Source organism: Vipera ursinii (assembly GCF_947247035.1).
Source record: "Vipera ursinii genome assembly, chromosome: 1".
NCBI lineage: Eukaryota > Metazoa > Chordata > Lepidosauria > Squamata > Viperidae > Vipera > Vipera ursinii.
In genome coordinates this window covers 33,245,861-33,317,949 of record NC_139512.1, presented here as the reverse complement: position 1 = coordinate 33,317,949, position 72,089 = coordinate 33,245,861, and the positions used below count along the sequence as shown (strand labels likewise).

At 39.8% G+C, this 72,089-nt stretch overlaps 2 protein-coding genes across 3 annotated transcripts in view; one reads left to right on the top strand and one right to left on the bottom strand.

The window, feature by feature from the left end:
* The window catches only part of CKB (creatine kinase B), a 15,346-nt gene extending 5,839 nt beyond the window's left edge, over window positions 1–9,507 (bottom strand). The window contains exons 1-5 of one of the 2 annotated variants that reach the window (XM_083350250.1): window positions 9,436–9,507; window positions 6,899–7,112; window positions 4,906–5,060; window positions 3,622–3,754; window positions 1,644–1,815 (exon numbers count right to left, since the gene is read on the bottom strand). In XM_083350250.1, coding sequence (XP_083206376.1) covers window positions 1,644–1,815; window positions 3,622–3,754; window positions 4,906–5,060; window positions 6,899–7,091 — 653 coding nt within the window. In that variant the 5' untranslated portion in view covers window positions 7,092–7,112; window positions 9,436–9,507. Of the gene's footprint in view, window positions 1–1,643; window positions 1,816–3,621; window positions 3,755–4,905; window positions 5,061–6,898; window positions 7,113–7,486; window positions 7,544–9,435 lie in introns of those variants that run through there. The other variant, XM_083350251.1, reaches the window with a different exon arrangement.
* Window positions 9,508–31,297: 21,790 nt separating this feature from the next.
* On the top strand, window positions 31,298–71,602 carry TRMT61A (tRNA methyltransferase 61A). Its single transcript, XM_083360284.1, has 3 exons — window positions 31,298–31,678; window positions 51,517–51,783; window positions 70,436–71,602. Exons 1-3 carry the CDS (start codon window positions 31,348–31,350, stop codon window positions 70,762–70,764), a joined length of 927 nt encoding a protein of 308 aa, XP_083216410.1. The 5' UTR covers window positions 31,298–31,347; the 3' UTR covers window positions 70,765–71,602.
* The last annotated feature ends 487 nt before the right edge of the window (window positions 71,603–72,089 follow it).

Genomic DNA, 72,089 nt, shown 5'->3' with positions numbered 1-72,089 from the left:
CTGCAACATTCCAGCTGATCGGCGCTTCTTCTGGGCTCAGCAGAAGCACCAGGATCAGCGCCGAGCTCCAGCTGGAGCCTGGCGCTTCCATTGAGCCCTGACAGCCCCGAAGAAGCGCTAATCCTGGCGCTTCCGCTGAGCCCTGACAGCCTTGCAGCTCCAGCCATCTCTCGCTCAGGCTTGTGCGGTGCTGCCACCAGTTCAGCTCATTCCCCTCCCCTGCTACCACTTCTCTAGGATGGTCGCATACCACCTGCCAGGTGCCAATGTACCACAGGTGATATCCATACCACTGGTTGAAAAGCCCTGTTCTAGGTAACCTGGATGGATGGATGGATAGGAAAATGCTTATAAGAAAATGTTTGTTGCAGAAAATGAGGACGAGAGACATATGTGTAATGGATATGTAGAGCACAGGTATTTGCAAATGTAACCAAACAGAGCAAGATAAGTAAATATGAGATAGGATCAAGAATGAATAGATGCTGAATTATTTGAATTTAATACAAAATGAGTGATTGGCATGAAAGAAATATGGTGAGGATATGAATGAAAACTGCAAAAGAATGAATGAATGAACAGGTTACTGAAACGGGTTACTGAGCCTTGGTGGAGCAGTGGGCTAATGCCTCCTTAAGTAACACCAGCTGCCTGCAATTAGTGCAGGTTCGCATCCCACCAGGCTCAAGGTTGACTCAGCCTTCCATCCTTCCGAGGTAGGAAAAATGAGGACCCAGATTGTTGGGGGCAATAAGTTGACTTTGTAATAATGCCGCTTGGGGGGGGCGAAAGCCCTAATAAGCAGGCATATACATAGAATGAAGGCTATTGCTAAGCACATTGGTTTGTGCTTAAATTGTAAGCCGCCCTGAGTCTTCGGAGATATAAATGGGATTAAAAAAAAACTGAACAAGTGATGGTTGGATAGAATAAATGAAGTCTTGAACAAGCAACAGGTAAGAAGTTTAAAGAACAAAAGGCAATGTGTAAAGTGATGCACCATGAAAGCAAGGATTGTTTTACAAGGGCAGAAAGAAAAGAGAAATAATTAATGATGTTAATATAAACTAGCTTTAATTACGTTTCCTTATATCATGTCTTTAACTTTTTGGTTAACTCCTAGTAAATGTGACAAGTATGTATTATTTTGCACTGCTAGGATTTTTATTTACTTTTTTAAAAAGACACAATTTCATCAGAAAAAAGCATGGGTCAGGAGAGAGAGTCCAAGTTAATTCTGCAGAACTACAGTCTCTATCAGGTAACATAAGCTGCACCTTAAGGCTTCTGTCTTCCAGCAAGTCTCTAATATATTAAATTATACATGTTGCTGATCAAGTTACTGAACAGTTTCACAGGTAGCTGTAATCCATGATATCATGAAGCCACCTTTATTGAATAAGCCACAACTGGATGGCTATAAGCAGGGCTTTTTTTGTCATAGAACGCTCAGAATGGAGTTCCGGCACCTTTTTTGGATGGAACCTTGTAGGGTAGGCAAGGCGGGTTGTATGACGTGTGTGAGTTCCGGCACCTTTTTCTTTTACAAAAAAAGCACTGGCTATAAGAATTTATAAATTGCAATATCAAGGTTAAATGAATGGTTTGATATTCAAGGCGCATCTTCTCCTGGCAATACTCACCAGATCCCCCTTCCATCGGGCCAGTCACGTGCCATTCCAGAAGCCAAGAGCAAAGGGGAAACAGGTTTATCGAAAAGGAAGTGATCATCAATGAGCTGCTGCTGTTCAGCTTCTGTCATATTCTTCAAAGCGTAGTACTTCCCACTGAAGTCCCCTTCCAGGCTGGCCAAAGCTGAAGGCAGAATAGGGAGGCTTGTAGCATTGAGATTGTTTTAAATGAGTTATTTGATAGAATGCAACCCTGTGCCTATTCCGGCCTACCATTCATTAATGCCAAGACAGCAAAAAGGGTAGTTTCAGTCAGGCAACTTCAGGGCATGCTAACTTTTAACAATTATCTACAGCAGAGCAAGGAACTGGCTGTTTTCCACAATCTTGAGGTAGGTACACCCTTCACTCAGTGTACCTGTTTTTTTTTGCTGCTGCATTAAATAACATGCAGTTAATGGGATACTCATAAAGTAGTGCTTGTTTTCAGGAACATCTTCCAACATGGCTATCTGTAAAGCACGGTGGGTGCAACAATGTATTCAAAACTCCATGCATGAGAACACTTAAAAATAGGAGCAGCTTCAATCACATTGTGGACACGTCTTGCCTTTTTAATCATATCTTACCAACACCCTGTCCAAACATATGGAGGATTGGTGCCAAGACAACACTTATTCGAGTAAATGCAAGGGAAACAGAGTAACTACCGTTCATTTTTCTGCTACTGGCAAGACTTTTCAAAGGTGCATTAAGCTACAGGCATGGTACAGCCTTCTAGCTGACACAAAGGTGTTTAATGTGAAACAACCAGAGATAGTTCAATCACACTCACCATGCATCTTATTAAACAAAACTGGTAGTTTTCAATTTATAGCTGAGACCAAAATCTTGGTTGTTGAGCGAAGCAGTCAAGTGAGATATCGTGTGACTGCCCACATGACTGCTTTGCTCAATGACTGCAATCCCAACACTCATGGTTGTGATTGAAGTGATTGCATAGGTCATTGCGTAGGCAGGGTCCCAGGTAAGGAGTCTGGGGGTGCTTGGGGGGGGAGGGAAATAGGAAAGCCCTGGGAGGCTCTGCTCAGGAGCTGATAATCCTCCCTACCCATATCCAAACAGGATTTTCAACCTGAGTAGAGAGATACTTACACATGATATGCACTGGGCCTCCCTCCCTCATCTAAGGCATCTCATATTTCTTACCTTACCATGCACTCTGCTTAGTTTTCAGCTCCATATTGTCTCTGGCTGGAAGATCTGCCTGCCACAGCAGTTCAGCTCCCCTCCATGCACAGAAGAGAATTATTTCAGTGGTGCGCAAAGACGGGGCTGAAATGTGTAGGATTTTAGCTCCATTTCTGCAGCCCAGTAAGGAGCTCAGCTCCCCTCAGGAGGCAACTCTTTCAGCCAGGCCCCAGAGATAGAGGGAGTGCTCTCAGCAGGAGTGGTGGTGCAACACTTTGTGATGAGCAAATGTGCTCGACAGGCCATAAGTCACCCTTTCCAAGGTCATCATAATTCCAGACCATTGTTACTAAACAGTGGTAAGTAAGTTAGGTAAAGGTAAAGGTTCCCCCGCACATGCGTGCTAGTCGTTCCCGACTCTAGGGGCCGGTGCTCATCTCTGTTTGAAAGCCGAAGAGCCAGCGCTTGTCCGAGGATGTTTCCGTTGTCATGTGGCCGGCATGACTAGACGCCAAAGGCGCACAGAACGCTGTTACCTTCCCACAGTAGTGGTCCCTATTTTTCTACTTGCATTTTTACGTGCTTTCGAACTGCTAGGTTGGCAGAAGCTGGGACGAGTAACACTCTGTTAAGCGGCACTCGGGATTAAGTTAAGGACTACCAATAATGCAAAAGGGAAGGAGAATTCTATCCTATTTTACATCTACTTTTTCTTTTTGATTATCAAATGACCATCAGGACTGAGACCAATTCTGCTTGTTTTGGGGTTTTGTACACAGTAAGCAATGCTGAATTTTACCTTCCACAGAAAGTTTTTCAATGGCACGTCTCTCTCCTCTGCTACAGTGGGGGGGCAGACAGAAACCACGAATGCTTCTACCAGTTCGGACACGTGAACTCAGAACATAGTTGGGGTCCAAATCATCACCACCCTATAAAAGAAAAGACCTTCATCATAGTAGTAAGAGATCCAAGAGCAAATTCCACCTAGACTTACTCTGCAAATGAAAGCAAACTCAGTGTTACATTGAACACTTTAAATACAAGCATTATTAAATCTTAGTTCTGTATCTTCACTGTCCCTCGATATCCTTTAATTAAGACTTGGCTATACAAATTGCAGTCAATACCTAGTTCCCAGCTGCTTCTACTTCAACCTTTCAAACAGCACCATACCTTAATTTTCCTAACAGATGTTTTAAGCAAGTCCAGTACTTATTCTGAAAGAAGCATTTTAAACCAACTCTTGTCACTCCTGTAGATAAAGGAAGTGTGAGATATTGTCATGGAGAGAAAAGCCCATTTTTAGGGAGCATCTCCATCCCAGAAATAGGATGCTGGCAATCATGGGCTTACTTTAGAGCCAAAAATATGCTATTCTTCTGCAGCAGGGTTCCTGTGGCTGCCTTGAAAACAGGTGAAGTTTCAATTTGCTTCATTACTATTAGCCCTTTACCTGTCCTTGAATTGTGTCTTAATACATTGGAGGGCATGGGAAGAAAATCAGAGCATCAATTCATTAATCTCTCCAACATAAAGATGACTTTCTTCCATGAACAGGAAGCTCAGATCACTGCCCAGTTGTTATTTTTTATAGTGACAGGCGTAGTGATAGAGGAGACTTCAATCCTTTATTCCATGATGGAAGTGATTTATCAATCTCCACTGCTAAGGAATAAAGGATTGAACAAGTCAATTTATCATGTTTATTGTCCAAAAAATTCTAAATGAATGTTCAGAGTACAGACATTCTGTCCTGATGAATATGATCTTTCTACACATGAGAAAGAAACCTAACAGCACGGCCACAGCCAATCCTGAAACATACCCATGTAATTTTTATTACAAGTATTTAGCAACAGGAATCTATTAAAATTTTGAAACTGGCCATACAGGTTGCAGCCTTCATAAATGTCGTTCAGTAAGCATAGTCCATTACAGCAAAAATAATTCTAGGTTAAGGAAGCTACCAATGGGTAGTTTTCAACATGACTACCAGGTGTGAATAAGAAAGTACAGAATCAAAAGAAAAAGTTAGCAATCTGTTAATAAATATTTGCTTCTTTTTAAGAGACTTCTCTACCTTCAAATTATCAGCATTCAAGTCAGTCTTGTGTTGATCCGTAGGTTTGTAGCCTCCATGTCGATCCTCAATAACTGGGTCAAAGAGTTCACAGAATGTGAAATACGAGTCCTCATCACCAGCTACACATCCTACTGTCTTAATGAAGGGATGGCCTACAGGAATTAACAGACCAGAAGAGCTTTGGTTTGGATAATTTCTTCAATTCCATTCTAGCACTTGGCATTTCCACTCAAACGCATTAGGTTTTGGAAGTTGTTAGCTTTATAAGGTATAAAGACATTTTGATGCAGTGAGTTCTCCGTTCAGTTAGACTTTGTAGTTTGAGCATAGGTGTGAATGCAGCACATTTAAAAACTCTCTCCCTCTCTCTGTGTGTTATGTCTATGTGTCTGTGTGTGTACTACAACCAGTATACATTAGTCAAACTGAAAAAAGTGTGGTTTTTTTCAAAATCCATTCTGTAACACATACTTTTGCAAAATAGAATCACAGGAAAGCAAGTATCAACATGGGGTAAAGGCTATTCCATTTTTCCATTTTCTCACTGGAGAAATCTTATTCAGACTTTTAAATTCTGGTGTTTCAAGCAGGGCTAATTTCTCTAACCTGCCAACCCCTCAGAAGTGCAAAACTACCATTACACTTAATCTGCCAGCCAATGGTTCCAATAGACATTGTAAAATAATCTGTCTAGAGGGTACCAGGTTGAGGAGGACTGTAATCAATGTCTGAAAAAAGCAATCAATTTCATAATAAACCAGATGCTTTTCTGGCAATGCCATCCCTTAATGGACCAATTTCTATCAGGTCTACAGAAAAGTTACCTGGAACTCAAAATGCCTAATGCTCAGAAATCCCTAAAATTGAATGCAATCGTTATCAAATTTAGGTACCGTCCATCTCACTCCCATTATTTCATAGAGACTAAACATCTCTGAAGATGTTCACATTTTCATCAGAGATCACTACCAAACCTCAATTCATCACTGATGCCCACAGACCTTTGTAACATTAGCAAGTTTGGTATCCAGTCCACAACAAATGGCTACCCAGGTACCTCCATTTCATCTGTCTCTGAAATGCAAGTCTGTTGACCACAAGCTCTATTTATCAGTATTGTTTTCATGATTAAAAGGTATTCGGCAGTCTATTTCTAGAAGTAGCCCATAGCAGCCATCATAGCTATTAGCCAAAGAGAGTTCCTCATTATTTAATTCAACCCCCTTAATGGTTAAGAGAAGTTAATGACAACAGTTCTGAAGGATTGTTTCCAAAGCATAAAGATCATAAAAAGCAATTCTTAAAAGCAGCATCGTATACTCAACTAACAACCATTTCATCTAAACCAGGCTTGTTTCGGCCATTTTGCATTTCCATAGCCATAGCCAATCTGAATCACAAGCTCAGGGCTTTGGCAGGATTATCAACCCCTTTTCCAAATGACCTCTTAAAAGGCAAAGCCACTTGGAGTGATTGTCTCACAATTTCTAGCTCAGATGCAGGGTTAGAATGTCATGACACTCCATGGCTCTTGGGTGAACTTGATTATGGGGATGGTGCCAGTTCAATATTGCTAGAGAGTAACAGAAAAATGCAGTAATATCCCCATCACCAAGATCTGCTCTTTTAAATCAGGGATTAAATCATTTTTTTAATGGATTCATTTTAAGAACTACAGTTTTAAATTATATTTAGAGCTAGGTCTTCCTGGGAGGGAAAGGGAGTTTATTTCTCATTCAACAACATTAATATTTAGCAAGGGAGGGGATTGGCAGTGCAGATATTTGGCAATATGTTTCTATTTGTCAGTAGATAAAGCCATTCTGGTTGCAATCAAGATTCTGCACAAACACTCCATAAGATTTTTTTAATATGCAGTACTTTTGAGGTTGCAAGGAGATTTTCACAGATGGCATTTTTAAAGCAACACAGCACTTCCTTGTTAAATGAGGAACAAACAGAAATTAAATGAGCAGCCATTTTCCTTTACCTGGGTTGTCAACCCCTGTCTGAATACAATCATCCACGGTAAATCCACTAGGAGTCCGTTTGTTCCTCAGCTTTGAATATAACTCCAAGGTCAGCACTGAAGCCATGTGATTATTATGGAGACTTAGATCTGGATATTCATCTTCTGCAGAGTAATTCATCTTGGAAAGATTGTGGCTGTTTGAGAAAGGCATAACTGGCTTGTCTGAAAGGAGCTAAGGGAGGAAAAAGGAGAGAGGGAAAACATCATTCTGTTTCCTGCAGGGTATTTAACTTAGCTTCAACTGCACAGAAAAAGGCTGGTCAGGTTCAAGGTCACCTTGCAGTCTCCTCCCTTACCTGCTCAATTCAACACTTTCTCTGCAGAGCACCTGCAATTGTGGAGGGTTGCCAAATATTACTCAACTCCTCCCCGTACCGGTGGCATGCAGGCTAGGCCAGCCCTTGGCCCAAGGTCAAGGGTGCTATATCTGTGGCTGAACAACCAGGAATAAGGAAGCCAACACCTAACTTCCCCCAGGAGCTTGTAAGGGCTTCACTGAGACTCCCTCCCTCCTTCCCTTTCCTTGGTCCCAGAGGTCACCTTCACCTCAAGATAGCGGACATTTTGCTGCAAGATAGAAAGAAACCGAGTTCCCCCTTCTTGTGGTTTCAGCCCCGGTTTCAGCCCGCAGTGGCGTAGCGTGGGTTGTCAGCACCCGGGGCAAGGCAAGTAATTTGCACCCCCTAACCCATGGATTTTAGCACTGGAGTCTCTTCCACTAGATTAGTTAAAGAAACCCTTACCCCCTAAGCACATGTATTGTTTGTTATGAAAATACTGATGTAATTAAAGTAAAATGCATCTAATGCACCCCCCCAGATGTTGCGCCCGGTGCGGCCGGCCCCCCCTGCACCCCCCACGCTACGCCACTGTCAGCCCGGCTGCCAGGAGAGCAGAGACCTGCAAAGCAAGCCGAAGGAGCCGGCCAGCCTTAAATTCTAGCCTTCCACGCAGGGCCGCCTCGTTCCGGGCCCCAGGCGCTCTCCTCTGTCGCAAGAGAAGAGAAGCCGGTTAGGGATGCGCAGCGCTTGGCACAAACAACCGCAGGAAGAGAGGGCCGCGGGCTGTTCTCTACCTACGACTCCCCCGGCTCTCCACGGAGGCCCTTCGGAAGGAGCAGGTGGCGGCGGAGTCAAGCACGGAAGGCGGGAGGGAGGCTTTAAGTCAGCGGATCCAAAAAAAAAAAAAAAAAGGGCGCTGGCTGCGGTGGATCGCAGCCGAGTCCCACCCGCGCTCTTCCGGGCTTGCTCAAGCCTCGATCCGGGAAGGGAGCCGCGAAGGGCTCCCAATCTGGCAAGAGCAGCCTAGCTGTAGCCAGGGTGCTGCAGTGCGCGTCAGCCCCGGCAAGGCTGGGGGCTGGGAGCAATCTGGCAGCAAGTGGCCAGGAGGGGACAGGGGGTTGGGGACGCCTGGCTGGCCGCAACGGGCTTCCCTCGGTAGCCCCCCCCCAGGCGGGGGGGCCCCCACTGCTCTCCCCTACCAGCCCCGCTTTATAAGGGCAAGGACGAGCAGGCTCCCCTCCTCCCACGCGCGCTGTCCAGGCGCTCGTTTTGGGCATCTCAGCCTAAGGCAGCGTTTCCCAACCTTAGGAACTTGAAGATGCGTGGACTTCAACTCCCAGAATTCCCCAGCCAGCATAGCTGGCTGGGGAATTCTGGGAGTTGAAGCCCACGCATCTTCAAGTTCCTAAGGTTGGGAAACGCTGGCCTAAGGCGAAGCAGCAACTCGAAAATGAAAGGGGCCATCATTACGTAAGAAACCGAGACGAACGGGGCTAAATGCTCTGCGAAATCCCAATTGCTCTAGGGGTGGCTCTCGAGCCGTCCGAAGCATCACTCGCCCAGAGAGAAAGGAGTCGACTTTTCAAGAGGGTCAAACCCCCCCCCCCAGGACTCCGGGCAAGGCTGAAGCGTATCTCCAGCCCGCGCTCTCCTTTTTGGACACGTCCACATCCTCTCTCGGTCCAGAAAAAAAAGAGCGACAATCGTTACGGCGTGAGAAACCAGAACCCGAGCCTCCTTTTCCTCTCGCCAGGGCGAGATGCTGGCTTAAAGAAGCGCGAGTTCGCAAAGGAAGGAAGGAAGGAAGGAAGGAAGGAAGGAAGGAAGGAAGGAAGGAAGGAAGGAAGGAAGGAAGGAAGGAAGGAAGGAAGGAAGGAAGGAAGGAAGGAAGGAAGGAAGGAAGGAAGGAAGGAAGGAAGGAAGGAAGGAAGGAAGGAAGGAAGGAAGGAAGGAAGGAAAGAAAGAAAGAAAGAAAGAAAGAAAGAAAGAAAGAAAGAAAGAAAGAAAGAAAGAAAGAAAGAAAGAAAGAAAGAAAGAAAGAAAGAAAGAAAGAAAGAAAGAGGAAGAAAAAAAAACCCCTGGTCTTTCGTGCCGTAAAATGCCTGCTCGGTTTTTTCCTCCGAAAAGCAGAAGATGCTTCAGAGGCGGCCGTCCAGCTCAAGCTCGAATCCGAAGCCAAAGGGCTGCCCGGCACCGCTTGCCCCGCGCACTTACCGAGACTTTCAGAGGAATTGCGAAAGGAAAGCGCCCTTAGCTACTCTTGCAAGCTCCACCAGAAAGACCTGCCTGAAATGAAGCCTTTCCCTCCACCTTCCCATCCTTTTTATATACACCCTAAGCCGGCTGCTTATTGGCTGGTATTTATATTCCATTCATTCCATTGGAGATTTGCTTCCAGGGAGGGGAAGACTTCTCGGCTTGCTTGATATCTAGCCCTGGTCCCCACTTTGCTGTTGGGCCTCTCTCTTAGATGCCCGGCCGTGGACCGGAGTCTCGGACGGCCACAAAGGCTTTCAACAAAGGGGAATCGCTTCAGACATTAACTGGGGAAATGCGAAGGATGCCGTCGCCAGCCCCCCTCCCCGAAAGGGAATGAAAAACACGAAATGCCTGGGAATCAGGAAACCGGCGCCGATGCAATTCTTCTGCAATTCTTTTATTCGTAAGGATGAATTGAGATTCTCAGATCGATGCAATGCATACCAGTTTGAGCCAAGGTGCTTTCCCCCCCACCCCCACCCCTTAATTCGCTGCGTTTTCTTCTGCATCCAGTGAAATGAATGCAAGAGTAACTATGCCATGGTTCCGATAGATGAAACCAGTTAAAGCAGAACTCCGAGGCTTGAGTTTTCCTCTAAGAACGTGTTTATCGGCTACAAAGTATCGGCACGGTCAAACTGTTACAAATGGTCAGAAATGCAACCAAGAATGTTAATTAAAGATGTGGTGCTTTGGTTGATTGTAAATTCTCTGCCGCTGGATTTATGTAACAGCTGTGCTAAGTCATACTTTGTTTAACCATGATTCATTACTTAGCTGGATTTTCATCACATATTAAACTATCGAGAAACTCTTACAATTTCTCAGAGGTTTTTGACGGGATTGTTCTCCAGTGCCCATAGACTTATCTGCTACCTAGCAGATACACCGAGTCTGCAGCTTCCTACATTCCCAGCCCATATAATCCCTCCGGAAGTGTAAGGACTACAACACCCTCAATGTAGGAGACTGCAAACAGTTGTTCTAAATTGAGTTCTGCAGACAAAGCCCATCTCATGTTTGCTTGAATAGTAATACCAAACAAAATAAACATCCTTAGCAGTAAATGAGGTTAATTTCAATAGGATAAACCCTACCATGAGTCTAAGATGTTTTAATTCTACAAAAATGGGTCTTCATCACAGGTAGAAGGGAACCTGTGCCCCTCAGCTGTTGAAGAACAATTCAATTGCAATGTTGCCATTGGCCATACTGCTGCCATAGTTTAGCAACATCAGGAATGCCATGGGTCCTTCATCCCTAAATTTAATTCGGTGAACTCTTGAATTTATTTCTAAGGACTGTTTGGAAGACTTGGCCTTACAAGAACATTATTTTTATTTCCTCTTTTTGCTCACAAAGCCATATTTGTCTTTATGTATTGGAGCAGAAAATGAAATTCTATCAGAAATGGCCAGATGCAAATGAGAAAAACAGCATTTCAACAGGTGCTGCTACAAAGCCCTTCAGCAACATTTTAACAAGCTCCAGATTGCTGGGGGGCACCATGGATGCTGTCATCTCCTCAGCTAAAAACGCAGACAAAACATTTGTTTAACTCTTTATATGCTGTGTGAAAAGCAGCCAAGCCTTGTTATTCCTAACAGAATTTCCTTTGCAGGTTTTTCCTATAGAAAAGAAATCCAGTCCCTTTGCCCTTGTCTGAACTCTGCTCAGAGCATTCAAAGCTTTTTGTTCTTGTTAGTTTTACTACTTCCATGTGTAATAAATTACACCGAGGAAAAAAAAAGTAGGTCAAAAATAGGCTAAACTAGATATTTACTACCATAGTCTAGTTTTAACTGAACTTGAACATAAGGCTGCATACGGTTTGTTTATTTATTCATATCCCACTTTTATTATTTTTACAAGTAACTCAAGCCAGTGAACATATCCAACACACCTTCCTGCTCTTCTTTTCCCCACAGCAACAACTCTGTGAGCTGGGATGGTCTGAGAGAGAGTGACTGGCTCAAGGTCAACCTTAAATATTGTTTGCAGGTAGCAAGTACACTGGCCAGGAAAAGGGTTGTTCTGTTTTTTTAATATTACACCCATCTTATCCTAAAGAGAAACTATCAACTTATAAGCCAGGGGTAGGCAACCTTGGCTCTTTTATGACTTGTGGACTTCAAGTCCCAGAATTCCTGAGCCAGCCATGCTGAGGAGAAAGGGAGAGGTTTCCAAGCTGAGCCATGCTGGCTCAGGAATTCTGGGAGTTGAAGTCCACGAGTCATAAAAGAGCCAAGGTTGCCTACCCCTGTTATAAGCACTTCTGAATTCAACTAGCTCATCATACTGAATGAGACAGTCAGTGAATCACTGAGTATTTTGTTGTTATTGATTCTACTTTGTGTAAAACATATATATAGCCTTTTTGAAAAGTTCAAAACAGTTAACAAATGCAACAGATAGTAACATACAGATGAAACTTTCAAAATAAAAAAACAGATTCACATAGCAGTAAATCACCAAATTTAGGCAACATGCTAAATCAGAGGTAGACTTTTAGTGGCCAAGAACCATGCTTAACATTTTATTTTTGTTGAGAGCCACAAAGTGGCTGGATGGATTTATATTCTGGATGGAATTCAAGGATTTACTTATTTTTCTTAAACTATGATTCAGTATCTGTTTCCCAGCTGAAAATGATGGGAAACTAGGTGTGTGTGTGTGTGTGTGTTTGTCAGAGGTTGGGGAAGAAGGGCTACACAAAATGGGAGCTCATGAGACATTAGTTATGTAATCTGTAAAAAGACAAAATGAAATAAATTGGGTTGCAGTTCAACTCAGTACATGTGAAACAGTTTGCAAGTCTCAACTAAGATATTTGAAGGGAAATGTTATGGCTTTGTACATAATATCTTATCAACACAATTTTCTGTACTATTTTTTTGTACTACAGCTTAACCCTTTGGCTGAGCTTTTGCAATATACTAATTAAAATGTAGATGGATAGTTTTTGATTCAGTATGTCATGGGAATATAATCCATAGGGCACACTTCAGAATAAATATGTGTACAGTTGTGATCTAACTTCTTAGAACATCTTTACTTAAAATGTAGAGATGAAAATCAGAAACCAGAATGGTAATAGCATAAGAAAACAATAGAAACTCCTTAACAGCCACTCAGCAAAATCATGGTGGGATCAAAAGGGAGGTAATTAATAGGAACAGAAGCCAGGAAAAAAATATTATTCCACCTTTCCTTTTAAAGTAAAATTGAAGCTTTAATCCATCTTATTAAAATGTTGTTACAATGTTGCTTTTCTTGCTGCTGGCTTTTCTGTGTTGTGTAAATTGCTGTGGAGACCTTGTCAGGGCTGAAAAGGAGTATCAAATCCTTTAATAAATTATAATGGATCAAGCCGTCTTGCAGTTGAAAATTCCACGTGATGCTTGAAGCCTCTGAAAAGGGAGAGAGAGAGAGAGAGAGAGAAAGCAATCAAGGTGCATTGTGGAACTCTTGGGACCAGGGCAACAACGGGGCCTTCAACAACAGTTACAAGAGGCAGGAATGAGCACACGGCAGTCTCTCTCTTCATGATGCAAGCAACTTCACCTCCTAATTTTCACACATAAACACCACTGTTAAGCAAAACTACAGAGGCTATTTGTGGGGAGAAAAATACAAACCTGTTTTGAAGAGTGGAAGAGCCTTATTATGTCCCTGGGGCTTTTTCTACAAAAAAAGAAGGGAAAAGGGGAAGAAAAAACCCACATCCTACAAAGATTACAGTTCTAGATTGTCGTTTATTGTATGAAATGTCTTGAATAATAAAACAGAAATAACACTCCTTTCAGATATTGCATAGACATTCTTTCCAACACATAAGGATCTGAATCCCATACTGAATTGTATTGAAGGAGGCAGGGGAATCCATGGTATGTCAAGTCAAAATGGTGGATGAAATCGTACAAAGCTCTGTGCCTTTTTTGTGTGTGCATCATTTGTAGTTGTGGCTGCCAGGTTGAATTTTTGCTTTTGACTTATGCAATCAAGTCATGAAAACAAAATGTAGGAGGAAGACTGCAGATAAAGGGCAAATGGAATGTGAGACTCACCCATGTGAAGGAAAAATTAATTAAAAATTCATATTCAGACTCCTTGAGATTCAGACAGATTCCTTGGAACAATAGGGACATAACCTTATGGAGTTTTTTTTAAAATAATTCTGAAATAGTTTGGCTTCTGGATTGTTTAAAAACTTCTCAGTGTACTTATATCCTGGGTCTCCTAATGGTCTCCCATCCAAATACTTACCTGCTCTCCTTTACTTATAATTTTTTGGCAGGGGTGGGGAGAGAAAATGAGCCAACAGTTGCAAAGCACTCTCATTTTTTCTGAACTAAGTATTAACACAATTTTAAAACAATACCTTTTACACCATCAAATACAATTTACCTAGACTAGGTCCTTGGGAAGGACTTGATAGGTGGATAAAAATGCCAAATCCAGCCTATACATCTGACTGTGTGACCAACTATAGTAATAATATTGAAAGTACCCTGACAACTGTGCTTTCAGTTTTCTAAGTAAATGTTAGCTTAGTGACTAATCTCACAATATACAAAGTTACTGGTACTGGAGTATGCAAATGAAGTCCCTTCATTCAGAGGGTGGTAAGCACAGCACAAAACATCGTGGGCTGTCCCCTGACACCACTGGATGACATCACCAGGGCTCGTTGCCTTGGAAGAATGAAGAAAATTCTCAGGGATGACTCACACCCTGGTCGGTACCTCTTTACTCTCCCACCATCGGGTAGGACAGACATGTCAAACACAAGGCCCGGGGGCCGGATCCGGCCCGCGAAGTGGTTTCATGTGGCCCGCAAAGCCATCCTGGAAACAGTGAGGGAACGGCCCCCACTGCCCTGGCCCAGAGACCCTCCTTCTGCCAGATACCCTCCGCCCTGTGCGTTCCCACAGAGAGGGCCTCCTCAGGGTGCCTCCAGTCAGAGAATGTCGGCTGGTGGCCCCCAGGGGGAGGGCCTTCTCTGTGGGCGCTCCGGCTTTATGGAATCAGCTACCGGTTGAGCTCCGGATGGCACCAGATCTCCGCTCCTTCCGGCGCAGGTTAAAGACCCATTTATTTGAACAAGCTGGCCTGGCCTGATGGGGAGTTACTTAGGGTTTTAATATTTATATATATTTTCCACTGTTTTTACTGTGGGCAATAATTTAATTCTTTTTTAACTTTTGTATTTTTATAGTTTTATGATATGCCCTGAGTCCTTCGGGAGAAGGGCGGTATAAAAATTTAATAAAACCTAAAAACCTAAACCTAAACCCTCAGATCTGTCCCACTCCAGCCCAGGCCCCCATAGGCACCCTTGATGCGAACAATGTAGAGCTGGCCATGCCCACCCAGTAGGCCATACGCACTCTAGCCACGCCCCACCCAGTAGGCCACACCCACCCTGGCCCTACCCACCCGGCCCCTTGAGGGCAACTGCAATGCTGATGCGGCCCTCAATGAAATTGAGTTTGACACCCCTGGGGTAGGAGATACATGAGTATAGCCAGCCATACCAACAGGCTGAAGAACAGCTTCTATCCATGGACTGTCATGAACGGGAAATAACTTTATGTATGATTGACTTGTGAAGCCGGTGCGTTGTGCAATTAGCTCACATGGTGTAACAAGATGGTGGGTTTGTTGTCACTGTGAGTTGTGGGGCAAGGGCACGAAGGGAGGCTCAGCCAATCTCAATGTATACATGTTGTACTTTGACAATAAAGGTTCATTCATTCATTCATTCAAATGAGCAAAAGAAAATCGTAGTGAACAAAATGTAGATCACAGCAATTTACAAAATGTTGCTTAGTAGTTACATGTATGCAGTGATACTATAAATTGATTTTAATCAGTGGATAAAGACTAGGACTTAATCCAAAATATTTATGTTGTTCTTGAGTCTTAGAGACTAATATAAAAGAAACAATGCTTCTGAAACTTGAGCAGAACGAATGCTGAAATTCCTCTTCTACTCAATTATTAAAGTCTTCGTTGCTGCTGGCAGAAGATAGTAGTGAAAAGACCATTGATTTCCAGGAAAAGTCAACTAGTGCTGTAGCCAATCATAGGCTATGCTTAGAGTGTGTGCATTTGGCAGGATTTTAAGGATTTTAAAGGTCCATGGCTCTCATTCTGTTACCTCAACTTATAGGTTGCTTCCATTGGATCATGGATCCTCTAGATTTCCCTAGGATTTTTTTTTGTATTACACTCTGTTTGCATAATTGTAAATAAAATATTACAAAGACACCACCAGTCTTTACAGCTCTTTTATCCAAAATAATCTCATAACAATATCCCTGGAACTTATTCAGGGTATTAAGAAGTGAATATGTAAGTTTGCAATTTTTAATGACAGAAGCTCCTTTTCTTTAACCATCAGAAAATTCAATCAATGCATTATTTTCTTGTCATTGCTCCTTAGAGCAGGTAAAAACTGGATCATGGCTAATCTGCACTAACCTTAGTTAAGAGGCCAGAATTTGACTGGAAATAACAAAAGACTACAGAGCAAAAAAGGAAGGAGAAAGTTTGAACCCTCCATTCCTGTAGTTCCCTAAATGGCTTGTTGACACTCACGTGTTGACCTTATGCTGTTTAAGAACATGAAATGTGCAGCTTCACTAATTTAAATAGGGTATTAAACTAATACAAGTTTGTACAACCAGTTCTTTGTCCAAGATGTAGACCAGGATATGGCATTATTCTCGTCAACAACTCCAATGAATCATTTCATGTGAATGGCGCAAATGTTATTCTAAAATGCAAGCTGGTTGATGAGATTACAGGTACATTCATTGCCAAGTCTGCTGCAGTATCGGGGCCAAAAGCTTTAGCTAAAGAACTCACTAAGTGACCTTGGGGTACTTTCTCTAATCATTGCCTAATTAATCTGGATTAGCACAACATGCAAAAGACCTACTGGGGTCACAAACAAACATAGCCACATTATAGTCAACGTGTTATGGAATCCGGAAAATAAGGTTTGCTTGATTAAACTGTGACTCTGTAAGTATGGGTAAACATGGGAACACAGCATATGAGAAACGTGTGTATGATATCAATGCTGCTAACATCGGATGTTCTTGGTTTGACAACAGATGGAAATGCAGCCATTTTTTCTCTATTGCTTTTAGAGTTAGTTGATGTTGGGAGGGGGAATGTGGATGAGAGTCCAGCTAGTCATAACAATAATAACTCAGCGTGGGAATCAAAGTCATTGGGCCCAGAGTTGATAGAGTTTTGGCGGGCTGGAGAGCTGGGGAGAAAGCTCATGGTTCAAGCTAATTGGGGAATGTGATTTATGACTGTTTATTGGAGGAGGGAATTGTGCTTTGTTACTTTGTATCCAGGGGAGGGGAATTTAGTTTTTGGTTTCGACTAAACAATGCCTCGAAGTTCTTTTGAAGAGTTTCATCACACACACACAAACCACATTTGGTCTCTGTTAAGAGTCCAACCTGGTAGGCCTACTAAGATGAAAAATAAAGAGTACCAACTGAATACTCAAGAGTTCTCTATCTGTCATTAATAGAAACCTGCATGAAAAAAGGACAGAATGAGTATTATACACATTTGAATGTAAGATGTATTGAATTAAAGTAGCTCCTTTGTTATTCAAGCAGCAGATAAAAATGCCAGCAGAGGTGAAACATCATCCATTAATGCATCTTCAGGCAGGAAAAAGTTTATACATTGTTTTCCAGTTCATGATAGAGCAGCTAAGCTACTGTACAGACTCTCTTCCATTAAGGGGGAAAAATCCAGTAATTGCCATTCTTTTATTAACTCTTAGCTTCAAGAATGTTGAGCTCTATAAAAAATACAGACCAAGCTGAAGATTTTTCCCACAACTGTTCTTTCATCAAAGGAACATAAATAGACCCTATCTTATTAGTGTAGCTCCAGCCATGATAATTTCCTTTAATTCCAGCCTTGAAGGTCTAGTTTTATCTTAAATTATGTTCATTTTATACTAAAGTAAAGCATTGTGCTCCTGGACCTTTCCTTTTGTGTATTTGTTTTACCATAAATTCTTGATGCCTCTGACCAGTTACCAGTTTGCTCTCTAATGCAACTCAAAACATCTCTTCTCTTATACTAGCAATTTTGAAAATAATGTGTCCTTAACTTGTAACAAATAAATAAATAAATCTTATTACTTACTCCATGCAAATAATTCTTCACCAGCTTAATTTCTGGTTGTGAAATTATTTTTAAAAGTTCAAGGCCTACTATGTGGAGGATACACATTATTAATGGTTCTATGCAGTAGAAATTTTGTATTTGAAATAGTTGAATGTACCTCTTCTGGTGGGCTATTGTGAAGGCTACAGGCCTTAGGTCCACCCAGAAAACACCCTTGGGATTTCAAGCCAAACCTCCTAATAACCATCAGCACCAAAATAGTAAATCACAATGTAAATATAACCTTAGATGATCCTTTCTTCACTGTGCTGCCACAGTAAAAAGGACATTATGCACACAAGGTTTTACTATGTATATCCATCCCTTTAACAGACAAAACTAAGATGGTTTATACTTGGTTTATAAAAAAGCATGCTCACTGAAAAAAATGAAATAATGTCAATCAAAACAAGAATAGAAAGCAAAATATAAAGTGTAAAAGCGAAGTATTAAAAGTGATAAAAAGGTAAAGGTAAAGGTTCCCCTGCACATGCATGCTAGTCGTTTCCGACTCTTAGGGGCTGGTGCTCATCTCCGTTTCAAAGCCGAAGAGCCAGCGCTTGTCTGAGGACATCTCCATGGTCATGTGGCCGGCATGACTAGATGCCAAAGGCGCACGGAACGCTATTACCTTCCCACCGTAGTGGTCCCTATTTTTCTACTTGCATTTTTACGTGCTTTCGTACTGCTAGGTACGAGTAACAGGCGCTCACTCTGTTACACGGCACTCGGGATTCGACCCACCAAACTGCCAACCATCTGATCAACAAGCTCAGCGTCCTAGCCCACTGAGCCAAAGTCAACAAACAAATCTGGGGCAAAATGACATAAAGAAGATTCACACAACCTGCTAGATAAATTCAAGTTTGTTAAACTATGGCTAAGTGTTTTATAATAATCTTGGCAATGTATTAATGGATTGGTGTATATTATGAGCCCAGGTAATGGGATGATTTAGTTACCTTGGATCAATGTATGTTGTCCAAACCAAAGTTGGTGGCAAACAAAATTCCCAGGAAGGAGGTCCTTTGCATGGCTCTTCCTGAGCTTCTGTATTCACTACTCATCCGATTAACACATCTTATTAGACAGTATTGGCTGAACCATGATTTATTAAATCTTCTGCAGCTGATTAGAGTCACAAAAGGCAAGATCAAAGCAAACTAACTCTACTGTAACTTAGTGTGGAATGAGAATTTTAAAAGAAATGAGGAACTGGCTACCTCCCTACCACATCTTTTCCCCCAGAAAAATATTTTTTATTCTTTAAATGTATATTTGAATGCAGCTTCAAAGAAAATAGGTAGTAGCTGGGTTTGCATAGCATTTTAGCCATGGTTAACTTAAAATTGATGGATTTGATGGCTGTGTTAACCACAGAGTCAACTCATTCTCCTAAAACCTTCTCTCTCTTTAATAGCAGTTACCATCTCTTTTTTTAAAATTAAATTGCAAGAGAGGAAAATATATAATCTTCCTGTTCATTTAGGATATAAATGGCTGGGAAAAAAATTAAAAGGATCCTCAGATGTAAACTAATGTGTGAAGAAAGCTACAGCAATTATTTAAATTCAAGCCTTCTACTCTGCTCCATAAAACACAGAGAAAAAAATAAGATGACTGGAGGAAAAAATAAAAAGAGGCAAGCTTCCAACAGTCAGAATTTGGGAAGTCAATTATTAGCAAATAAAAGTGATGTCTCATTTAAAGCCTGCCTTATAGCTACCAAATGTAGTACCCCTTGGATCTAAGCTTTTGGCATTGCATGCACATACCAGCATTTTGAATATGCTAAGCTTTAGCTACCATCCAGTGTGCTGTTAAGTAATTTTAGAGTCTGTCTAGAATAATTTGATACTAGCACTTTTTAGATACAGTAGGTAAGTTGATTGGTGAGGCTGTGTTGCTCATACAGTATTGCCAAAAGGGAACTCAACTCAGAGTTCCCAGAGTAATGTTCTAATGGCACCCTTGTGAATGCAAACTGGCAGCTTTGTAATGTCCTTGAGATCATGAACAGATATAAGGATCTGCCGACTTTCTCTTACATCAGCCCATCCCAATTTCCCCTGTGGATTAATTATCACTGTTGTTCTTTGCTTCAAGCACAGTGTGATGCTGACCACTGTATTTGGAGAGTTTGCTGAGAAATGATACTTCCATCTCACCATCTCTGAAATTTGTAAGCAACAGCTCTGGAGGAGGAGATAAGCATTACATACTACCATGGCTAGGTTTTTAAACAGCTTGTGGAGTTACTAAGCAGAGAGGTCCAAACATAAAGCAAATAGCAAATACCGAGGCTTCATTAGTAATTACTGCAAAGGTTTCCAGGATGTAGATCAGGGAAGCAGAAGAGAATTCACTCCAGGGCCATACTAGGAGCCTCCCCAGTGGCTTAATTATAAATGCTTCAAAGCGTTATGGGAAAAGAAGCTTACATTTCTGAAACGTTGCAAGAGAATCTAACAGTCTATCCAATATTGCTCTGAATGTTAATGGATTTAGGACAAGTCTCTGCACAGAAAGAATGTCACAGCTTTGGGGATATGAACCTAACACATTTAATTGTGTCACATGAATGCACAATTTGTCCTCAGATGTTGACGAACTTCCCTGCATCCCTCATGATTAGCCATACTGGGTGGAATTGTTAGGAACTATGAATCAGTTACACCAGGAGAGTTGCCTATGTTATGCAATCATGCTAAAGTTATATTTCTAAGACCAAGAAATACAAAATTTCTTGTACAAAAATAGCTATTTTGTAAACAAAAATAGGAAAATGATTTAAATTTGACCATTTTCCTGATAGTTGATAATATAGCTTATCTTAAAAAGAATTATTAGGAAAGCTTTAGAGGTCAACTTTTTATCAATTTTCTTCATGCATTTGTTCTTTAGAAGGTGCATTAAGTAAGTGAAACTTTCTGAAGTTATTTTAGCAAGTGGAGTTTTTTCTGGCAGAAAGGGGAAAGTAACAGGGAAAGCATCTGATTCATATCCACATGTCAGGATGCTGTGAAATCACAGACACTGATCTAATTTTTTTAAAAAAATACCTACATACTGAAAGGCATTGCCAACTTTTCAACTAACTCCTATAGGTATCATATGCAAAAAAAAAAAAAAATCAGAAAAAGTCGTAATTGTAGTGTATGCAGCATAGCATACACGTGTCACAGCTACTGAAGGAGGCGCGGAGCTGGACAGCTCTGGGCAGGAACAGCGTTTGGCAGGAAAGCAGGATTTAAAGGGACAGCGTTTGGCGGGAGAGCTGGATTTAAAGGGATTGGCTGACCCACTGGCGGGAAGCAGGGGTTTAACTCTATTGGCCAGGTATTCACCTGGCCAGGTATAAAGGTGGACTGGTACCCTTTGTTCCTCCATTCTGGACCACGTTTTCCTCCTAATAAAGTCATTCATGCTAGAAGTCTGAGTCTCCTTGATCCTCGAACCCGACACAACAATTGGCAACGAGGGTGGGATTCTGTTCCCAAGGGCGGTAGGACACCCCGTCTGGCTGAAAATCGTCGCCTGAAGCGGAACAAGATTGATCGGATCTCTTGAGATGTCTCAGGACGGTCAGGCTCCCATGGCTCAGGTCGGTCAAGCCCCCATGGCACCGGTTGGTTTAGCTCCCGTTTTCAATAGTGCCCAGCCCGAAGAATGGGAAGAAACACACACACCCTGGTCCAGGATTCACATTGACTATGCTGGCCCTTTGCACAATCAATCATTCTTGGTAGTGATTAACAGTCACTCCAAATGGTTGGAGGTTGTACCTGTCAGTAGCATGACCACAACAGGGACAGTCCAGGTGCTCTTGGGGCTCTTTGCCACTCATGGCCTTCCTGATGTATTGGTCTCTGATAACGGTCCACAATTTACCTCCTCGGAATTCCAGGCCTTTCTGAAGACCCATGGGATTAGACACGTCACCTCTGCTCCCTTTCACCCTTCGACTAATGGCTTGGCTGAACGCATGGTGCACACCACAAAAGACGCATTGAAGTGCATCATCCAAGGAAACTGGAAATAACGCTTGGGCAAATTTTTACTACATCAACACACCACTCCCTGCACTGCTACTGGGAAGAGCCCAGCAGAACTCCGTTGGGGATGGCGCCTCACAACCGCCTTGGATAGACTACACCCAGAGTAGCAGCAGTCACATACAACCCAAAAGTCACCAGGGAATTTTCAAAGGGGGACTCTGTGTGGGCAAGGAACTACAGCTCTGGGGATGCATGGGTGCAGGGGGAAGAGGTGGAGCGAACGGGGCCACTGTCTTACATCGTAGGGGTGGAGGGGGGCCTCCAGTGGAGAAGACACATTGATAAGCTCAGGCGTCAAGCACCTGAAAAAGGACCTGACAGCAACATTCTGGGGGCCTTACCTGACCCTGAGTCCACTCAGAGGGTTCAGAGGGACACAATAATCAGGGAAGTATTTCCCAATACAGGGGGGTTGGAACAATCCCGACCCCACCAACATCTGGACCTAAGTGATGGAACTACCTCAGCTGGTGGAAGCCCTGGGAGCTCACAGAACTACAGGACCCAGGTGGACCGGCAGTCCTCCTCACCGGGAACATCATCACCTGAATTGGGGAAAATCCCCAGCCCCAGGCCAGAGGTTTTCAAAAGCAACACCAGGCCTGAGGGAAAAGAACCCCTGAGGCGTTCTGGCAGGACCCACAGAACTCCTGCCTACCTCTCAGAATATGTTCTAACGTGAGGGGGCAGGAGAAGATTGTGGAAAATCAATGTGTATATAGAATGGGGGGGAGAGAAGTTGGAAATGGAATTAGGGTATTATTCTGGCTTATGGGGGGAAGGGGTGTAGTGTATGCAGCATAGCATACACGTGTGACAGCTACTGAAGGAGGCGTGGAGCTGGACACTTCCGGGCAGGAACAGCGTTTGGCGGGAAAGCAGGATTTAAAGGGACAGCATTCGGCGGGAGCTGGATTTAAAGGGATTGGCCGACCCGCTGGCAGGAAGCAGGGGTTTAACTCTATTGGCCAGGTATTCACCTGGCCAGGTATAAAGGTGGACTGGTACTCTTTGTTCCTCCATTCTGGACCACGTTTTCCTCCTAATAAAGTCATTGCACGCTAGAAGTCTGAGTCTCCTTGATCCTCGAACCCGACACAACAGTAATCACATAAAAGATGCAGAACAAGGAAGGGCTACCACAATGCTACAAAGAGCAACTGAAAACTTACCAGCCTTATTAGTATCCTAGATCTGTGATAGCTTATACTCTTGAATAGGGGCGATCAACTCTTGTCTCTTAAGGTTCTCTTTTCCTTAACAGTAATATAATGGGCCATAATTCAGTAGCAAAAATTCAATTTTCATCATGGCAATTCCCTTCTATAGGTAAGGATAAAATTTCTGTTTATGAAGTTGTTAAATTAGACCTGGGAAATGAAGAAATTATCAACCATCATTTCCAAACCACAAAAAAGGCCGCTGAGAAATCACAGATGACCAATAAATTATACACTACTCACGTAGTATTATTTTATATGGTTTATTAGATGGATTTTCTTGAGTTATTTTAAGGGTTGAATTTAACTACACTGAGAGTCCTTGAGAAATATGACAGTATGACATACAGCACATAACTAAATTAAATAGATAAGATTTAATTCTCAGGGTGCCACCCTATTTATTTGTAAGCAAAATTCTGCCTAAAGCTGATGAAAGCTGAGTATGCTGCAATCATGTTAAGAATATAATATCTGAAGATGTAAAGCTTATTATGAGTTTTTTGTCAGGATGCTTTCTTTTATTATAAGCATATTAAAGCTCTTGTAAGAAAAATATGTTGTAATTTTCCCTGAATGTTTGGAGTTGTTTTTTTTAAAGGGGGTTCACTGTCAGTGCTTCTTGACCTCTGTAATTTCTTCAATAAAATGCAATGGCTTTGAAGATGAAAGAAGTTATTTTTCACACAGATAATGGGACCTGTGGCAATCAGAAGACAGAGAAAGGTTCATCTACATATTCAGCATAAATCAGATGGCAGGAATCGGTTGAAGGATAAAGACTGTTTTTTATCAGACTGTTGTTGGCTTCAATCCCAACAACAAAATCCCTTTTTAGAAAAAGAGAAAGTATGTGCAGAATCTTTGCACTGAATTGCTGGGTGAACTACGAGCTATTCTTCAAAATATTTCCCAACCCTCAAGACAGGAGTCAGCTTTCTCTAAGAGGCTGAAAAAACATAAAGCAACATTATAACAGCAAAGTAATAATTTGCATTGACAAAGCTGCTCTTATGGTTGTCATGTTAATTTTGTTTACATTATGTGTAAACTTGCTCTGTGAATAGCAATTTTACAATGCTTTAGAGCTATTTCTTGGCAAACCCCATACACTAACAAAAAGAATTCACTACCATATAAAGTATCAGAATCATGCCCGCCCCTTTCTTCTTTCTGGAGCTTGTTCAGTTTGTTCCTCAATCATGACTCAAGACTGCAGTCCTACACACATTGCTAGGGAACTGTGATTGTAGAGAAACTCAAATTGAAATTCTACACTGTTACCTACTAACCTGACATGATAACCTTATGAATTCAGTGATTCCCCCATCAACTTTCTCTTAATTTCAATCCTCATCTCAGCAATACAAAGGGCAATATGGAGGAGATCATAGACATTTACCTTACAGGGGTGCTGTGAGAATTACATCTAAGCAATACAGGTCAGCCATTTGAAACCCCCCCCCAAATTTACAGTAAAAATATCAGACAGCACATCCCATTGAGGAAAGTAGGGCTTATTGTATTTTCAAGGAAACACATCTGATTTAAAATGTATATAAATATTGGGTAGGCAACAGTTTCAGTCATGGGCCACATAATTTAATTTAATTATGGGACTTGTATGCCACCCTATCTCCCGAAGGACTCAGGGCAGCTAACAACAATAAAACAATAAAAACAATGAATACAAATATTAAGAGATTAAATTTTACAAAGCCCCACTAAAAACCATTAAAAATTAAAACAAAATTAAAACCCCCGTCGTCAGTCCAGGTCGGCCAGTTGGAAAAGGTATGTCTTTAGGTCGCGACGAAAGGACCGGAGATCTGGGACTGTCCGAAGTTCTCGGGGGAGCTGATTCCACAGTGCAGGTGCCCTGACAGAGAAGGCCCTCCCCCTGGGGGTCGCCAGCCGACATTGTCTGACTGACGGCACCCTGAGGAGACCCTCCCTGTGTGAGCACACAGGGCGATGGGAAGTCGTTCCTGGCAGCAGACGGTCCTGTAAATATCCCGGGCCTAAGCCATGTAGGGCTTTATAGGTAAGAACCAGCACCTTCTCACCCGGAGGGCAACCGGCAACCAATGCAGCCCATGCAGGAGGGGTGTAATATGGGAGTATCGGGATGCTCCCACCACAACCCGCGCAGCCGTATTCTGCACCAGCTGAAGCCTCCGGGTGGTCTTCAAGGACAGCCCCATGTAGAGAGCGTTGCAATAATCTATACAGGAGGTAACGAGTGCATGAGTGACCATACGTAAGGCATCTCAGTCCAAATAGGAGTGCAACTGGCGCACCAGGCGAACCTGGGCAAATGCCCCCCTGGCCACGACTCCTATATGATCTTCTAAATTGAGTCGTGCATCCAGGAGGACACCTAAGTTGCGCGCCCCATCAACGGGAGGCAACACCTCTCCCCCCATAACTAAAGATGGTAAATCTTGGACAACACGAGATGCTGACACGAAGAGCCACTCGGTCTTGGCCGGGTTGAGTTGGAGCCTGTTCTTCCCCATCCAGATTCGTACCGCTTCCAGGCAACGGGACATCACGTCAAGGGCATCACTGGGTTGGTTCGGAGTAGAGATGAAAAGCTGGGTATCATCAGCATATTGATGATACCTCACTCCGAAACCGCGTATGATCTCACCCAGTGGCTTCATGTAGATGTTGAACAGGAGGGGAGAGAGGACTGACCCCTGAGGAAGGAATTGATGGATAGATCTTCTGCATTCTGTAAGACATGTTATTTGAGCATATGGAAATTTATATGTAAGGCCCACAGCGCTTCCTCTCACCCCTCAATAGCTATTTCTTTAAAGTACCTGCTTCCTTTAAAAATATTTGTAGGGTAGATCACATTTTTGAAAATGTGAAACAATAACTATATAACAGCTTGATAAGTATGGGCACACAGTTTAAGTAGTTATAGAAATATTAGTAATGTCAAAACCAGGAACGTATGTCAAAGATTAATTCTGTAATCACACTACAGTGAAGGTAAAGGGGAAATGAAGTGCCAGCTTTAATGAATACAAGTCTTCCTTGCCAGATCTGATCTTGCAAAATAATACCGTGGTTCGCAATGTATTCACGAAAGGAACAGATTTTATTAGTACTCCTCTACTCAGAAATAAAACCCTTTCAGTTCAAAAGGGTTTACTCTCAGATAATAAGCGGGGATGGAGCTGTAACCTAAATCCGACAAGGAGACGCTCGTATAAGAGTGAATTTGAGACTCCTATTTAAAACGGCAACAACAAAATACCAGTCAGTGATGCACCGACTGCACCACACAACGAATGGGAAGCCAGAGACAGAGGAGACAGGACGCGAATTGCATCACCGCAAAAGGAAGCAAAATCGTTCCGATCAAGCTGGAAACGGGGAAGAGCTTCATCCCACTCAAGACCGGCTAAGCAAGGGCGAGGGAGGGGAGGACAAACGTCACAGGCTGCGACGGGCAAGAGAGAGGAAGTGCTGGAGGAACCACGTGTCTGCACCGAGCAAGGCTGAGCTCTGGTCCTCATCTGATGCTTTTTGCCTGAATGCAAGTAGGGAGTCGGAACGGTAAGAGTGAAGTGAGATTAAAGCAAACGGCTGTTTAAGGAGTCGGGGGCGGAGAAACGACACCAGGAATTGCACTTTGGTTGCCTCTTTGCAAGAAAGGCCACTCCATTCGTCAGTCTGGAACCTCCTTTTGAGTAGAAATGCTTTAAACTTTACCAAGGAGGAACTTGACAATCTCCAAAGATCTCCAAGGGAAAGCAGGGGTCCTGCGATTTCATTAATTTTAAAGAAAAGGGAATGCCAGCAGGGATAAAATCATGAGTGCAAACGATGGTCTGACACAACACAAAAGTATTATCTTGTGCCTATTTTTCCCCTCCCCCCTCCAGAAGCATCTATTGAAAAGGTAAACAGGGACAAGTCGTTTGTAGGTCACAAGTGCAAACTAGGCTGAAAAATGGGAACAATCATGAAAGTGCAGATTTTTTTTTAAAGCAAGAGATGCATAAAATATGAAAATCCCATGTTTTCTTTCAGTCTGGGTTTTAAAAACTTTAGTTTTTGGAACCTCTATATATCAATTGTATATTAAAAGTGCACATGTAGAATGTTATACCTAGTCTGTTGAAAATCACAAAAGAAACGACATATAATCTAGCTGCTTCTAACACCTGGCTGTCCAACCTTTTGGCTTGCCTGGGCCATACTGAGTGAAGAGGAATTGTCTTGGGTTGCATATAAAATATATAATTAATGCACATAAATATCATTTGTTTTTATTTTTTAAAAATTATTGTCTTGTAGGCCCGCATTACTACCAGTCCAAGGCTGCATATTGCCTGTGGGCAGCGGACTGGACATGCCTGATCTAACACTTGCTCCTTAAAAAATTGTTTCTTTATTGGCATTCCAAAACAAATCGTGGTCCAATATATCAATTGGTTCAAACAAATACTTCTCAGACTTCAGTCTGGAAATTAAGAAAGCAATTTTCCCAGATGTCCTAGAGACATTGAAAGAAATCTTAGGATGGAGGAAAAAAAGTTTTGATAACTTTTTCAGGAATTATTACTGCACAATCTTTGTGGACTGCTATTTGGTTCATCAGATGCACAGAGTATAGTGCTGAAATAGGAATATTATATACAGCAGAAGACAAATGCCAGACAATTTTATGCATGGCTTAGTCACTGCTAATGCTATAAAGATGAGTCTAGCTATTTCATCTGCTATAAATGGTATGTTCTCTCTTGGAGAACAAAAAGGAGAAAAGGGCTCTTTAGCAAGGTTAATTGACTGATTGATTATGTGCTATCAAGTTGGTGTTGACTCTTAGGGACAACAGAAATAGATTTTCTTCATGACAATCTGTTCCTAACCTGTTCCTCCAAGACCTTCAACAGTGAACTCAATGCCAGTGTAACTGATTCCATCCACCTTGCTCTTAGATGTCTTCTTTTTTTTCTTCCCCTTTACTAGCATTAGCCTTTTCCATATTCTATCCTGCTTCTTGGAAGTCCAACTTTTGCTTCTATGGAGTGTCATAGGGAATACCATCACTTGCCATCACAGTTCTGATCTTTGTAGATATAGACACATCATGGCATTTGAATATATTTTCCAAGGCCTTCAAGCACTTCTCTAGCAAGTACTGGTCTGTAGTGTAGTTCTTGACTGCTTGTTCCTGTAGAAGATTGATCCTAAAAGGCAGGAGCTGGGTACCAATTCTGTATCTACAGTGTCAGTTCTAAGGCTGGTGGTTTTGCCTGTTGTCATTAGGTTGGCCTTTTAGATTTAATCTTAGTCCCATCAGCATAACATAGACTATTGATCCTTCTCCCTCCAATTTTAAAACCAAGCTAATCTTTTTCCAATCTAGCTTCCCTTTATATATATTCAGCAAACTATTGTACAATATGCTTAATTTCTAAGAGATTGGCCCCTTCTGCAGTGATAAAAGGGGCAGTTGGATTGGTTGATTGGTTTCTGTATTTTGCCTCATTCTAAGCTTCTAAGTATATCTCTTGATGAAATGGCCTATAATTCCAAGGGTGAGAAATGAACCTTTATTGTCAAAGTACAACTATGTGTACATTGAGATTAGCTGGGCCTCCCTTCGTGCTCCCACCCCCCAACACACAGTGACAACAAACCCTCCATCTTACTACACCATGTGAACCAACTACACACACACTGGCCTCCCAAGCACAGAAGAAATTTGATAGACATTGCTGTCTTGCATTTAAAATATAGGCAGTCCTCGACTTAAAACAATTCATTTACTGACCATTCAAAATTATAACGGCTATTGTATTTTCAGTGACACTGTTCTTTAAGGTACTGCTAGGTACATTATATCCTAGTGCTGCATTTTCTCTTTCTATTTAAAAACAAAAAAATGACTTTGTTCCTGTTGTTTAGTAGCTGGCAAATGACTTTTTTTTCCTCCCACTTGTTTCAATACCAAGAAAAGCTTAATTTGCTTTATACCTGTGGTCAAGAACTTTTTAGTAGTATAACCACAAAGCCTTTTAAAAATTGGCAATCCTTTAATACTCTAGCACAGGCATGTCAAACTGCTGGCCTGTGGGCTAGATGCATCACGCCGAAATTGCACCCACCCCATTCCCCATTGCAATGGGGAAAAAGTCACAATACATCACGCAATGTCACGTGACACCATGTGAAGTCACGAGTTTGACGTGCCTACTCTAGCAGAACCACCTCATTCAAAGAATGCTAGCAGAACCTCCTCATTCAAAGAATGCTTTCATGTTACCTACCAATTAGTCCTGTCCTGTTGTTTACTTTTCTCTCTTTTTAAAAAATTTCCATTAGCATGTAAAATCAGAACATAGGTTAATAAAATCAAAAATGCAATTTGTAGTCCTGCATTAGCTTTCCCACTCTAAATTGCATTTTGACAGTAATTCTTTATTACGCTTGTGTTGGAAATACAACTCTACTTATGAGAGTACTCCTGTTCTTATCTACAAAGATCAAATGTATGGCGTGTGTATTTTATGATTACTAGATTAAGCATAGGAGCCTTGTGAAATTATGACTTAATTTTTGTGGTCAGCAGTTAGGTGCTGAGAAAGATCGAATGGTGATGCTGGCACAAGAGCTCAAACCTTTTAACAAGTAATTTCAATGCTCCAAACCCTTTGGAATAGACACGGTGATTTGCAGGGTACAACATGCAGTCAGGCATAACCCTCTTGCATTATTAATCCTCCTTCTCCTCCTCCTATTAAAATTGTATAACAGTGTCATGTGGCCTGAGATATGTAACATGCAAATAAAAATGACTAAATAAACACAAACATTTTTTTATATGTTCCATACCGAGCTTTTTAAAAAGCTTGTTAAAATTCAGAATGCTCTTTTCTCCAATTTTCATATGTATCTGAAGAAGCAGCTTCTTCTTAAGTCTACCTAATCAGAGTAGGCAACTTGACACACTGTCACCACCCACCGCCCCCGTGTATGTGACTTCTTAACCATTTTTTTTGCAGCATTTGCAGCCACTTCCATTTGTAGTTATTGAAAACGGGATGTATTCTAACCAATTAGAGGTGGGAAATAGACTTAGTATGCTTCAGTGAATAATAAAAAAAAAGTCCCCCAGCAAAGTACTTTCAAATCCTGCACAAAATGTTTGGTATGTCCCATTTGCTCTAAGTACAGTTCTTGTCCCTCCTTCTCCCAAATATTAAATCATCTTCCTGTATGAATGTATGCTGGATGACAAGAATCTTGTTCAGAATTGCCAGACCTTGCAGGATAGTTGAAAGCTTTCTGTTCAAGTCTGTTCCTAGGAATTTGCTACTTTAGGAACCAGTTTGCTAGGTGTTAAACTGGACAATATGTTCTATTGCAAGATAATTATCTAAAATTGCTATTCATGGGAACCTGACTCACATGCAAAGAAGAATTGGGATTTACATATGCATTCCACAGCATTTGGACTCCCCAAAAATTATATAAGTATCAATTTTAGATAGCCTGCTAAAGACTGCTACATCCTGTCCCTAGTCTATACAGTGGAAAAGACTGAATTTTAGACTTCTTGATGCTATCAAACTGAATTTGAACTACTACGGCTGTTAGATTACTAATTTCTTTTGTGAGTTGCTTGTGTTTAAAAGGCTATTTAGGATTGTAGGATGATCAGTCCTCTCTAGTGAACTTTAGTCTACTGGAAGGGAGCTGAGTGGCTAACCCCCCACCCCCCATCCTTTTAAGAGGAGAAAAAATATTGTTTATATTTCTTCTGTCATATTATGTCTTCTAATTTTTATTTTATTGTTGTGTCTTGTCCAATGGTGTTCTCTAGATGCTCTGGACTATAATTCCCATTCCTGGCTTTTATTCATTCTTTGGGGTGCTCATAGGGCTTATACACCAAAATATCTGGAGGAAAGCAGTCTAGTGGATTCTCCAAGAATTAGAGCTACAAGTGGATAAGGTGGGTGGGTAGCAGGTGACAGCAAAAAAGAGCAACAAGAATTGAAGTTGAATAAAAGCAGGGATTTCATGCTTCATTTCTATCCCGACTTTCTTCTACTGTAGTAATGAATGTACACGTTCATGGTTTCCAGAGTGATCTCCTTGACCGGCATTGAGCAAACACAGCTTGCTTAGCTCCAGTAATGAAGCTGCATCAGGTTGCCTTTAGATCATTACTTGGAATTATGGAATGATGCTTTATTGGAGTTGGAGACGGGGAACTTAAATGAGAACAAATAGTTGTGAAGAAGAAACAAGAATGATAGGCTAACATAAGGAGAAGCAAGGAGAGATTCTGAAATGTGTTTCCTTTTTTCCTTAGCTGCAAATAACCTACCAGTGACAACATCGTGATGAGTTTTATTGAATATGGAGATACGATAAAAGAAGGGGACACGGCAATTGTCTTCTTGGGACATGAATCCATGTTTCCAGTGAAGGTGCAACATGGTGGTAAAACTCAGACTAAGTATGGTGTTATTAGACACTCAACTGACCTCATTGGAAAGAAGTATGGTTCCAAAGTAACCTGCAGCAAAGGAGGCTGGGTGTACATCCTTTATCCGACCCCAGAGTTATGGACTCTGAACTTACGGCACAGAACTCAAATCCTGTATTCAACGGATATCTCTTTAATCACCATGATGCTTGAGCTGAAACCAGGAAGTATAGTATGTGAATCAGGTAAAGCAGTGTTGTTGCTTTTTTTTGTTCTTTTCTATCAGAGGTTTCTGGTACAAATGACAATTGTTTATTTTTATTTATTCAATTTGTATGCTGTCCAATTCCAAATAACTCTGGGGAAGCTCCCCCCCCAAAAAAAATAAAGAGCCACATTAAAAAAAAACAACAAAGTAGATGGGAACAAAATACAAAAATAAGTACAAGAAGGGAACTCAGACAGTTCTCCCAAAGGTGCTTTTCAAAAGGCAACTGGATTTTCCTGTTTTGTTTCAGTGAAGACATTTCACTTCACATCCAAGAAGCTTCTTCAAGAAATCAAGAAAAAAAAACCAAGGAAGTCCAGTTGGCTTTTGAAAAGCACCCTTGGGACAACCATGAGCTGGATGATTGAGAATTTCCATAGATAAGCAACTCAGAACAGACAAAAACAAAAAAATCATCACAGACAGAGGAGTCCGATGCAATCTACCTCAAAGCCTACAAGAATAGCCAGGTTTTCAAACTTTTTGGAATGACCTTATGCGGGACCTCATTCCAGAGGGCAGGCTCTACTACAGGGAAATTGTGCTTCCTGAGTCCCAAAAGATGATACTGGGTAGACACGGGGACCCAGAGTATACCCACTCTGCCAGATTGTCCTGGATAGGAAGACACCACAAGAGATAGGCAGTCCCTCAGATAGCCAGGCCCAATCATATACAGAAACACATTGGCAATCAGTACAAGTTAGAAAACAGGGGTGCAATATGGGCAAGCAGAGGCAAGCCCATCACTATTTGCTAATGCAGAGAATGAGTGGTAGTTATGGCCCAAAGGGTCTTTCATAGGTCCATTTGATGCACCCTTTTCTATGTCAGACCTTCTGTCACAACTATGTCACTTCACTGCTCAGCTACTGCAATGTACTCTATATGGAGCTATTCTTAAAAGACCACTCAGAAGCTCTAACTGGTCCAGAATAACAAACTCCACATTCTGGATAGACAGGACCATTAGTTTCAAAGAGAGGCAAAAGAGGCCATTGATGTTAACATTGAGCAGCCCTCACTGAACAGAGAGAGAGGGATAAAACACCATCTATCTTCTGTCTACAATGCAGTTCTTTCAGCAATTCCAAGATTACACCCCATTTGCACTCTGATACAAGTGATCTTAAGGGCACAGATAAACCCACAAATGGCCTCAAGAGCTCTCAGGGAAAATGTTAACGACTGGATGACTGCAAAGAAACATCCTTCCAACGCACCCCCCCAATCCTATCAGAACTAATCCTTCCATTGCCCCCATCCTGCCAGAACTGATGAAGCTTCTTGGATGAGAAGGGAAATGTTTTCTTCTTCCTCAAGGAAAAAACAATCCAGTTGTCTTTTGAAAAAGCACCTTTGAGATTGTGACAGTTTGATTCTGTTCTTTTTTGTGTAGATGATTCCACTATTGGGTTATCCAGAGCTTGATTCTCTCTGTTTTGAATTTTCCTGAAATTTTTAGAAGACATCACCAACCAGTGTGGGTTGCAGTAGCACTAAGTTCATGATATCCAGTTGTATTTCTGCACCCAGGGGAGGTGCAGGAGATGTGGTAGAAGTCTTGACCTGGTCCTTGAAAGATATTGGAGTCTAGGTCGAGAAAACAAGGTTGTGTTTAATCCCTGAAATAGAGAATAGCTGGCTATTTCGAAGCTGACTGACCCCGGGATAATTCCAAACTGAGCTGTGCACCTCCTGAAAAAACAAGTTCAGAATCTGGGTTCTTCCTAGAATAAAGAATAAATGGGAATCGTGACCTTGAGAGGTTTGGCTCAGCATTGGCTGCTGCAGCAGCTATAAACTTTCCCAGAATTTTTGGGGTACATAATATGATCCTGTATACCATTGTCACCTCATGCCTGGCCTATAATAAGTACCTCTAATTAGGCTGTCTTGCAGACCATTGAAAAGCTTCAACTGGTACAAAATGCAGCAACTTGCTTGGAAATTGATGAGCACTGTTATACTCACATACCACTTCTCTGGAGGAGACACAATGATTATCAGTTTGCTTCTGGGTGCTATTCAAGATGCTGGATATAATTACAACAACCTAAATAGCTTGGGATCTGGGTAACTTGCAAGACACCCAGTAATTCCAGCCGAGAGGCACACTTAAGAATCTCCACCTTGCTAGATATAATAGGAGGGACCCAGAAACGAACATTCTTTGGTAGGGCTGTTTGGATCAGCTTGCTACATAAAATGAAGTTGGCCACAAACCTTTAAAGTTTTTTAAGAAGTAAAAAATAGTTAAAACATTGCTTCATTGCTGATCTTTTGGGGACTGAAGGATTTAATGTTTAAAGGAGGAAGGAGGTTTCCCACAGGTTTTCAGATGAGGAGAATGCTATGTGGAATACAGGATTATTCAACATTTATGCGTGTTGCTAGTCATTATATATTTTTACTTACTGATGTTCCGTTACCTTATGTAAAGAGTTTAGATTTGTAAGACCAAAGGGGTTTAGAAGTCTCAGCAATAAATAAATAAAACACTTTATATAACAGTTCATATTTGAGGAAGTACTGTATATGATGAATGCATTTTTAAAGCTTTCAGTCATTTTAAAAAATGGGAAAAAATGGAATCATGCATATAGGCCTGCAATGCTAAGATAGTCCTGGCCTGCATAAGTCAAGCCAAATTCCCAAGAAATCCCCTTTCTATGATTCTGCTATGTGCTGTAATTCTAGGGCCTATCCTAGCCAAGTCTTTACTGGAACTTTAGTAAAAGGACACACATGAATTTTGGGTGAAAGTAATGCAATTGCATAATCTTGGCAGGAATCTGATATGATAGCATCTTTCTTGGACTGCACTAGTGCCATCTGTGGTTGTGCTTCCTTATTTGGCAGGAAGTTTCTCTTTCTCTCCCCATCTCTGTGGGAAACTTTATGACTGGTAAACAGTTTCTGTATTGAATACCCTTCGATGTGCTAACTTTGAAACTAGGAAACCCTATGAAACTTTGCCATGCTCATTTCATTAGTTACTCTGCCTGAGGTTAGGTTGAGAAATTCAAGATGGCAGATTTAATCTCGTGTCTTGTAAGTAGCTACTTTATTAAAACTTGAATAAATAAAGATTCTGTTTAGAGAAGCAAACAGGAAGCATCTGTGGGTGGAAAGGGGAATTGTTTCTTTTTCCATGTGTCACAAAAACTTACTACAAGTATTAGGACTGTACTGGCCCTTCCTAAGTAAAGCACTTCTCCATATCTGCAGCAAAATGTAGCCTCAGCTTCTTCCCCTTTCACAAGTCTTAAGTATGCACGTCAGAGGATACTTCTGTCAAGATAATTGTCCTGGTGGAAGGATTTGTAAGCATGCATATGAAACCTTATAAAATCTCAGCCTCCTTGAAATAGATGCACTCAGTCTTGAAATGACTGGTTCACGCTGGGAATCTAGGAAGGTGCTTTACTTATTCAAAGAATCTGCCACTTATCTGCCAATAAGTTTCTCCCTTTATATGCTTATATGCATAGGCTAGTGCTTTTTTTATATAGCCTCAATACATTTCGCGCATTTATTTGCAAGCATGGTTTAGGATTTGTTAGCTAAAAAAGGTTTTGATTATTTGACCAATTAAATCATTACTAAGTTACAGACTAAAAGTATTTGGAATTTCCTTAAATTCTCTGGATTCTAATTGGTGTGTCCTTGCCTGTTTTAAATTGAGGTCTTGTTTAACTGAAGTGTTTGCTAAGACTAAGAGCAGCATCAGGGGAGAAAAGTGTTTGGAGCAAGAGTGTAAACTAAATTTACTGTACATTTAACTCACAATAACAATAGTTAAAATAATTGAATGAGATTTGAAAGAGGTCATTTAGACAATCAGGTCCAACATTTTGCTCAGGGAGAAGGCTGTCTATTCTCTGTTTGAACAGATCTACCAAAGGGGAGCCTGCCACCTCTCTGAGTAATTAGTTTTGTTGTTGAACTACTCTTAACTGGGATGTTTTTTGTAACATATAATTGGAATCAGCCTTCTTGGAATTTAAGCCCACTATTTTGCATCCCACAGTTGAAATAAAAGAGTTTTCAAGTATTTGAAGAGTGTTTTAGTAGCCCTTTCTGGAAAATAATGATATTCACCTAATGCAGAGATGTCAAACTCAATTTCATTGAGGGCCGCATCAGCATTGCGGTTGCCCTCAGGGGGCCAGGTGGGTGTGGCCTACTGGGTGGGCGTGGCTAAAGTGCGTATGGCATACTGGGTGGGTGTGGCCAGCTCTACATCGTTCGCATCAAGGGTGCCTATGGGGGCCTGGGCAGGAGTGGGACAGATCTGAGGGTCTCTGGCAGAAGGAGGGTCTCTGGGCCAGGGCCAAGGCAGTGGGGGCCGTTCCCTCACTGTTTCCAGGATGGCTTCGCGGGCCACATGAAACCACTTCGCGGGCCGAATCTGGCCCCCGGGCCTTGTGTTTGACATGTCTGACCTAATCCATTCTTAACAGGATGTAATTTTTAGTTATCCAATCATTTTCATGATGCTTATCTAAACCTGTTCCAATTTCTCTGAATTCTTCTTAAAGTGCAGTGTCTAGAATTGGACATAACACTCCATGTAGCATCTGAATGGAAGTATTCATTCCAATTACGTGTTTAATATTTTCCCCTTTCTATCTCATTTTTAAAAATGATAAAAAGATTTAGAATCTTTAGCAGTCTTTGGGAACTGAATCAAAACCTTTATTTAACTATATGAGACCCCAGGACTTCATGCTGGATTTTTCTACACTGGACAGTAATTGACAGGAGCTACTTGTAAAGAAGACTGGCTTCAAAAATTGAAGATTAAATATCCAGGGATCACATTGACAAATATCAATTGTATGTCGTTTCAGAATAACTATACTAAGCTATGGAATTATATTAAGCAGTGGGACAAATTTCAACTATCATTGTTGGATAGATTTTAGTAAGTAAGATGGAGGTTTTATCGAGGTTGCTATTCTTATTTCAGATAATACCGATATTGAGAATTTAAGTACCATTTAAACAATGGCAGATAGATATTTCCAAGTATGTATGGTAAAAAAAAAGAATTAATCATAAATTGTTGCAAGATGCTAAAGAAAGAGACTACAATTACCTGACTTAAAATTGTATTTTGCTTCTTGTTATCTGGTATGGATGAAAGATTGGATGACTTTGATGGACATGTAACAAAGCTAAGAAATAGAGTATCAGATGTATATCTTCAATCCAGAAAATTCTTAAGATAAATATACAAATGAAACCAGAGGTTTTCCTTCTAGACTTGATAGATAAATAAATTGAAAGGAAATATGGGACTTTGTTTCTTTACCTGACAACAGCAGTGAGACTCTTGAATGCACATACATGGAAACAAATTCCTACAGTGGAAGAATAGATTGTGAAGCTAGTGGAATTGGCTAAGATGGCAAAACTCATAATTCTGATTAAAGAAAAATCTTCGTCTAACTTGGTTTCTACTTGAAAACCACTATTGAAAACTTGAAAACTATTCTTGCTAGAAACTGAAGAAATGAAAATGTAATTTTGGGTTTTGACTATTAGAACTGTTGATAATTACAGAAATACTGTGTATTATTGCTAGTTTTAAAGTAAGAGACTAAAAGTATTTTAAATCTGTAGAAAAAATTGGAAGTTATTTTTCTTTCTCCCCCCCTTCCCTTTTCTCTTTTCTCTTTTACCCTTGATTTTGTTTTTCCCTTAACCTCTCTTTTCCCTAATCCCTTTTTTGCCTTTTTGTACTTTATCCTTTGCTGAGACTTAATTTTTTTTGCATCCCACAGTTGCTGAGACTTAATTTTTTTTAAAAAGAGATGCTTGTTGTAGTTCCATTTGGAATAAATGTAAGTATTTGTAAGTATGCTTTGCTATGTTTCTGCCAAGAACTTGGGACATTGATTCTGACTTGAAACTACTGAGCTTAATTGACAGCTTGATGGGCAGGATTTATAATCATATGTCATTAAGCCTTGCAGATTTTATGTTTGTTTTTGAACAGATTATGAGCAGATGAGAAAATGTGGTGCTCCAGCTGGTTGGATGTTGTATGCTTTTCTGATTTAAAACACTCAACCGTATGCCCTGTCAAATGGAGGCAGACAGTTTGCTTGATAAAATACATCCATGTCTGGGATATGAGGAGTAACAAGTTCATTTACACTATTTCAATAGGATGTAATACTACAGTTTTGTGTGATTGGTAAATGATAATCTACAGATGAAAGTTGTGCCATTGGGTATTCTATTTTGTTATTGGTGAATTTTTAATCTTAAAAAATGTCATATCTTGAGTTGGAGTCTCAAGTCATGGGCTAATTCCCAAGATACTTTAATAACAATGCTGCTCTTTGATCCGTTAATGGGAAATACTCTTGAGAGCCTGTGCTAGCGTGCATTTTGAGGCTTTATGTAAAAGATTGTGCAACATCTTGCACAAATGGAAACACTCCTAACTCTATTCTTGTGCAAGAATCTTGTAGTAAGGAAAGATAGTTTACATGTGGGTGAACATTTCTGGATTGAACATGTAGGATTTTAACCTTGACCCTATTTAACACAAAGAGAATAATTCTAATCTCACGCATACATTCTAAGGAGAAAATCCCACAATGTTTACTGGTTTTTATTCCACTATTGCTATAGTTGCTGACAGTCAGCCAGATATTTAGACTGGATTTGGTGTTTTTGTCTTCTTAAGGGCCTGGAATAGCAGATCTTGTTAATAATATTAAAGGCATAGTTGGAAGGTGGAAGCTGTTCCAAGTGAAGCTGCCTTTTGCAATTGACTGAGGATGGTTTTGTGAATGCTGATGATGTTCAAGTGGTGCTCCGGATGATTTCGAATTATACCTTCTCACTATTGATACTACCTTTGCATTCTTTTGCCATATGATGTGGAAATGTATACAAATGGGGATCATATGATGGCTAAGTATAAACTTTAATTGAAAAGGGAAACAGAGGATGAGTTAAAAGTTGCATGATAAAATGGACAAAAAATTGGTTACAATAGACCAATGGGAGAATATGTGGAAGAAAGGGTTGAAATTTACATTGAATTATAACCTTAAAGAGAATTTTTATAAAATAATATATCACTGATATAGGATACTGGATAAAGTCAAAAATGCATTAGGAAATTTCAAATATTTGTTGTAAATGTAACCAAACAGAAGATATATTTTTTCCATCTCTGGTTTGTCTCTACTGCCTGAGCTACTTCTGGCAAGGCTTCAATTTCTTTGCACTGGGAAGGCCTTTGCAATTCTTCCCATTCTAGTTCTGTGAATGTTTTTTTTTCATATTATAAATTGATGTTGATCTGCTAGTCTGTGTTCTGGATCCAGAATTTCTGATTCTGGATATTGTTCTTTCCAGAACTGGTGCATTTTTCCCAGATATCTCTTCTCATTGAAATTGATTTGTAATAGCAAATCATTGTATTATTGTTGTTGTTATTGTTATTATTATTATTTACACAATAATGTGAAATCACAGCTGTCAGTTCTTTAGCTGGTGTTGGCCTTCTTTCCAAGAACCTAGGATCTTAATGTATCAGCATAATATATGTGCAGTCCTAGCAGCGTGGCCTTTTTAATTGAAAAATGGAAATTTTGTCAATATGTATATTTTCTAAGTGCCCACATCTTGGGAGCTGCCCTGAGATAGCTAAAAGATGGGCAGCTGTATAAATAATTTAAATACATAAAACAAATCTCAATGCTGTCCAAGTTTTTTTGGAATGGTACCCAGTGTGCAGTTAACCCTTGGGATCACCATGACCGGTTTATGCCATAATCTTTCAACTTTGATTTTCAGATCTTGTTATGTTGTGATATATAATTCTAAGTGCTATTGCTATTTCTTCCTTGACACTCCGTTTGATCGGAAGTAAACCTCTGCCTCCATTTTTGCAGAAGTATAATGTATCAATATCATTACAGGGATAATACACCATGAATAGTAGTCAATTTTCTTGTTTTTCAGTCCAAATTGTCCAGTTGAGCTTGTGTCTGGTTAATAATTCCAACAGTGTATTGTTTCACAGATATGACCCAGGTATGGATAGTTTTGATGGTTATTTTACGATTCAATTTTGTCTTGAGCACTTTTTTGTACTCTTTGGATGTATTCTTTATTTATCACATTTTTAACTTGCAACTATAAAATGCTCAGATATTTATAGGCTTCATCCTAAGGGCTCCCGATGGTTTTGGCCATTCGGCATTTTAATTCTATTACTGTTTGTGATTTACCCTACTTTATTGCTACTGCAGCACATTTCCCTAGGCCAAATTCCATTGCTATATCTGTGCTAAAATTCCTATAGTGTATGTCCGTGACTGGATTTTGATTTCTGATTTTCCATACAGCTTCAGTTCATACATATGAAGCAAAAGTGAGATTGATTGCTGTTTGATAGCCATGATTTGTTTTCTTCAAAATCACTGAAAATGGGATCATAGCAATGACAAATAGTAAAAATGATAATCAGTCACCTGGAAGATGCCTCTTTTAATATTGACAAGCTCTTTTTTTTTCATTTCCAACCCCCATTTCTGTCTGCCACATATCTTCATTATTTTTTCTATAAACATTCTAATGTTTTTATTGACACCAGTTGTTTCCAAACATTTAATGAACCAACTATGTGGTAATGAATTAAGCACTTTTTAAATGGTCTTTGAAGGAGATGGGCCATCTAGAAACACAAAATAAGAATAAAATGAATAAATAACCCTGATCTTATGTACATTGGTTTTTTGCCTTTTGAAATTCTCCAAAATATTTTATAATCAGAAGTTGAAAAGAAAGAGGAGAAGGAAAGATATGAACATGTAAAGAAGATTTGAAAAGAAATGATCAATTATCTGATGATGGAACAATAGAAATAAATGGAAAATATAAAAAATGGTAAAATCTAATTAAAAGAATGGTTGAAAAAGGTAAAATCTAATCAAAAGAATCTATGCAAGGCCACAAGTTGTAGGATTTCAGTAATTGCAATTAAACTGGCAACTGATAAAAAATGCAGTAGAACAAAAATAAACTTTATATTTCATATTTATTTTGTATATCTCAAGCCAGTATATTCCTTCTCCTCCTCCTCCTCCTCCTCTCACAACAACAGTCCTGTGAAAGAGGGACTGGTCTGAAGTCACCCATTGCCTTAAACTAGTGTTTAAGGTGCACATAGCAGTAGGAAAAACAAGAGAGCAGAAAGGAGGAAAAGCAGTCCACTGAAAATCGTAACTGGAAAGTGGGGAAAAGATATAAAAAGTGAACAACCAAAAGCCATTTTAAAAATGTAAGGAAGGCAGATGGAAACCAGTTGACTAATTCAAGATTGTTCAACAGAAAGAAAAGGAACATAGATGCAAAACAGATTATGTTTATATAGGAAGACAAAAGGTGGGGGGGGGGGGAGCCAGAAGCAGTTGGTTGCAAAACTTCAGATAGACCAGGGGTGTCAAACTCAATTTCATTGAGGGCCGCATCAGCATTGCGGTTGCCCTCAAGGGGCCGTGTGGGTATGGCCAGGGTGGGCGTGGCCTACTGGGTGGGCGTGGCTAGAGTGCATATGGCCTACTGGGTGGGCATGGTATCGTTTACATCAAGGGTGCCTATGGGGGCCTGGGCAGGAGTGGGACAGATCTGAGGGTCTCTGGCAGAAGGAGGGTCTCTGGGCCAGAGCCAAGGCAGTGGGGGCCGTTCCCTCACTGTTTCCAGGATGGCTTCGAGGGCCACATGAAACCACTTTGCGGGCCGGATCTGGCCCCCGGGCCTTGTGTTTGACATGTCTGAGATAGACAATTTCTGAGTAGGTGGAATTGCTCTTCCCTGTATGGGATGACGAATCATCCCTTCACAGTTCCTGGAAAATGCAGCCAAGCCTCTGTCTTTTGGACACAGGTTTCAAGAGGCACAAAGCATTTCATATAGAGCAGGTGGAATTCCTCCCACCATTCTGGAAGATAAATCATGAACCTAAGATACAGCAATTTAATTTCCACGAGCCACCACATTATGAGATTATGAAATATTTAATCTGCTGTGCTGTAGCAGAGCTGCTTATGGATATGGATGGGTCTAAAATGTGTGGTCTGCTGATGGCATTTGTGTGCAGTGCGGATTCCTGAAATAGGAAGGAGGCAGCTAAGGACAATCCTTAAGGGCAACAGTGTGAAGTAACCTAGAATTTTGTTCCCATTTGTACCCCGGGCACATCCATGATTAGTGTGTTCTGGTTAAGCTAGAGTAAATGGACAGCTGTACTTTTTAAAGAGGTTGTAATCAGGGCAACTTAGCAAAGGGCTGGATTTCCTTGCCATTTTAGGAAATGCATCTGGCACAGTGACACTGAGACTAAGAGAATCAGCGTTAGGATTTGCACTTTGCTTGCATTGAACCATGGGCATCTACTTTGGATGGTGTACCTTCTGTTTTGGAGGTTGACAGTTACCCTGGCCTCTCTGAATAGTAAGGAATCAGGTGTATTAAGTAAAATTCTGGAACTACAAAATCCAATAAAGGGTCTTTTTTCAGTTTGGCACAGTTCTTGTATTCTTTTTTGTTGAACGGGAATTATTCCTAGGTTTTTCCCCCAAAAAATTATTGATTAATGCATGGCTTAGCAATTAGAAAAAAAAACCTTCTCAGCTCTACTATGCAGAGATATATAGTAGCAAGGTACTTAAGGATTAAAAGTAGCTAGTTATATTTTGATATATTTCTTGCTCCAATCTGTGAGGAAAACATTTTGATCTCCCCTTTGCTCTCCACCAAAACAAATAGGAAGCTGTCATACTCCAAATCATAGTTTAGGTTCAGCTAGCCCGGTTACTAGTGATCTTAAAAAAACCTGCACGATTCAGGAAGTACTTTTCATATTGCTGGATTTTGCTGGCGTTGTTTCAAAGGAAGTGCCAGGGACCGCAACTAGAGGCTTCTGCATGTAAAGCACGTACTCTGTGAGCAAAGCTGATGCCTGCAAAGCAGCCTTGCAGCATAGAGGCCTAACCTGCAGCGCAGGAGGTACATGAAGCCTGTCAAGCCTGTCTCCTCCCAAGTGTATTATCAAAGCCCATAAACTCTGTGCTTAGGAAGGTCATAAGTATACAGTATTTGTAAGACAGAACATTTGTTTTCTTTTGAGTTTTGTTTTGATAAATAATTTTATTACAATCATAGACTTACACAAAAAGAAAATGAAGCATTTTCTTTGAGCACATTCCTCTTAATTTATTTTTAATCAAGAAATTTAAAATCTGAGACATGAGGGGATGGGGATCGCTGTAATCGCATATAGAGTGTAGTATTAATTAATATAATTAAACATATTAAAAGTAAATTTGTGTTTGATTTAATTTTCACTATCCAGAATTTCAGAACCATTTTATATGGGCCTTTTTTAAAATTTTTGACAGATTCAAAAGCTGGTGCAGCCTTCAGCCCAATGAAAATTGCACATTCCTGTTCTACAGTGAGCTACAGCCTTGAATAGTTTGCATGATTTCTCCTGTCCCAATAGCTGATGGTGACAAATAGTGGGATCCACCTAAGTCACCATTGGCTGAGAAACAATACTACTCTGCTCAACCCAGCATCCCTCTTCAGGGATTCTTGACCAACCACTAACTTGTTGGGAGCAACTAATACTTTTCCAAGATGATTTGTCTATTTGTTTTTATCTCTTTGTTTTTGCTCTTGATTTGCTTTCTTCCAGATGTGTGGGACTTAGACAAGGAGATAGAAGATAACACAAAGCTGGGGGAGAGGGAGGGTTTCAAGTTCAAAGTTCAAAATAATTTTGATAAAGTTGAATGTTAGGCCCCATCAAAAGTGCTGTTCAGTAGTAAGAAATATAAGGATTTACATTTAGGCAGAATAAACCAGATATAAAAGTTTAAGGTAAGTGATTCCTGGCTTGGCAGTACCTCTTGTTTGAATGACCTAGAAGTATGGGAGATCACAGATTAAGCACACAGATCACAGATTAAGTGTAATGTGACTGCCAAAAGAGATACTGCAATCTTGCATTACATCAGGAGAGGTATAATGTTGAGATCAGAGGAAATGATAGTTCTGCTAAGCACAGTTGCAGGTGCTAAGTACAGTTGTGGTTGTGAAATAGACCTATCTGTATATGAAATATATAAATATGCCATTGTCAGTGAAGATTCTTAGTCATCCAGGCAGACCTGTCTGGAATTTGAATGATGGCAACTGGACTTCTTGTTGGTTTGAAACTTTCACTGCTTGTGCAAGTAGCTTCTTCAAACTGAGCAAGTTGGCTAGAGCAAGTTGGTTGTCTTCCAGGGAGGTTTTGTTTCTCACCTAATCTATTGATTTAATTGGCTGAGGGAGGAGTGAAGGAATGCATTTATGCCATGTAGGAAAATCCTTCCCTCAGCAGAGGTGAAGGCCTCAGAAACAGCCTCTCTCCCATTTTTCATGCTGCTCCTTCATCAGTCACTAGGACTGATTAAAGTCATCCCAATGACTCTGTCTACTCATATATGTTGCCATGACTCAATTGAGACCACTTCATAGGTACACCAGGGAGGCCATACTTAACAATCCACCTGGGATAAAGGATTTAAGAGTTGAAACATTTACATCCGAATGACTCTATCTACTCATATATGTTGCCATGACTCAACTTCCAGTAAACATGCCCTTATTTTGGAAATGCATAATTGCCACTCTTTCACCTACAGCTCTGATTTGAATAAAGAAGTCTGAATCAACTGAATACTGCAAAGACCAGGATGGAAGATAGATTGGTCAAAGAGTGTTTACCTTTTCAAAGCTTATATGGCATTTGTGCATAAATAAATTGGAGTCTGAATCTATTTTAACTGTGGAGAAAGAGGACAACCTAAATTTATTGGTGATGCACAACAACAGCCCATCTGGCACTGTGTAGCATTTCTACTAAGTTTCATCATGTCAGCTGTTGTTCAGAGAATAGTGATTTATAAAATTTGGCACACAGACTTCAGGTATTTTGTTCTAATAATAACTGGCACACTAGCAAAAATAATTCCAGAGCCTGGAGACTGAGCTATTTGAAGATGTCTCCCCAGAATGAATTCTATACATTATAGCAGCACACTGTTTTTCAGACTTGGCAACTTGAAGATATATGGACTTCAGCTCCCAGAATTCTCCAGCCAGCATGTTGGAAGAACTTAGTTTGACTTGCTTTTATTTACAGGGTTTTTAATCAGGGGACTCTTTGACTTTACTGTCATGGCACCACCTTGACTTTTTTAGAACATAGAATATTAGAATTGAAAGGGATCTTGGAGGTCTTCTAGTCCAACCCGCTGCTCGAGCAGGAGACCCTATACCATTTCAGACAAATGATTGTCCAGGTTCTTTTTGAAAGCCTCCAGTGATGCAGTGCTCACATTAGGAAATTTCTCCTTAGTTCTAGGTTGCTTCTGTTCTTGGTTAGTTTCTATCCGTTGCTTCTTTTTTTGCTTTCTGACCCCAAAGATGCTTTTTTCTTTTTTTTTTTGAGGCAACTGGACTTTCTTGTTTTTTCTTTGAAGATGTTTCACTTCTCATCCAAGAAGCTTCTTCACCTCTGACTGGATGGTGAGAAATAGAAAGATTTATACTCCTGCAGACAGCTGTTCATTTGCATTCTTTTAGAGAATCCTTGAGGACACCTGGAGGTTTATTTGTGTCTCCAGGGTCACCTGAGTACTGCAAATGGGTATGGAGCCTTCTTGTTGAAAGGACTGTTTTGTAGACTGGAGATAGTTGATGTCAGATGCCTCCCCCTGTGTTGAGAGAGGGCTGTTCAATTTTGACATAGATGGCCTCTGACCCCTCTTTCAAACCAGCAGTCCTCTCTGTCTAAACTGTTGGTTAGTTTGAAAGAGGGGTCAAAGAGGCCACCTATGTCAAAATTGAACAGCTCTCTCTCAACAGAGGGGGAGGGATCCAACAGCATCTATCTCCAGTCTACAACTCAGTCCTTTCAACAGTTCCAAGAAGGCTACACGCCCATTTGCACTACTCAGGTGAGCCTGAAGACACAGATAAACCTTCAGGTGGCATCAAGGGCTCTCTAAAAGAATGCAAATGAACGGCTGTCTGCAGGAGTATAAATCTTTTTATTCCCCACTATCCAGTCAGAGGTGAAGAAGCTTCTTGGATGAGAAGCGTCTTCAAAGAAAAACCAAGGAAGTCCAGTTGCCCTGTGAAAAAGAAAAAGCATCTTTGGGATAACTATGACCTGGATGATAGAGAATCTCCATAGACACTTGTTTTTTGACGTTTTGGAAAATTGTTTGACCGCCCCCCCCTTGTCTTTGTAGAATCCCTCAAATATTGGAGTATTGTCCTTCTTTTCATTAGACTAGACATACCCAGTTCCTGAAACCATTCTTCATATGTTTTAGCCTCTACCCCCTGATCATTCTTGTTGCTCTTCTCTGCACTCTTTCCAGAATTTCAACATCTTTTTATATTGTGTTGACCAGAACTGGATGCAGTATTTTAAGTATGGTCTTACTAAGGCTTTGTAAAGTGGTATTAGAACTTCATGTAATCTTGATTCTATCCCTCCATTAATGCAATCTAGGATTGCATTGGCTTTTTGGGCTGCTGCCGCACACAGTTGGCTCATATTTAAGTGATTGTTCACTAGCACTCCAAGATCCTTCTCACAGTTACTGGCATTAAGCCAAGTTTCACCTAGTCTGTACCTAACACAAGTGTTTTTTCTTGTCTAAGAAACACTCTGTGGATAACCCTGGTTGTTACTGCTCCAAGCCTTGGGAAATCAAGAATGAGTAGTATGCTTGAGTCTTTTTTTTTCCTTTGAAATTCGTTCTCTGTTCTTTTGCATCCTGTTTGATGCTACTGTCAAACTCACATGTGCACAATCATGTGTACTTTTATTAGCTCTATCTGTCGGCCATATTATCTACCACTATAATCAAAGAACAATTCCCAGGAACATTGTGCTGTACTCCCTAGCATTCAATATGATTTTTTGCTCCATTTCTATTTATCCTATTAATCTCTACATTTAGTATGCCAAAAGAGGTTTTAATAGTGCTTTGATAAACTGAAATGCTTATTTGTATTCTATAAATACAGTGACCATATGTCCTTCATTATAAAGGTCAGATTTATTTCAGTAATCTGCCCTTTAGATTTGTTCAGTTTAATTATTTATTTCTTTGATTTTGCTCTTGAATTTTTCTTTGTGAAGCCAAGTTATAAACATATTTTTTTAATCCTTATGAATCTCTTTCAGAGTTGCCCTCTTTTCAGGCTTTTGCTTTATTTTTTCCAAGAAAAAATGGTCATTGAATCTATAATGTGGCAGGATAGGCAGCAATTAAGGCAGAGAGGGCATTTCAGCAAATGGAGGCTAGAACATTTGTAGAATCCGTCTCAAGAGAGATCTCCAACAGGATTGCTTGGATTTTCCTCAGGATGATTTTGTGGGGTTTTTTGTTTTGCTTGGTTGAGGTTTCTCAAAAGGTTTTTAAAAATTGGCAGGACCATTACCTTTCAGCAAATACGTTCATTAATTGGCATTCATTCAGGCAAATGGCTGTCCAGTCTCTTCTTAAAAACCTCCAGTGTTGGAGCATTCACTACCTCTGGAGGCAGGTTGTTCCACTGGTTAATTGTTCTAACTGTCAGGAAGTTTCTCCTTAGTTCTAGGTTGCTTCTCTCCTTGACTAGTTTCCATCCGTTGCTTCTTGTCCTGCTTTCAGGTGCTGTGGAGAATAGCTTGACTCCCTCTTCTTTGTGGTAGCCCCTGAGATATTGGAACACTGCTATCATGTCACCCCTCACCCTTCTCTTCATTAAACTACACATACCCAATTCCAGCAACCGTTCCCTATATGTTTCAGCCTCCAGCCCCTAATCATCTTTGTTGCTCTTCTCTGTACCCTTTCTAGAGTCTCGACATCTTTTTTACATCGTGGTGACCAAAACTGGATGCAGTATTCCAGGTGTGGCCTTACCAAAGCATTGTAAAGTATTAGTACTTCACTTGATCTTGATTCTATCCCTCTGTTAATGCAGCCTAGCACTGTGTTGGCTTTTTTGGCAGCTGCAGCACACTGCTGGCTCATACCTGAGTGATTCAATCAGGATTTCTCAGCCTTAGCAACATTAAACAGGATAGAGAGTTCTGGGAGTTGAAGTCCACACAACTTAACATTGCCAAAGTTGACAAACGCTGGATTAGTTGTCGCCTTTGTCTTTTTTTGACAAAAATGGAATTTGACTTGGCAAGATGTGCCAGACTTGGCTGAACCATCTGCCAGAAAGAAAGGAGGATTGTTCAAGTGAATGCTTTGTCCCTCCACACACACATGTGAGGGATAGAGCAACGATATGCTGGTTATAGGGTCGCTCAATAGTGAAATGGGTGGCATATAAATTAAATAAGTAAATGCTCACTCCCATTGCTGGTTGTACTTTTCTCCTTCTCAAACGTGAGAGAACTTTAGTTTGAACAGCCCCCTTGATCAGAATCTCTAAACATGGTAGTAAGAAACCAAGGCAGTTTATATTCCCATTTTGCTGTAGATATTTAAGTACAGGTAGTCTTCGATTTATGATCACAATTGAGCCCAAAATTTCTGTTGCTAAGCTAGACAGTTGTTAAGTGAATTTTACTCCATTTTACAACCTTTCTTGCCACTGTTGTTAAGTGAAACTCTGTAATTGTTAAGTGAGTAGTACACTTTTTCAGTGAATCTGGCTTCCCCACTGACTTTGCTTGTCAGAAAGTGACAATGTCTCCAGGACACTGCATCCGTCATAAATAAGAAACAGTTGTCAAGTGTCTGAATTTTGATCATGTGACCATGGAGATGCTCCAACAGTCGTAAGTATGAAAAATGGTCATAAGTCACTTTTTTCAGTGCCATTATACTTTGAATGGTCATTAAATGAACTGTTGTCAGTCGAGAACTACCTGCAGAGTTAAAACTTCTCTGTTCAGGAACAGCATGTTTATGAAAGCATGATGTACAAGATAAGTAAAAAGGCTCTTTATGGCAACTTTGAATAATTTTGGACTTACTAGAATTTTGTTTTTGGGGGAAAAAACTGGTTCTTTTTTTAGGGTCTAAGGCTAAGCTACAGTAACATCTTCTGCTTCCCCACCCCCCTCAACTCAATTATGTATTTCCAAGGCAGATTTTTAATGATAACTTAGCAGATTGCTTCCTGCCACCACAGGGGATTGTTCTTTTGGCAAGAACCACAAGTGCTTGGCAAAAAAAATAAAATCAACCAGAAAGTACCATCAGATTCCGGATTTGGCATAAACCGGGGGGTTTGATTAATCTCAAGAGCCAGGCAATCAGCCAGGTTTACTGTGCGCTCTAGAAAGGAAATGAGGACAGTATCTTCTATGGCTCAACAGCTGATCATAAAAGGCAGTTGATTAAAAATGTAAAAGACTGCAGTGTGGAAAAATGAGACCTGTAAACCAAGCAGCTGCCCTTTCTGTCTCTGCTGCTACTTCTGGGGATGAATGCAAAGAGATCCAAAGCAAGGACAAAGGTAACTCAAGGTGGGGGCAGGGAAATCATTACCTCAGTGGGATGCACAGCTCTCTGCTAGTACAGTTGTGCCCTCTGGCAAGAGATTCAACAAAGCAGCTGGCCTTATGAGCTCTTGTGCGGTGTCTTTATGTACAAAAGAAAGAATAGGATCTATGGTAAAATGAAAATGTACTTGTGGACACACTGCTACAGCAAAAGTGATGCAGGCAAGAGATTGGGTTTTGGGTATGACAAGATGCTGTGAGATGTTGCAAAAGGTTACTGGATAAGAAGATTTGGGCAAGGCCTTTGACAAAGTGGATAGGCCAGTGTTTTTCAAACTTGGCAATTTTAAGATCTGTGGACTTCAACTCCTAGAATTTCTCAGCCAGTATTATCTTACGTGTGATCTTAACACTGCAAAATTTGAAAACATTAGGATGTACAATACATTATTCTAAAATATGTAAGAGGTGAGATGCATCCTTACAATGCTGCACGTCTTGTTTTCTTTGCTATGAAACATAGCATGTATAATCTGAAGCTTTTGTTTCAAATCTTCGATTGTTTTTGTAGGAATTTTATCCCTTTTGAGAAGTTTTTGGGCACTGCCAATATGGACGATCAAGCATGTTTTTATTTTAGCAAAAGTTAGAAGCTTGATTGGGTGTTTGCCATCTCGGAGATCAAGAATTGGGGTCCCTCTTTTGTGTATAAAAGGTATGAAAAAAGTAAATAGAGAAAAGTTTGATAGAAGGTTAGTAAGATTTTGTGAACAGCTGATTTTTTTTTTAATCCCATTTATATCCTGCCCTTCTCCGAAGATTCAGGGCGGCTTACAGTTTAAAGCACAAATCAATGTGCTTAGCAATAGCCTTCATTCTATGTATATGCCTGCTTATTAGGGCTTTCGCCCCTTCCCAAGCGGCATTATTACAAAGTCAGCTTAATTGCCCCCAACAATCTGGGTCCTCATTTTACCTACCTCGGAAGGATGGAAGGCTGAGTCAACCTTGAGCCTGGTGGGACTCGAACCTGCACTAATTGCAGGCAGCTGGTGTTACTTAAGGAGGCATTAGCCCACTGCTCCAGCAAGGCTGACTGTGGAGAGGAGGAAGTTTAGAAGGTGGTGGTGACCCAGCCTTTTGCCATTTGGGCTTTTCTCAGTTCTTTGGATTGCAACTTGCATCAGTTAAAGCCAACATGGCTAGCAATTCATGATAAAGGGAATTCAGAACAAGGGGAAGGCATTATTTGGAGAAAGAAATGAGAGCTCCTGACCATTGGAAGGCTATCCTACTTTTGGGCAAGGAGGGGTGGTAGTCTTTGCTCAGTTACCAAGAGAATCTTATTTTCCACATAAGAACTTGAACCTTGAAGGGAAAGTGAGACAGAATGCCTTGAGGATTTTTTTTAACCAAACAACCAATTCCCTATCTGACTATTCTGTTATTGGATAATCACTACATTTCCTGTAAGGATGCAAATAGAGGTTAATTTGTTGTTGTTAGTTGCGAAGTCGTGTCCGACCCATCGCGACCCTATGGACAACGTTCCTCCAGGCCTTCCTGTCCTCTACCATCTTCTGGAGTCCATTTAAGCTCACACCTACTGCTTCAGTGACTCCATCCAGCCACCTCATTCTCTGTCGTCCCCTTCTTCTATTGCCCTCCATCTTTCCCAGCATTAGGCTCTTCTCCAGTGAGTCCTTCCTTCTCATTAGGTGGCCAAAGTATTTGAGTTTTAGCTTTAGGATCTGGCCTAAAGAGCAGTCAGGGTTGATCTCCTCTAGGACCGACCGGTTTGATCGCCTTGCAGTCCAAGGGACTCGCAGGAGTCTTCTCCAGCACCAGAGTTCAAAGGCTAATTCAAAGGTTCAAAGGTTAATTACTTGCCAGTTTTTGGTTTGGGCATAGTTATGAATTCCCAAGTGAACACCTTCCAAATGTTGTGGGACTGAATTTTTGTGATTATGTAGTTGCCTGCCTAATTCAGAATCTGGCAGATTTTCCTTTTATACCCGATCCATGTGTGACAAATAGTTGTTGCAACTGAAAGCTTGGTTAGTTTACTCTTTAGCAAAATGTGGCCTCTCACTAATCATATGAGACAGACAATATCTAGAATCACTTCTCTTTCTATCTTAGCACATTAACTGTGTTAATTTTCTCCAACTTGCATCCGTGCAGCTCTGCCTTTGACTTTCTCAATAGTTGCCTGATTTTGCTTTTTTTCAAATTTATTTGTTTGTTTTTTGTCTTCCCAGGAACTGGAAGTGCTTCTCTCTCTCATGCCATCATCAGGACAATTGCCCCAACAGGGCACCTGTATACAGTGGAGTTCCACCAACAAAGAGCTGAAAAAGCCATAGAGGAGTTTGAAGAGCACAAAGTGGGGCATTTGGTGACAGTCAAGACCCAGGATGTCTGCAAAAGTGGCTTTGGTGTCACCAGCATGGCAGATGCAGTGTTTCTGGACATTCCATCCCCGTGGGAAGCTGTAGGCCATGCCAGATTAGCATTAAAACATGAAGGTATGTGTCTTTTTCAAAACTACTTGCTGGGTAGTTTATTCCAACCTTTTACCTTTCAGAATTGTTGGATTTAACTTCTATCATGCAATTAAGCATGGCTGTCTTGTTGGACAGTTGTGACGGGAATTCTGTTCCAATACATTTGGAGGACAGTAGGTTGGAGAAAGTCTAGGAATGGCATCACTATGATTTGATACATGTTTTGCAAGAGAAGAGAAGATAAATTTATTCTTATCCTTATAAAATCCAGAGAGAATTTTTCTTACCCTTGTTTTGCTAATATTTGTATACACTGGAGTAAAGACTTTTAAAATTTATATTACGATGATCTTTGGTCATGCACAGTAAAGTCTTATCAAATGTGCAGCTGGCAGTTTTCAGTGGATAGTATATTCCGTCTATTCCAGAGAGCAGAAAAAGTTTCTCAAACCTGCTTTCTCTGGTGTCTCTCTTGAGTCAACTATGAATGCTAACCATTTGTTTAATGATAAGGCAGAAATGGCATGTATAACTAAGTCTTATGAACTACAGAAGATATACCTGGCCAGACATAGGATTATGTCATAGGAAACAGTGGAACAAAGAAAATCATCAGCTTTGTTGCATTAGAATAATTGATACATGTCTGTGAGAGATCAGTGAATTTCACAAACTGGATGCCTTACTTTAGAGACTGTTAATTAATTTAAATAACCACAATAAAAAATGCTTCAGGGTTTTCAACAAGCAGCAAGAGGAAGAAAACAACTTTCTCCCACTAGTTTGTCTTTGATTACCAATTGTAGCTGGCTTATGCATAATAGAAAACGCTCTTGAACTCCTGTCAAGCGTATTCTAGTTGAGCTACAAGTGTGTGGGAAGAGATAGTAGGATAATTTGCTGAATGTAAATGTTCTCTGACATTTTGTTAATAGCATTCGTATGTGTGGCTTACACACACACACACACACACACACACACACACACACACACACACAATTCCTTTCTGCTAATAATTCTGAGATCCAATGGCATTTTAGTTTCTTTTTCTTATGAACCTTTAGCTTTAGTCCAGATCAGCATACTTCAAAACATATTTATATAATCAGTTAGGGATAACTGACTTTTGGGGAATTCTATAATCTTATACTTGGGTATAAATCCCTCTGTGCAGTATAAATATTGCTGATCTATTTTAAATCCTGTCTGGATTCATAGTGGATGCCTTGGAATGCCTCCATTAGCTTTTGTTGTTGTTCTAAAAATTTCCTGGACTCAGCTTAAATTGTGTTGATCTTTTATTTGGAATAATTTCAGCAAAGAGTAACATAACAAGATTTTGGAGACTAAAACATTTGAAGACTAAAACATTGGATCTGTTGAAGGTGATCCTTGTTTTAAATTCAAGCAAAATGCCTATGTTATCAATTAAGTTTGAATAAAATGTTTATAGCTTGCTAGTTAATTAATTTCTCAGATCCAGCTGAATTGAATCACTTTGTTGCTTTGGGCATGATGTGGATACTTGAGAGCTTCCAATTATACTGAATTTGTGATTAGGACATAATGTTGTTGTTTCTTCCTCCACAACATTGTATCTCCTATTCTTTGGATAGAAAAGACATAACCTCACACCTTCTCTTATTTAATATGCTGGCCAGAAGCCATTTCTGTAAGCTTCACACCTAATATTTCAGGATGGTGGCTACCTTATTGATTTAAAAAAATTGTTTGATCCAATCAAGAGTCTTTCCAATCCACAATTCTCTTCATGGTGATCAACAGATAATTTCTATGTTTACCAGTTGCTTTTAGAAGACAGAGAAGAAACTTAATTTTATTAAGCTCTGAGATGGTTCAAGTGAGGCTTATGAATATAATCACCTCCCCCCAAATACTGTCAAGGATTATTAGGCAGAGTGAAGAAGTTGCCTCAAGTGGCTTGGAGGGCAAATTTATGTGCTATTTGCCTTGTACTCCTAAAACTGGACTTCTGCATTCTGATAAGATAGAGGATACTGACTGATTGGCCCTGTTGAAGTAAATCCAGCCAGATTTTGTAATGGGAGGAGACCTATGTTAATGGTAGTATTGTAGAGGAGAAGGCTCTTTTTCTTTTCAATTCCATTCACAGTGGAGAATGGCATTTATATAAGAGAAATTCTAGTGTTGTGGCATCAGGTCATGCCAATGTCCATGGAATCACATCACTGAGATTGCTGGGAGTTTGTCTTAAGTAGATTACATTGACAGCTAGAAATGTAACCCAATTCCCATTGCCTCTTGGGTAAATAATTAATTTACACAGACTAGATCTTCAAAATAACATCCTATATCCTAATGTTTCATGCTAATAGCCTGAAGATGCAACTGATTTCTTAGATGAGCAAATTGTACAGTGTTGAAGTATTATAGACTGAATAATTCAGCAAATCTGAATTCAGTATTTCCAAAGTTAGTTAGATGCTTTTTTGTTACTTCTCAGGGTGGAGTGAGTATTTTGCACTTATTCCTCAGAATTCTTAGGACCAAACTGTATGAGAACAAGCCTTTCATGTCATTAGGAATTGTGTGAATGGATTTTAGAAAATAAATATCAAGTCTTGCTCTCATCCGTCCAACACTAACCTAGAGAGGAACAAATTGGAGACTGCCGCTTTAAACTAAATGTTAACTGTGATATATAATACACCATTCTATTTGACAGAGGATGTTAATTTTTATTTTATACATTCCACAAATCCGTAACAAGGAGGTAAAGAGGAAGAATGCATTTTCCTCCACTGCTATGATTCAGTCCTGATATCTGAAAAGCTTTGCTCATTATTTTAATAGACTGAGAGTTAATGGCCTGTTAAGCTTACATCTTTTGCTTCTATTCTTGTCCTCAGAATGCTTTGACCTCCCTATTGCAAAGAGCTGGAGGAATTAAAAATAATGCTTCCGTGTCCTTTTGTAGGTCCTTATTTTCTGCCAACAGTGCTCTTCATTTTTGGAATTCTGGAGGATCTCAAGAGATGTTGCACTGCAGATTTTGCTTCCTTCTGAACTTGTGTAGTCTCTCTCTCTTCCCTTCATCCCTTTTTTAGCATTTGCTGATCAATATTTTTCCACTACATTCATTATAATACCTTGATTTTGGGTTCAACTCAATGTTAAAAAAACTTCTTTAGACTATCAGTATACAGTAGAGGATGTGCAACTATAGAAGATATAGAAGATATAGACACAATGTTTGACTGAATTGTCATGGAGATTTCTTGCTATGTGTTTCATCAATGACAGTCCTAAATCTGTTTCAGTTTCTGATTCATTCATGTATACAACAAATGAATGGGGTGTTGAATTGAAGTCCATGATCATTGCTTATCCCAGGCAAGATCAATTTGTATCTTTTGGAACTAAAACAAATTCCTGAGAAGCTCAGAGACATCTTCAGTATTTGCCTTCCTTGGTTTCTCAGTAAAGCAGTAAAACACCAAGACAATTCCGCACAATGACAACAAGACTGAACTTTTGTTAAAATGTGAATACCGTTGCCCTTCATGATTCTCTCCAAAACATTCAAGATAATTGGTGAACATCCTGCATGCTGGCCTTCCATACCCTCCAAAGTGTTGGACTTCAACTTCTATGCACTCTTTCCCTTTCCAGCAAGTTCAGAGTCCAATTGGGTGGATTAACGGAATTGAAGTCCTAAAGATCACACAATTGGGGCATTGTAACTTGCTCTGGAACATGAAATAAAATCCTGTTCAGTTTTACTCTCAGTGCATCAAGTTCCTGGGGAGAATGTTGAGCTAGGCATTTTGGATGCCTTGCGGTAAAGCACTACTTTTCAAGATTGGCATCCTTAGGATGCTGGCTCAGGAACTCTGGAGTTGACGTCTTCACAACTTAACATTGCCAGGTTTGAAAAATACTGTAAAGAGCATGTCAGATATCGCTTGCAGAGGACAATGTAATGAGAAATGTAGTGAGGAGAGATGTTAGATGTACACACGTAGCATTTTATACATCTACATATGCACATACATGTGTCTTTCACAATTGGTAGATTGATCTTTCTATAATTTCTAATAGAAGTGTACCCTCTTTCTCTCTCAATTAATGTCTCTCTAACAAATGGGAAGAGATTGGGAGTTTTTTTGATAAATAAAAAACTAGATCAGGTTTCTTCTATACTAAAATGTCTAGGTGTTGTGCTTAGGATAGGCTATGCACATTTTAATCTGCACAATGTTCTGACTGCAGCATTAAAAGTCTTGAATAATTAACAGTTGCTTTGCACTGAGAAAGAAGGCAGAGGACAAAGCAGAAGAAGAGACCAACAACCAGGAAGGAACAGCATTAGAAAGAGAATCATACAAATGTCAGAATGTACATCTCCCATCAGCTGGATATATGTGGAAAAATTTCATAAATCTTTTCTCTCTCTCAAAAAGTGCGTAGAACACTACTTCTTCATAAAGAACAGAAATTTTAACATAAGAATTATTAGCACCTTCTCAATGTAATGCCTGTATACTCATGCCCATATTTGTACAAGAGTGAATACTAGAAGCTTGTTTTATTTTGTTAAAGGAAAAAATAATTATAAAAGCAGTGCAATACCAGTCACCATTGACATAAGTGCTATCTTGCATCCTATTGTTTGCCTAAAAGGAAGGGTGATCTACTGTTTGTTTTCCCCAGAAAATCTGACCCTATCCATTGTATTTAATATTGGAAATATTAATCATAATAACCTTGTTGACAATGAATGCACATTGTAATGAATTAAGAACAGGAGTGCAAACACCTGCGTGTGAATGCACACGCACACAACACACAGGGTTTCCTCTGCGAGCTAAATCCTACAGTTTTCCTTGTCAGCAAAATGTCAGTTTGCCCACATATTTTCTCACTTAAAGGACATTCTGTCCCCTCTTTGCCAAGGCAATATTTTTAGTGTGCTCAAAACATTGAGCAAATGCAGATAGGAAGTGTTGTTGGATACTGCTGCCTCACTCCCACAAACCATCAGTGCTTCCCGCCACCATCCCCACGTTGAAATCCTAGTAATTTACTGCTGTGGTTGTGATGTTGCAAAAAACATTTTGAAGCATACAGAATTCCCTGGAGGAAAATCCAGAGGGATGCCCACTCTAATATTTGGGAAAATTAGTTTGAAAGTAAAATATAAAAAACACAAGAAATTTCCATATGCCACATCGTATGTACAATTCATTCTAGCTGACTTGTAACTCAGTTTTGTCTACTTACAAAGGGCAGGCGACTTTCCAGGTGTTTTGCACCACAGCTTCCGCAATTTCTTACTTGGCTGGCTGGACCTGAAGTTCATCCCATTTGAAAAGTATCAAATGTTTATCCTTGCTCCATTAACAGTGGTTCTTAGGGTGGATATTTCCCAGTACAAGTCAGAGATAACAGGATTAGTTTAGAAGTTACCTCGTGTAGCTCTTCCTAGGAAATTTACTTCAAATTGGAAGATATATTTGTCCACTGAAGGCAATGTCCAGTTATATATGTTGAGATAGTTTTATTTTTTTAGCATGCAGTCCTTAATAAAAGTTTTTGGGAATGAAAGCACTACATACTCTCAAACTCTTGAAACTGATGATTTTCTGTGAGTTCCATATGCTAATTATAAAACTCTTAGGAGAAAAGCTCTCTTTAGTAGCAAAGGTCTAGACAATAGATGGCAACCACACAAAGCAAGCCTGTGAGATTCTGAAGGCCACTCTTGAAAATAGGGTGAGATGAGTTGGATGATTTCCTGGAGCATTGCCCATGAGATTCATATTCTTGAAATAGGATCTTAGGTCTTATATGTATAGGGTATATGGATGATCCTAGATATGTGTTTATTGTTCCTCCTGAAATGCTTAATACAACTTTCAAGAAAAAGTAGCATTTATGTTTGAACACATCCAAAACTCAAATATAATGTATTGGTCCTTGACTTACAACCATTCATTTAGTGTCCATTCAAAGTTACAATGGCACTGAAAAAAGTGACGTATAATGGTTTTCACACTTATGTCTATTGTAGCATCCCCACGGTCAAGTGGTCAGAATTCAGACCCTTGACAACTGACATGTATTTATGACGGTTGCAGTGTCCTGCAGTCATGTGATCACCTTCTGTGACCCTTTCACAAGAAAAGTCTACAGGGAAGCCAGCTTCACTTAATATCTATGTTACTAATTTAACAACTGCAGTGATTCACTTAACAATTATGGCAGGAAAGGTGATAAACAGAGCAAAACCTACTTAACAGCTGTCTTGCTTAGCAACAGAAATTTTGGGCTCAATTGTGGTCATAAGTTAAGGACTACCTGTATATGTTCTTTTCTTTCAAGCTCACCAAATAATTGTTTAGCCATGTTTCATTCTAGGTTTTATGTTTCTGAAAAACTGGAAAGCAAAACCCCAGACGTACAAGTGACAAAAAATGAAGTGGAGAAAAATGGTTTTTAAAAATATATTCAATAAATACTTATTGAACACAAAATAATAAATATTTTCAGACGTCCAGGGTTTTTTTTTCCTCATGGTAGAAGTGTTGAAGCAAAACTTTGATTCTACAATAGCACAACCACAGCAATTCCAAAACAGCATTCTCTGTGCTTTGAGAAAGAAACGATGAGCGTACGGTAATTTATGAATTACCAAGACTCTGATGCAGTTTTTGTATAAAGCAGGCTATCCAAACGCATCATGTTTTTCTAGTACTGCTTCTTCCTCTTTCTTCACCTTCTTGGTTCTCCACTTTGATCTGCACAAACTCAAAATCAGAGTGTCTGCTGGCCTCCTGCCTAAGCTCTTTCTCCAGCCTAAGAAATAGGCGGTTTGACAGTTTAGTCATTTCCATCAAAATAATTTGCCCCCTGCATTGAATGGATGTGGGAGGGAAGAATTTCTTCAGACTCTCTTACTGTTTTTCCTGTCTTTCCATCACAACAGTTCTAGATACAGCATTTATTCTTAAAGGCAGCTCCCTCCGATCAAAAGGCTCACGCAGCTTCCAATGTGAGCAGGACTAATCTGAGATAATTACTATATCAGCTTGGGCTGACATACAGATCTCATTAAACAAATTGTGTGGTGCTAGTTTTTTTGGAAAGGGAGGGGAAAAACACTCAAAGGAGCCACTTGAGGAGGAGGTGGGTTGGCATTCACACAGCACACATCGCTCTCATTAGGCATTTGTTCCTGTGATAGGATTCCCTAGGGAATCTCTGTTGTGGAAATCAGTCCTGCAGGAACTGTACACCAACATTCTCAAGGACAGAAAATTTCCTTAACTGTCCTGACAAATGTTAGTGGAATTTTTTCTTTTAGACTTATGCTCCACATTTCTTGTTGATTTTGCTTATACCTCTTCTATTCAAATAACTTAAGGGCTTACCCATAATACAAACGAAGCATTTGTTTTTGTTTTCTGTTCCAGAACTCATGTTTTAAGACTTAGAGAAAGATAAATTTCAGTAGAACTTTAGGAGATATTTCTTGTTGACTAGAACAGTTCAGGATTTAAATGAATTAATTAGAAGGAGGCTCCGAAACTGAAAGAAAAGGTTGGCTAGTCATTTGTGGGGCACTTGAATTCTTAATTTTTGACGAGAAATAGTGTTGTTTTAGATGGACAATGCTATTCTTTAATCATTCTTTTAGAAACTTTTATGATTCTATTAGTGCTCTGTAAGATACAGATATGTAATGTAATGTTGAGAATTATTGGGAAATATCATTGAAGGACAAATAGTTGTCATTATTAATAATACATAATGGTAAATATTTAAATTCATAAATCCTTAAGCATATTTTACATTTTAATGCAAAACTGCATCAAAATGTGCCTCAAGCATATTTATAATATTGACAGGCAATATTTGACAATATTAAAATACCCATTTAATTCTGTGTTAATAACAATACAGATGCAAACTAAATTACTCTAAATTTTGTACTTGAGAACTCTGTGGCATGTGATTCAGAAATGGAAAACTACAGTTCTTTTTTACAGATTGCTTAGTACTGTTATCAAACCAGCTCCCAGCTGGGAAATCTGTTAGCGATAGTGGCATACAGGGTTTTGTAGATTCACCAAATAATTTAAAAAAAAACTTTATGATAGATGATTTGTGCAGCCTGGCCTAGGAAGAGCATCTCAACAGCTTGTGGATGTTTTTCTTTGTTTTTAAAGATTGGAAATGTATGTTTTCCTTATCTAGAATGTGGCATATCACCAGACACCATTTTATTTTCATCAGTGCATTGCATTCTAGGATAAACCATTGAACACAAAATGTTTTAAAAGCCTGTTGGAAACAATTGTAAGTTGCTCTCATGTCTTCCCAGCGCTTTCTCTGAGCACAAAGCGTTTATTGTGAGGTGACATTTCACAATGCTTTCCAGCCTTCCATAAATGTCGAGAATTAGAGCATCTCCTTCTTTCCCCCCCCCCGCCCCCTTGCTTTTTACAGCTTCTGCTTTAAAAGCAACATCCACCATCAGTTTGTGGCAAATCTCCTGAATATATTGTTAGCTGTGATTTGTTAATTAGATCCCCCACATTCTGTACTGCTTTAAAATGCACCAGGCATCGCAGGAGCGCAAACAGTTTGGGTTGGCTAGAAATATCTGTTCCAGATGTTTGGTGATTTTAATGACTGCAGTCAGTGACCTGCATCTATTTTCTGGATATAAAAATTTAACCAACAGCCTTTGCAGTGAGGCTGCAGGATGAAGAAACTGGAAACAAATTTAGGGGGGAAAGGGCATCATTGGATATAAAGACACATGATAAATGATAAGTAAATATTCCATGTTGCTGTTTGTTTTAATTCTTTAGTAGATCTAAGCATTGCATATGTAGTATCATTATAACCAAGTGAGCAGTAATGGAATTAATTATTCAGTGACAGCTCTGTACAGGGCTGAATTCCATAAAGTTTCTCAGATATCCATTGTCTTTTACCGACAATCTCCATTTAACAATCTCTTTTCTAGTACCTTTTCCTGGTAGAACCAAGAAATCTTTGTCTTCTGAGAATGCCATTCTTTAGATTTAAGTGTGTCTTCATTGCATCTTTGAGGAGATATTAAAGACATTACATGATTTGCCATAGAATTAGGAAACCTGGGGAGAGGCATAGTTGGCATTTTGTTGAGTGCAATTTTTAAAAAAACAGGTGCCATGTTGGGCCTGATAGGTTAAAAAAACAGTTAAACCACATAATGAACCAGCCTTCTTGGATGTTCCTTAGTTAATTCAGGGGAATATTTAGATGATTCAGAGCCATTCCCATAAATAAAACATAATGTAGAAGCTAATACTTTGCTTTGCATGTCCCCTTCCTATTTAATTATTTTTATTAAAAGAATACATTTTCTTCAGTTAGAAGTATCTTTGTGAATATTATAGCTCAGTTGGTAAGGTTTGTTTGTTCTGTTAATATTTTATGAAATTTAATCTCAAATACAAATTTAAAGTAGCCATTATTTTTTGAATTTGTGTATCGGTTGAATACTAGACTGCCACAGGAGACTAGAGTCAAATCCCCCTTTAGCTAAGAAGTTCACCAGATGACCTTGGACCAGTGGCCCACCCTTTATTTTAATCCACTTCAAAGGATTGTTGTGAAGACGACACATGGAAGAGGAAGTACACTGCCCTGTTTCTTAGAGAAGGGGGGATTAAAATTCATTAATTGTTTCAATTTTTTAATATAGCACAGTCTCAAAAAATATATATGTATAATCCTTGATTTCAGGATCAAGATATAAAAGTACTACTTTATCCACACTGTTTAGTATTCTCAGAAGAATGAGTTACTGGAGTCCTGGAACAGAGAAATGAATTAAATGTGATGCTTCTACATTATGGATGGCATTTTTAAAAAAGAAAGCAAATATTTCTATACATATAAGCACATAAATACACACCACATCCTTACACATTTTTTCCTGGCTTTTATTTAACAGGCTTCCCTCACATTGGCAGAACTGCATCTAATGGACTGCCTAGGAATTCGGCAAGTTATACTGTAATTCCAATGCATCTGAAGTGCAGTAGATTAGAGAAAACCAGAATTGTTTCAGCCTGTACTCTCATTTTGTCATGTAATTATTTATTTTTTTTTGGTAGGGAGGATCCAAATTGTGGGTCCCGAAATGTGCTTCCTTATTCTGCCTAACTTGTGAATCATTCTGCTTTTTCCATGGCATGTTTAGATGCAGAGCTTATCTTTCTCTTCCTGTTTTAAAGAAGGAATTAGATATAAACCAATATAGTGCCCCTATTATACTTTATTTTTAGCAGGCAGGTTGTATTATTATCTTGGATTACACAATGGTCTTTTGTAAGGGATTTTGCTCCATTAGAGGATTCAGCAGCAAGGCAGAGTTGGAAAGGAATTAAGAGAAGAGCATTTAAACAATTTACACCACACCCGCTGTTATTTTTCTTTTCCTTTTGGTTCCCCCACCCCCATTAAAACCCATTGTGTCAAAAGGCCTGTATTGAGAGTTGCTACGTCATAACCACGATCACGATCACGACCGTTCTGCCTTTCTGGCAGACAGTATCTCCTTTAATTCCGTCATGTGATTTGGCCACATGCCTTTTCTGAGTAAATCTGCAGCTTGCTATTCGTACTTCAGAGGTGACATTGGGATAAACAGAGAGAATTTCAGAGAAAGCTGAGTTATTTACAAGCAAGCTTCCTACCGTTTAAAAGGTCTTGATCATTACAATGATAAATAAAGTTCTCTGTAAATAGGTCTGGCTCAATAATATTTGTGCTAAACTACTCTTTTATCTGCTTGATCTGTTAACCTTGGGGAGGATTTTCGGTTGCTGCCTCTTGTCAGCTTATATGGTCAGAACAATGGGAGGTCTCTTGGCTAGAAAGCTAAAGTCTTCTGAATTCTTCATCTAAGGACAGGAGATTATTCTGTATAATGTATACATACCATTCTCTTAAATTGACACAGTCCTTCAAATGCAGAGTAATCTGCTGAATCCTTGGTTACTTCTTGTGGGCATTTAATTACCCAACTAGGTGACATCATTAGTGTGGGATTTACTCGTCTTTTATATTCAGTAGCTTGCACAGCCCATATTGGTAGGGATATATTTTTCTCCTTGGAGTTCCTTGAATAGGATATTATTTTCTGCTTGTTTGTCTGGTATTAAATCCTGCTTCTCTTGGGGCTGCTGCTGGAGGACATGTGTTCTGATCTTTTTTGTTTCCTTCTTAGCTGCTCCCCTTCACCAACCAACAGCATCCATTTTTTTTATTAGATTTAGATCCTGTCTCTTCTTCAGGATCTCCAAGCCTAGCTACTCCTTCTTCCAATTTTTAATGAGCTAGGCCTATACCTGTGCATTTGGTTTTTCTTGCCTAAATGTAGAACCTTGCTTTTTTTCACCACTGAATTTCATTTTGTTAGATAGCGCCCAATGTTCAAGTCCATCAAGATTATTCTGTATCTTAAGCCAATCTTCTGGAGTGTTGGCTATTCCTACCAGCTTGGTGTCATCTGCAAATTTGATGAATTTCCCATGTATCACCTTATCCAAAACGTTGATGAAGATGTTGTAGAGCACTGGGGCTCAGAACAGAGCCCTGGGGCACCCTACTACACACTTCCCTCCATGTAGTTGCAGTTCCATTGAGGACCACATGCTAAGTACGGCCGGTCAGCCAGCTATGAATCCATCTGGTGGTGATGCTGTCTAGCTCACATTTTTCTATCTTATCAAGTAGTAGGTTGTGGTCTACTTTATCAAATGCCTTACTGAAATCCAAGTAAATTGTATCCACAGCATTCTTCTGGCCCACTACCGGTAATTTTGTCACCTGGTCAAAGAATGCAATAAGATTTGTCTGTCATGAACTGTTTTTGACAAACCCATGTTGGTTTTTAGTAATGACTTTGTTTATCTTTTCCAGAATCTTCCTAGGTATTGAGGTCAGACTGATAGGTGTGTAGTTTCCTAGATCCATTCCCCCACCCCCCATTTTGAAGATGGGAACTACCTCAGCTCTTTTCCAGTCTTCTGATAGTTCAGAAAAAAGCTTCCAAGAACATGTGAAGGAACTGAAGTTCTATACTTTGATTATTTGAGAATAAATAAAAGAAGAAGAAATAGTGCTCTTACGCTAGATAGCTGACATGATGCATATTATGCATTTGCTGTTATATTTTTTGAATTTTCAGCAGAAGTGGGAAAACCTCCAACTCAGTGGCTAGTTGGATCTGGACCCTGTCCTGGTGTTTTGTTTCCACATTATGTGTGCCAATTAAGCGTAGGAAAATTCTCATGTTTTGCAAATGGCATCTTTTTTAAGGTCTTAGTATGATGGGGATATTTTGTGATTTGTGGATTTTTGGATGTACATTTTGTACCATGAAGTAGATTAAGTAAGATAAGTTATAGATTGTATCAAAACTTGTATGACACAGGCATTATTATTAAATTCAACAAAAATGGACTTGTTGACATTTTTATAATGATACGATTCATTATAGCCACTTTCTGAAGAAGTGGATGACAACTTTTTCAGTGTGAAATAACCTTCTCTTTTATGGAATTTTCCAGAAATTACATACACACACAAAACAACTATTTATTATTATCAATAGGTATTTTTTTTAAAAAAAATCTAAAGTCATAATATACATAAACTTGCATGAGCCAATAAAAAGTGGGGAAATGAAGGTTTGAAAATAGGAGAACATTCTGGAACAGATTAAGAACATGGGCCAAAGTTTCCATTTGTTAGAACAAAGCTGAGGTTCCTTTCTTCATATGCCGTTTTACAGTCCACCCACGGCTATCTGTTGTGTGAGACAAAGTAAAGAATTAAATCAATCCTTTGGAGTCCCATAATTAATATCCTGATATTTATTGTATCTATGTCTTAATATTTTTATTAATTTTGCTTACTCTAGGATAAAAAGATGATATTTATATCTGAGTGCATTGGTCTGTGGACCAATCAGTTTTAAATTTAATTTGATAAGACAAAATTTAAATTGTGAAGATATATGCCAGAAAAAATCAATTCTATGTTGTGGTTCCTTAAATATATCCTGTTCCATTATCTTTATTTGTGTCTCTTGTACTTTGGCCTTTCTGCTCTATTGCTTGTCATACTTGAAATATCCTGTCTCCAGCCAAGTCATAAAATGATAGAATCGTGGAGTCCTATTTTGGTCTAATCTGATTTAGACCAAGGATTTAGAGGAAAAGATCTTTAAATGCTGTGCTGTCTCAAAGAAAATAAAGCATGTCTCTTTTAAAAATATAATAGTTCAATCCAGTCTTGGCTGTCTGTTTTCTCTTTGAACATGAACTTAAATTTAAAATATTATATTTTATATTATTTATATTAAAAGATCTTTCAGCTGCATTCTAGAGTGACATAATACTTTCTTCTGCACATCTGTGCTAGGCAGAATGCAGTTACATCTAGCCTGTCATCAAAAGGAATGGGAAGTTACCATTTTAATATGAATGTAATTAGCATTTTGAAATTACTGTACAGTCTACAGTAGTTATGCTTAAAACTGAAACCTTTTTGAACTTAAAATAATATGTACATGTTCCTTTTAGGAATAAATGTATATAAATGCACCAATTTTCAAATTGGTGCAAAAATAGACAAAATAAACTTAAGTTTGTAAAAATAAGAAAGTGAACAAAATTAAACTTAATATTCCCCCCCTCTGAGAACAGTTTCTTCTCCTGTTCTTCTAATTCTGTTCTACTGCATGATGTAAACCTTCTGGTCAAGACTTTATCAACTATTTATTTTTGTATCTCCTGTCTTTTTTTTGCACTAAATTACCAAAGGAATGAATAGAACTAGGAACACTAATAATGAGCTATCTGTCTTGCTTTCATAAGCCATTGGCAATCAAATTACCGTATTTTCCGGCGTATAAGACGACTGAGCGTATAAGACGACCCCCTACATTTCCTGTTAAATTATAGGGTTTGGGCTATACTCACCGTATAAGACTACCCCTCTTCCAACGCACACCAAATAAAAATTAAAAAACATCAGATTTGATTTTAATATGGTAATTTTAATTCAAATGCTTATGACATGCAGGTACTTAGAAGGAAAACTGTCACTTATAAACATAAGGCTGTTTGTCATCAAACATGTAAACATAAAACAGTGCAAGTGGATTAAACTTAATAATAATAATAATAATAATAATAATAATAATAATAATAATAATAATAAGAAGAAGAAGAAGAAGAAGAAGAAGAAGAAGAAGAAGAAGAAGAAGAAGAAGAAGAAGAAGTTGGAAGGGACCTTGGAGGTCATCTAGTCCAACCCCCTGCTAAGGCAGGAAACCCTATACCATTTCAGACAAATGGCTATCCAGTCTCTTCTTAAAAACTTCCAGTGTTGGAGCATTCACCACTTCTGGAGGCAGGTTGTTCCACTGGTTAATTGTTCTAACTGTCAGGAAGTTTCTCCTTAGTTCTAGGTTGCTTCTCTCCTTGACTAGTTTCCATCCATTGCTTCTTGTCCTGCTTTCAGGTGCTTTGGAGAATAGCTTGGCTCCCTCTTCTTTGTGGCAGCCCCTGAGATATTGGATCACTGCTATCGTGTCACCCCTCACCCTTCTCTTCATTAAACTACACGTACCCAATTCCAGCAACCCTTTTCCTATTTTCCTAATTCACTTTTTCACTTTTCCTAATTCACTCTAAAGCTTTCCCTGCGCAGAGCCTTAAGTAACCCCAGCTGCCTGCAATTAGTGCAGGTTCTCATCCCACCAGGCTCAAGGTTGAGTCATCCTTCCATCCTTCCGAGGTAGGTAAAATGAGGACTCAGATTGTTGGGGGCAATAAGCTGACTTTGTAATAATGCTGCTTGTGGGGGGGAGGGTGAAAGCTCTAATAGGCAGGCATATACATAGAATGAAGGCTATTGCTAAGCACATTGATTTGTGCTTTAAATTGTAAGGCGCCCTGAGTCTTCTGAGAAGGGTGGGATATAAATGGGATTAAAAAAAAAAGACCAAATGGGAGATCCACTCCAGGTTTTCCAGCCAGCCCGCCCAGTTCCTGAGTCAAATGTGTCCTTAGAGCTAAGCTGCTGCTCTGCTACACATTCCCCACCTGCCTTTCAAATTGCTCTTGCATTCCCCACCTGCCTACAGCTGCTCTTCAACTTTAGAAGGAAAGAAGCCCAGACCCCAGCCTGTAAAAAAATCACAGACTGCAGCTTCTACTCCAATTGGTCCCACTTTCCCTGCGCAGACTAAATGGAAGATCCGCTCCAGGTTTTCCAGCCAGCCCTGTCCCTAAAGTTTCAGCACCCGGCGTATAAGACGACCCCTGACTTTTGAGAAGATTTTCATGGGTTAAAAAGTAGTCTTATACGCCGGAATCTACGGTAACATTAATGAACTTATAAAAGTAATAATTTCCCTGCAATACCTCCTACATTTTGTTTATTAACCACATTTTTCTACTATCCTAGTCAACCAACTCTGGGTGTTGTATTAAGTCACCAATAAAGACCACCAACATGGACTAATAACATTACTCTCACCCTCTTTAAAACACTAAACATGTTGGTCAAAAACCTAAGCAGTTGCCCATTGTTCATCATTAGAAGTCAGTAGTCTGCTGAAAAGTATATTTTAGTGCTTTCCAAAATTACAGAAGAAGAGGGCAGATACATCTTGGAGATCGTTCATTTATAGGCAGCAGCACAGCAGTCAAGTAGTATACTTCATTATGCAGGTGTCATCACAGAGGAAGCCTATCCTCCAGCCCATACCTCTTTTAGTTCTGATAGGTGAGGGATCTTGAGAAAATCCATTTAAAATGTTTAGTCAACACAAGCAGAATCAAGCCGAGTAAGATTACCTCTTGGGTCCAGAAGCCCAGTGAAAGGTCTTGAGATAGGTGTAACTGCAGTCTCAGATTTTGTAATTGCAAAATAAGGGGAAGAGATGTGCCTGGGAAACAATCAGACAAGAGAGGCAAGGGCCCCAGTGGCTTAACAATCAAAGAGACAAACTTAGGAAGCACCAGCTCTAATAGATCAAGTGTTAAAAGTGATGGCAGGAAGTTTGTAGTTTCAGACTTGCAAGATTTATGGCACTCCTCTTGAGTAAACTAAACAGGAAACATGACTAGATGAACTGATTCTATTTTATTGTAAGGCTACTTTATAGAATCTTGCAAATCTGAAAGTAGAAACTTCCCTTACCATTTTTAATTGCTTGATTCATTAGGGAGGATCCTTCCTAAATTTCGTTCTCTGACTGTTAAACCGCTGGGGCTCCTGTGTCTCTTGTGCAATTGTTTCCAAGAGAGCATGTCTTCCCCTCTTACGCCAAGGGCATCCATACATTCCATTTCAGGTTTTCCATGCTTGCAGGGAATAGTCTGCCAATGACACCCCAGCCATAGACCATGTTGCAGTGGTCTGGGCATAAATTACCATCACCAAGACATTCTGATCTAAGTAAGGCTGTAACTACCGTACTATCCAGAACTAAACAGAGGTCCAGAAACCGTTATCTTCTGCTGCCATTCAGCCAGGAGATATGAGTCCCAAGTCATGTACCTGTTCTCTAGATGAGCCTGGGTTGGCAATGTATAATTGAGTATCATCAGTTACTTCTCCCAGTAGCCTCATATAGATGTTGAATGATAATGAGGAAAACACCAAGCCCTGGAATATTCGACCTTGGAGCAACCACAGATGCTGTAAGTGCTCTCCCAGTATGCCAGCTGACCAAGGTAGACCAAATTTATAACCAAAGACATGCCAACTAATACCACTTTTTATTATAAAACTACAGTAACAGTATCTTGCAAGTCTGAATGTGCTTCACCCCTCCTTCCCTTTATTTTCATGAGAACTAAGGGGGGCGGGGAATCGTGTCTGAGACGTTTTTTCAAATTACATTTCTGCCCAGGATTCAGATTTCTTTTATTTTACTTGTGTCTTGGTTGCAACTCTTCCTCCTGTTCCTCAAAGTTATTCCTTCTTCCCATTACACATTATAACAGCCAGCCGTAGAGTTACCTCATAACAATGATCCTAGTCCGTGCAGGTGGTTGGAGGGATACCATGATCAATAATATTGAATCCTGTTAATGGGACCAGAAGGGGCACACCTTTCCATCTAGGTCCTGACAGAAGATTAATGTTGTTTCAATCATTTGTCCAGACCTGAAACCTGTCTAAAAATATCCACATAGTCCACTTCTATGAATAGCAGTTTCACCAATATGGCTGGTTCTTCAAGACAGTGTCCACCACCACCTCCTTCAAGAAAGGTGGGAGCAACACACACTTCCTCAAAGAGATAGAAACCACTTCTTGAACCCAGCCATACACATGTAAACTCTTGTCAATTTTCAGTCATTTTTAGTTCCAGAAAATAATGTTGTACATATCTTATATAAATGAGTTTTCTTCTGATGTGATTATAGGCTCACATGATTGGCTGAACATCCAGTTTCATAAAATTATAAAGTAGAGTTAAAATAGATTTAGGGATATTCGATGGGAGACATCCGTTTAAAAACTTCCAGGTCTGTAACTGGGAAATCAAAGAAACATCCTGCAAACAGCAATAGCAAACAACATCTGGATGGTTGCCAAGAAAACTACCCAGTCCAGTCTGTGAAGTTGGTAGGAGTCACAGTTGATTTGAAGGAGACTTTTTATTTAATACAAAATATATGCCACTGATAATAAAACAGACAGCTTTGAAAATTCCATAAAAGAGTGACAGGATTTATACGAAGGCAAAGTAAGTTAGTTATGCAGTGCTGTTCTTCCTGCCAAGAAAAAATAAAAAAGCCATATTAGATTGATGGAAATTCATTTGAACATTTTGTTTAGTTGGAGAGGATAGTTGAAGAGATGCTATTGTCAATAAGCACTGTGAACAGAGACCCAAATTTAACATCTTCCTCTGGCTCCAAATAATTTACCCAGCAGAAAAGATTTTTGTATGTTCAAATATATCGTCACTATTTATTCAAACCTGATATTAGGAGCTTTTCAGAAAAACACAGAAGGGCGTTGTGAGAAAGTCGCTGTCTCTAATGAGCTGCTAACATCTGTGTGAAGAATTTAAGAATTGGAGCAGAAATTAAGGACAAGGCATAAGAAAAAGGTACAAACTTCCAGTTTTGTCTGTATAAGGCAGCCAGGTACACAAGACATAGAGCTGATGCAGACGTATATTGATGGTCCACTACTATACATATAGTATCTATTCAACAGCAAGTGCCATTAAGTTCTGTGGAGCCTATTACCAGACCAGTGCTGTAGTCTTGCAGTTCAAACTAAATATTTAAATTCTGTATATTCCTGATTCTGTTGGAAGTTTTTTCCATGCATGAAATTGTAGATTTCATATAACCATCCCTGCAACCATCTGCAATGTATAAGATTCCCTCTCTTTTTATATAAACCAGCAACTACAGTCATTATATAATATACTTCAGAAGAATCATCCCATTGGCTTTAATGAATCTCCTTTGGAAATAAATAGTTCACAGAAATGTGCTTTAAATAGCATTATAGGAAATCAGATTAAGATGAAATTCTTAAAATTGCTGGTTTTCCATTCACAATCTTCCTTTTTCTGTTGTAGGTGGACGCATATGTTCCTTTTCCCCTTGCATCGAGCAAGTTCAAAGGACCTGCTTAGCTTTGGAGGAACACGGCTTTACTGAAATCACTACTTCGGAGATCCTGCTCAGAGTTTACAATGTTCGAACAATTAGTTTGCAAATCCCTGATCTTGGAAAAACAGCAGATGGTAATTCCAGCACTGGGGCTGATGGAGGCAACCTATCAAATGAAGATGCCTTGTGTCCAAATCTTCCACAGGAAACTGTACAATTTAAGAGCGGTGTGCCACTTAAGGAAATGGTGGGACACACTGGTTATTTGACCTTTGCTACTAAAAACTTATTTTAAATACAGGCTTGAGAGTGTTTCTGCTATGCGCCCTCTGAATGTAATTTTCCCAGCTCTTTGCTTCCAAAGCAGTTCCATATATAGTCAGATTGATATTTTGTTTAAAGAGCTAGGCAGGAGCACTGACCAGATCAGCCTTGGCAACGTGCTGTTATTCTGAAACAATGCTTGCCTAGTTGTCAGGTATAGATGATGTACTAATAGCTGTCAGGTGTGTTTTGGAATTTACAAAGTAAAAGTCACAGGGTGTGTGTGTGCGTGTGTGTTTTTTGACATTTTTCTCCCTCAAAGAGGGTTAGCCATAAAGATTTTTTTTTCATGTCTGAATATTTGCTTTAGAAATATATATTTTTAAAAAAAGAATATGAAACAAGCCTACTGTGGCTTTCAATTAAGGCTATTAAAAACCACATCATGTGAAGTAAACATGTTTTTTATTCATACCCCAAAAGAGCTTCAGAGTACAGAAACGCATGTACCAAACTCTTGACAGCAATTCCTTAAACTGAATGCATCTTTTTCTTGGAATGTACAACTGTCTTCTGCTTTGGAGCCCAACCCTGTGACAGGGTAAAACTGCTTTCAGTTAATTGTTGAAGGGGCTACAACATGGGTAGCCCCTGCACTCCACAGTACCTGTTGATCTTTGAATCCAGTGTGGTATTTGAGGGTGTTGGCTTTGTCCCTCATTAATAGAAAACAGGAACTTTGAATAAAGCATGGATTCTATAGAGCAGGGGTGTCAAACTTGCAATGTCACGCAACGTGTCGCAACGTATCACGACTTTTTCGCCATTGCTGGCAATGGGGTGGGCGTGGTTTTGCTATGATGCATCCAGCCAGCAGTTTGACACCCCTGCTATAGAGCCTTTTTTTTATAGAAACATGCTGAAATTGCTTAAAGGTACAATTTATCAGACAATAGGTATTACATGTAATTCCAATGAATGGGGACATTCCCTAGATACAGAATGTAACTTTACATCTGCATTTGCACACACAGCTTATATGTACAATCAGTTTCCTCATTTACTTCACTGGGTGGGTATCACCGAGCACGCTATTTAGCATTTGTGGATCTGTGTCCTTTCACTGGAATGAATGGAAAAGCCTTTCAGAATGAAGCAACACTGTAGCTCAATCCATCCATGGTTTGTCTATTTTTGATTTAACACATTACCCGAGCCTATCCAAGCCATTATGACTTGTTCAAGAGGCCATATTCTGGGCTTGTCACAGCTCTGTGAATGCAGAGAGTGTACAGGTAATCCTCGATTTATAACAGTTCATTTAATGACTGTTCAAAGTTACAACGGCACCAAAAA

Coding starts and splice junctions, on each gene's coding strand:
- TRMT61A (XM_083360284.1), top strand. CDS start 31,348: ATGAGTTTTATTGAATATGGAGATACGATAAAAGAAGGGGACACGGCA. Junction 31,679..51,516: donor AAGTATAGTATGTGAATCAG/GTAAAGCAGTGT, acceptor TTGTCTTCCCAG/GAACTGGAAGTGCTTCTCTC. Junction 51,784..70,435: donor ATTAGCATTAAAACATGAAG/GTATGTGTCTTT, acceptor TTTCTGTTGTAG/GTGGACGCATATGTTCCTTT.